This window comes from Ammospiza nelsoni, chromosome 7, assembly GCF_027579445.1.
Source record: "Ammospiza nelsoni isolate bAmmNel1 chromosome 7, bAmmNel1.pri, whole genome shotgun sequence".
NCBI lineage: Eukaryota > Metazoa > Chordata > Aves > Passeriformes > Passerellidae > Ammospiza > Ammospiza nelsoni.
Window position 1 is genome coordinate 30992386 of NC_080639.1, and position 56170 is coordinate 31048555.

At 44.9% G+C, this 56170-nt stretch overlaps 4 protein-coding genes across 5 annotated transcripts; 2 read left to right on the forward strand and 2 right to left on the reverse strand.

Moving 5' to 3' along the window:
* Positions 1 to 913: 913 nt before the first annotated feature.
* SCTR (secretin receptor) lies at positions 914 to 20677 on the forward strand. The gene is given in 15 exon segments (XM_059475916.1): positions 914 to 979; positions 981 to 1037; positions 1040 to 1138; positions 4624 to 4750; positions 8940 to 9050; positions 12925 to 13028; positions 13323 to 13420; positions 14398 to 14530; positions 15351 to 15504; positions 15593 to 15653; positions 16180 to 16249; positions 18894 to 18985; positions 19079 to 19217; positions 19395 to 19436; positions 20465 to 20677. Coding segments are annotated over 15 exon segments (1530 nt in total). The 3' UTR covers positions 20642 to 20677.
* Positions 20678 to 25068: 4391 nt separating this feature from the next.
* TMEM37 (transmembrane protein 37) lies at positions 25069 to 29225 on the reverse strand. The gene is made up of 2 exons (XM_059476305.1): positions 29205 to 29225; positions 25069 to 28381 (listed from the first exon to the last, which is right to left on the reverse strand). The coding sequence occupies exons 1-2, from the start codon at positions 29223 to 29225 to the stop codon at positions 27809 to 27811; spliced, it is 594 nt and encodes a 197-aa protein (XP_059332288.1). The 3' UTR covers positions 25069 to 27808.
* Positions 29226 to 37829: 8604 nt separating this feature from the next.
* On the reverse strand, positions 37830 to 40875 carry DBI (diazepam binding inhibitor, acyl-CoA binding protein). The gene is made up of 4 exons (XM_059475881.1): positions 40837 to 40875; positions 40627 to 40744; positions 38842 to 38904; positions 37830 to 38122 (listed from the first exon to the last, which is right to left on the reverse strand). Exons 1-4 carry the CDS (start codon positions 40843 to 40845, stop codon positions 38049 to 38051), a joined length of 264 nt encoding a protein of 87 aa, XP_059331864.1. The 5' UTR covers positions 40846 to 40875; the 3' UTR covers positions 37830 to 38048.
* Positions 40876 to 41149: 274 nt separating this feature from the next.
* C7H2orf76 (chromosome 7 C2orf76 homolog) lies at positions 41150 to 53625 on the forward strand. 2 transcript variants are annotated; one of them, XM_059476260.1, is made up of 6 exons: positions 41150 to 41169; positions 43786 to 43938; positions 46640 to 46690; positions 50182 to 50219; positions 50346 to 50427; positions 53440 to 53625. In XM_059476260.1, exons 2-6 carry the CDS (start codon positions 43806 to 43808, stop codon positions 53514 to 53516), a joined length of 381 nt encoding a protein of 126 aa, XP_059332243.1. In that variant the 5' UTR covers positions 41150 to 41169; positions 43786 to 43805; the 3' UTR covers positions 53517 to 53625. The 2 variants fall into 2 exon arrangements, with proteins under 2 accessions (XP_059332243.1, XP_059332244.1); XM_059476261.1 differs by lacking the exon at positions 41150 to 41169 and adding an exon at positions 41250 to 41453.
* Positions 53626 to 56170: the final 2545 nt, after the last annotated feature.

The following is a 56170-nucleotide window of genomic DNA, read 5'->3' on the forward strand; positions in this document are numbered from 1 at the left end:
GAACTGTTGAGCTTTCAGAAAGAGCTCTGATACACAGTGCAAACTCTGGCTCTTTTTTGAAGCTGTATTCAGTATTGTGCTAGAAGTGAATGTGACCAGCAAAGGTTTGGAGTGCCTGCCTTGGCAGCTGGGAGCTCACACCCAGCTAAGCACACAGCCCCTTTACAGTAGTTTTGCCACAGAAACAAAACCAGGAATAACTCTGCTGACAGGTGAGGGGACTTCCCAAGGAACCATCTTCAGGAAAGCCAGGATGTCTGAAACAAGGTGCCAGTGGGATCCAAATGCAATGATACCTTGCTGCCTATAGCATTTGGATGAAATGCAGACTGGCTGTTTCTTCAGATGCTGGATAAGAGGATGAAATCTAGGGAATATTTGCAGTCCTCTCTGGAAGGGAAGAGCAGATTCCCTGTTTATCCCAGACTAGAAGTTGTCTTTGGCTCTGGCAGCTGTGCTCAGCTGGGCTTGGTGGGACATGCAGGCAGCTGGCTCACCTGCAGCAGGCTCTGCCAGCTTCCTGCTTTCTGCCTCTCAGGGACGTGTGCTCCCCGTGGGTAGCATGTGCAGAGCTATCGGGAGCAGAAAGCAGCGCAGGCAGCCTGAAGCACATTCCTCCAACCCGGTTTCTCAGCAGAGCGCTTATTCCAGGGCTGTCCTTCCCCTTGTCTGTTTGCCCCTGCCACTATGGGGCTGACATCCCACAGGGGAGTGCTGCTTGGTCCCTCATTGTGGGAGCATGAGGAACGATCATTGTCCAGCGACACACATCGATAACAGTGAATAATAGCCAGGAAGGGAGGCAGACAGCAGTAGGAACATGTGCTCAAGAGAAGTGCTGCAGTTCTTGGGACGCTTCTGCAAAGGAGGAGGAGAGTTGCAGAGGAGGAGGGGGGGGGTCCTGTCACTGCTGATGCTCTCTAGAGCTCAGCAGCTGGAGAGAAACATTGGCTAAGGATGGTCAAAGCTGAGAAGGGAAAAAGGCAAGGAGGGAAAAGGATGAAGTGAAAAGAGCTAGGAGCCACGCTGGAGAGCATACAAACAGCCTGATGACCTCTGATGCATGAGGCATGAAGAAAACAGACTGTGATTGACTATGTGGACCATCTGGGTGATCTTCTGGATTTCAACTGTCCCGGTAGGTGCTCAGATCTATTTATTCCCGTTTTCATGGAATCACATGTTATCTGAGTAATGCTGAGCACCTCTATTTCATGAAGTTGTGGTGTCTCTGTTTAAAAGGATCTGTGTAGAACCTGGGATTTTTTAATTTTCTTCTTGCTTCTGCTTCTTCCTGCACTAACTGACAGGGGCCAGATGACTAGATGCTGGATGCCTCAGTTTCCTCACCTTTATAAAGACAGAAGTGTTACTAGCACACTTTGACAAACACAGCAGGTACCGTGTTGAAGGAGAAAAGATTTAACTCAATTCAGAGAAGCTTTACTGATTTACACCAGCAATCAACTGCTTAAGGGGCAATGCCCACATCTAGCAGTGCCTCCCTGGACTCAGATTGAAGGAATGTGAAGTGATGTTCATACTACAAAGTTTGTCTTCTTTTTTTTAGCTTTATCACTTTACTGAGATTTATGTGGCAGATTGTCACTGCTGAGCTCCAGGTGCTTGGACCAGTTAGAAAGGAGAGTGGAACCTGGGCTCTGATCTCCAGGTGCTGCTCAGGTTATTCAGATTTTGAATGCATATAAAACAAGGGGTGAAATATGTCTAGCTTGGGTGTGAGAAGTTAGGACAGGATCAAATCACAGTTTCATTGCAACAAATGGAAAAATCAATTTATTTGTCCCAGTAGGGAATTTGGCTCCAACTGTGAGAAAACCTGAGCTCTGCCTAGACATTTTAATTGCAGAGTCTTCAAACCTTTTGCCTTTTGATGATTTTCTGCAATAAAAATTGTGACTGTGATTGTTTTCTTGTAATTTTGGTTTCTTGTTCTTAGTACTACCTAAAGGACTTTGTAAATAGATGTCATTGCTCGGAGTGTCCCCAAGAGCACCTATTTCCATTGGTTCTTCTAGTGATTGAAAATACCTGTTTGGTTTTGCCAGGCATCTTTTGCTCCTTAAATCCTCTTATTATACTAAATCCACTTATTTTAAAATGAAATGGCTGTGAATTCTGGATAATGTTTAGATTCATTCATTTCACACTTTAAAAACTGTGTTAGCCGTTGCTGTCAATGTTGCAGAATTTTGCCTGTTCTAGAGATCTATTAATCACAGTTATCTCTGTTTGGAATGGGATTGGTATCTTGTCCTTTAACAAAATATGAAGAGGGTTTTCTCTCTGTCCTGGTTTCAGTTGGGATAGAGTTAATTTAGTAGCTGGTGAAGTGTCAAGGAGATCACAACTGTTTAAGGGAACTGTTTAGGAAGAGACATAGAAACAGCACGTAGAGGAGCCCCTTTCCCTCCTCGCTCTCCAGCACCGGGGGCAGGCTGTTTGCTCCCACTTGTGGAGGGTAAACACGAGTGAGACTGAGCACAGCTGCCGGCAGAGTGGGGTTATCCGGCCGCGCCATGGGAAGCGGCGTTCGCATCGCTCCGCAAACATCCGAGCGCGCACCCCGCCTGCTGCCTCGGATGCCTGCGTTGGCACAGAGTGGCTCAGGGACAGGCCTGGTGGAAAACAAGGGCTTTAAACCCACACCTGCAAGCTCTCTGCTTTCCCTGGGTAAAAATCCTGTTAGTCTCACTTCTATTCCCAGGAAGGGGTATCCAGCTGATTAGAAGAATGGGGTGGACGTCGCTTTGTGCAGGCACTACCTATTGTAATTGTAAGGCACTACCTATGCTGTACTCCTGCTTGAACAACACGTTTAGTGTAAGATAGTAATTATGTATTGGATCATCAGAGTGTTCTTCACAACTGTGAGTGCTAAAAGTGTGTGGCCTCACTCTAGTCATAAAGAAATAACACAGAATTTAAAGTTTTGTAAAACAAAAACTTTCTTAGGACCCATATTTCTTAAAGGAAAACAGTGCCCACACAATGTAAAGGCTTTTTTAAGATGGAGTATTCCCCTGTTTCTGAGATCATTGTTAATATGATTCCTAGCATTTAGTTTTACATATGTTCAGTATCATCTTAACAACCCAGATTGGTTGTGTTGGCCACTTCAAATGCTCAGCATTCAAATCCTGGCATCAGAAGAGAGTTAGTTTCATATAAAGTCTTTGCATGTGTGATTCCAGAAAATTTATTACATTGTGCAAAACCAGGTGATTTCTAGTTCATTTATTTCATGACACACAAAGACAAGGGAGGAGGATACTGAAGTTAAACCCAAGTTTACACACCAGACCAATTAGGTGAGGTATGACAACACTGCTGAAAAGATCAATGCTGTTCAGAAATACAATACTCAAAAAATTTCCAGCCAATATAGTGGGAATATTGTCTCTACTGTCTGGTAGCTAAAATTTAATTGTAGAAAAGTAATAGTTCTCATTACAAGGTTTTCAGGGATTGTTCTTTCTCCGAAATCTAATCTGAAAGTGATCAGCAATACTACAAGATTTATTAGGTTGAGCAGTAATGTGATGCTGCAGGGTTAACTTTCTTGAACAAAGAACATAAACAAAGTCTATCTGATAATTTTCAACAAATAGAGCCTGATGACTGGCTTCTAATCTCTTCATGGTGCATGTACATACATATGCATTTATGTATATGTACATAAAAGTTCCATGGTGAGAATTTATAGAGATTTTGGGTTTATCAATTAGAGAGAATTTATCTAATTCATTATAATGGGCATCCACTTACATTCAGGTTTCTTGTGTCAAAAAGAATAGACACTGGTAAAAATAACTTTTACCCTGAAAAGGGTAAAAATACTTTTTTTCTGAACAACATAACTGTTAAGACCTTGTCCTGCAAATAATTTTGTAATGATTTTCAATATTTGTCATTTTAATGGTCTGTAGCTATTTGTTTTTTTCACTGATTTTGGTCCAACTGCATAAAACATAAACACACATAAATTGCTACATCAGGATTAAGTGAATATTAACATTCCCACATGGTTTTATGAGAAAGGAGGCTGGGAAGATATGAAAATGACCTTAGGACAAATTGCCATCTAGATTCTCACGAAAATCTGGGTGAGATTCTGCTTTCAGGTGGGCTCCTGCAGCTACCAGATGGTAGCAGGGAAACAGGCTGGGGTGGTCTGCCACCAGTGGGCATATTTGGATCACTTGTGCCCAGGAAAATGACCTGCCAGGTGTATGGTTTAACACAGCCATGGGTGAGTGATTAATTCTCTGTTGCTCTAGGAGACTCCAGCAGTGTCCTGGATGTTTCTGCAGTCTTTTGGAAGAGCATCCTGTTCATGTACTTAATTTAGCAGAATAACACATTTTTCTCAATGTCAGTAATGTCAGCAAAAGGGAGAAGACATAAACTCAGTCTGTGTTCGCCTGCTGCTACTACCAAAATGCAGACTTAGCTGGGAAAATTGTCTGTATTTCAAGGAAATATTGCTCACAATCAAGTGGTAAATTTGCATGGGGAATATGAGCATAAAAAGGATAGATTCTGTCAAGATTTTATAAGTTTTAAGAGGAAAAGTGATTCCACTGCTTTTAAAATTTGTAGATCAAAGCTATTCCACCTGTCTGTGACCTTCTGAGTGTCCTGAAAAGGGAGGAAGAAAAGTGTGTGGAGACTCTTTCCCTGGAGGCAAGGAACAGAACGACTGAGAATGATCTGCTCCTGAGCTCAGGTAAAGGCTGAACAAATGCACATGATAAAAGCTGCTATCACATGAACTGGGTGCCTCAAACTCAGATACCCTGGCATCCCTTCCCATAGGAGGTATGCATTTAGAATACATCTCTCCTTTAAGAGCAGAAAACCAGGTAAGATCTGTTACAAGTCTTTGAGAGTGGGATTTTGACCTTACTGTGACAGGAAGAATTGTGGGAACTTTCTAACCCAGTTGCTTGACTGCAATCCTCACAACTAGGGAACACACCAGCAACAAAATCTTGCAAATTGCAATCGTGTCTTCTTGGAAAAGGATAATTTAAAAAGTCACCCTGGCAACTGCAAATTTACTTAACTGTATTTACCTTAAAAATCAATGAAGACCAACAGCCAGCATTTTGATCACGTGGCTTGAAGGTCCTCATTGCTTCCTCCCTGTTCCAAGTTACTGTCACCTAACAGAGTTCTTGAATTTCAGCAAGGATTTATCATCATACAAAGGAGATTTTTGGCCTGGGAAAGTTGTGGTACTGAGTCCTCATCATGTAGACAGCTTTGCTTTCACAGCTGAGCTACTGGGGTCATGTGCAAGGGATTATTAAACCTTGCCTGTGAACTGTGTGTTATTTCCCCCAGGCAGCTGCTGGGTCAGCATCTCAGAGAGAACACTGGGTGTAGACAACACATGTGACTATTTTTAGTGTGTGATCAGCCATCACCACTGAGGATGGGGTTGTGTCACTCACAGAATCCCACACACTGAACTGATTCTGGGTGACTTTTGTGCACTGTAACATGGGCAAGGTTCTTACCAGCATGAGAAGGGAAGGAGCTCCCATAGATGTGCTGTGTGCAGGCTGTCCTGCCCACAGACAGGCTACCACATGGAGCTAGAGTTAGTTAAGGTGTTTTCTTAGTTTCAAAGCCTTCCTCTCTAACAGAGAATGTTGGAAACACAGAACAGTCTCACTACGACCTGGCCCAAGGACAGAACTCAGAGGAAGATCCATTGCCTGGTTTCTTAGGATGCCTTGCATTTTTCTCTGTTACTGTTTTATGCCTGTCCCTTGCAGACTGATGGGTGTGAGCACAGCTTCAGGGCAGTACAGCCACATGGCAGTGACAGGAGACCTTATGGCAGGCTTCCAGGTACTCCACAAGGCAGATCTGTCCCATTGCATGTAAGAAGTTTGATGATATTAATAACTCAGTATAGTTTGTTTCCTTCAGTGAAGAGCAGGTTGGTTTGTCAGCCTATTTCTTTTTCTGCTTTGATCCTGTGATATGGCTCTAATGTTCAGCTCTGTGTTTCCTTGGCACCAAAGCTCCACAGCAGATGCAGACAAGTAAAACTCCACAGGACCTTGCCAGTGTGGACCTGCACTAGCATTAGCAGGCAGTAGCATTTTACAGATGGTCTTGTTTTATCTCAGGCAAATAGTAGCTTTTCAGCAGAGATTTAATCCAATTTTAAACTGGATTCACACCTTAAGATTCACCCAAGGCCTTTCATTATTGGAATTTTTAAATGAGGTAATTCTACCTAAAATTCTACCAAACTCTAAGAGAGGTTTGTTACCTTGGTAAATTAGGGAGTAATGCTTCTATTCTGGGAAAAAACACACCTGAAAATACTTCCAGCCTTTAAGGAATTTGCAGGCCTGAAGTCCATGTGGAGAAAACCCCATACAAGGATTTCAGTTTGAAGAAGAGAGAAACAAAGCTGAAGAAGAGAGAAACAAAGTGCATACCCTTAGTGGGTCATGCAGAGAGGAATCAAGGTGGCTTTGCAGGGTGTGGGGCACCTTCCACACCTTGTCCTTCCTGCAGCTGCCCCAGAAGCTTTGACTGGCACAGGCAGGAAAATGGACAAAGCAGGGGACAAGCTCCCACCATGCCATCTCTGCTGCAGGGCTCACATCTCTGTGAAGATGGCACAAGCAAAGGAATTCTTTGCTGGGGAATCAGGCACCAAGTACCTGAGCAGTGAGTGTTTCTTATCCTCCTGCAGTAAAAGGGAAAAGGGTCTCTGCCCTTATGATGACATTAGCTTGGGAAAGGGAGCAGTGTAATATTAACACAACCCAAGTCACAGTTATGCTCTTTTTAGTGCATGAGTGAGGACAAGGAAGTTCTCTTGGGAGCAAGGAGCAGGGCAGGGAAGCTGCTGGCACCCCTGATCATGGTGACACTGTGTATTGCTGCTGGGAGAAAGCTCTGAGTGCTGCTTGAGGCACATCCCAAAGAGCACAGGGTTCTGTGAGGGAGATGTTGCTGTGCTTTGTCTCCACCCTGAGGCTCTTTATCTAGCCGAGGGTGGGAGACTCCAGCGTTTAGCTATGAGGAGTGGCAAGAAGCCCACCTGCAGAAGAAATAGCTTGGCTGGTTTTTGTTTTCTCTTCCTGGATGGAAATCACCCAGCATCATAATTTTTCCAGGTTTTTCTGTAAATTTGGTCTGATTTTGGGGTTTTGTGCCTGTAGTGTTGGCATGAAGGTTCAATAAACCAAACAATGCAGCACGTTAAATCGTATATATCACCCAAGGTGAAGCTTTGCTTGCCTTTAAGCTTTTGCTTTGAAGTAAATCCTTTCCAAGACTTATAAACATTGGCACAGGGAGGACACCAGGGCTGAGGAGCTGCCCTGGCTGTGAACAGCTCTGTATTTTCAGGCACTAGGACTGTCGCACAGAAGGAAATCAAGACATTTCTAGAAATGTAAATATTTTTGTCAGGCTAATGGAGGCCGGCCTTATAAAGCATGAAGTGTTTGAGGAGAGTGCTTGGTCAGCAATTCCTCCCCTTGGCTTTCAGGGAGCATGCAGGGCAGACAGCACACGCCCGGATACAGCAGGCACAGGGTAGTCCTAACATGCTCCAGTGGCCTTTTCCCCCTTGTTTTGTTGCAGAAACCTCAAAGCAGGCTGTGATAAAACCATTGGCAGGGACTGGAAGCAAAAGGGAATGAATCTGAATGAGTTCAGCTTGTACCTGGAGAAGAGCAAAATAAGAAATGGTTAGGATTGCAGTTTCTCTGGTACAAAGAGATCAAATGTAGGTCTTCTCCACTAACACTCTGCACCTCAGGCCAAAATTAATCCATGCCAGCATCCAGCACCTAAGCAAGATGTCTAAGTAGAGCTCACCATCATACTCTGCTCCATTGGCCCCCAGATGAGCTCCCTGATGCATCTCTACCAGCCCTGCCAGAGGCAATGCAGTCAAGCTGAGGGTGCAGCTGGAAAAGTCTCCCTCCCTCCCTGACTGTGAGAGAGGACCATGACAAGCCTATCCTTAAAATAAGCACCTAACTGAAATGGGGTGAGTCCGGGCAGCCAAGCTCAGTGAGTGGTCTGATGGCATTGTTCACTTGACTGCAGCCTGAGCACAGTGAAAGAGAGAAGTATTTATGGTAACAAAAGGAAGACATTGATGCTGCTCCTCTCTATCATTTCCCCAGTATGATGAGATTAGCTCAGCTGGTTAGAGCATAGTCCTAAAACGTCTACATGGGTGTGATCCCCAAATGGGCCATTCACTTAAGAGTTGTGCTCTCTTTGTGGGTCCCTTGCAACTCAGAATAGTCTGTGATTTAAGTGATCTGTGGTTTAAGTATCAACCCGGAGCTTTTTAGTCACAGAATCACTGAATGGGTGAGGCTGGAAGGCACCAATGGATCATCTGCTCCAACCTCCCTGCTCAAGCAGGTCATCTAGTTGCATTTTTTCATATTTACAAAAATATTATGTAAGGAAAACATTAGAATGACTCAAAGTGAAAGCTTTAGAAAGAGTGAAAATAAGTTTAAAAATTCCCATCTGATTTCCTTCATCTTTCCGGGGCCACTCAGTAGTTACCAGCAAACAGTTAGGTAACAAAAGGCCTGATGTGAAGTTTAGAATGACTCTAATTGCTATTTGTGTGTCTAGTAGAGACCAGTGGGATCAATGACAAGACTGGGACAAGTCTGGGAACTTGCTGGGGCTGGTTTGAAGCAATCAGGACCTGCTCTGTCCTATCCAGGTCTCGGCAGGACTTGCTCTGTCTCATCCAGCTTGCCTTTCAGAGCACTGAGCATCTTTGTTCCTGTAGTGGTCCGTGGGAGATGCTTGGAGATGTGTCCCAGTGTCTCACTGCTGGAAGAAGTTTCATGGTGTTGTGTCACTGGAAGATGCTCTATGGTATTCCCTTGTTGTCCCCCCAGGCAGATGTGCTGGAATGTGGGACAACATGAGCTGCTGGCCTTCATCCTCTGTGGGACAGACTGTCAATGCACACTGCCCTGAATTCTTTCAGATGCTGACTGGGAAAAAAGGTAATGCTAAAATGATGCTTTTCTCACCCAGATATTTTTTATTAAATACTTATTTATTAAACACTTTATTTTTTATTTCTTTACAAAGATGCCACACTCAGGTCTGAACTTCAAATGAATATTTTCCCCTCCTTCTTTTGAAAAACAATAGATACTTAGCAGGTCTGTTTCCCCCTCTAAGGTGAACATGAAAAAGCCTGAATTAAAGTAACAAGATCTTTTAAGTGTTTGTGTTTTCTAGCCAGATGGAAAAAAAAAAAGTGCAGGAATTAAATGATATCCTGAAAATCAGGTTTTAAGCATGGTTTCTCAAGGAAAAGGGTTTTCTCCACTCAGACTCTGTGTTTATTTCTGTCCTTCCCTTTTAATAACTCCTAGAGCCAGTGGCTGGTCCCAGAGGAGCTTGATGGGGACAAAACTTTACACAGCATTAGGTTCACATGAGTTTTGGCAAAACATCCAGCTAGGCAGGCAGAAAAGATCCCCTTTTTTGCTTTCATTAAGAGGAAATCTGCTCTGGGGATTTCTCTCTTGTCTGTGACACGATCCATACAAGTCACATAATCTCATGGAAATTCAGGTTTCATGGCTCACCAAACAATTCACTCAAACAGAGGTGAGCTCAAACAATGTGTTTTTTTTGTCCTTTTTTCCTGGGATATCTAAGCTAGAAATGAAGTGAAATTTACTCCCTGTAGACTACAGTAATCATCAGCTATTAAGTAATCCTGCTTTCTGTTCATTTCTGCTTTTCAGTAATGCGTCAGAAATGTGTTTATGTTTCTCCTTCGGGAGTTAATGATTCAAATGAGAAGAGGGTTTTGCATTCTTCAGTTATAGGGCACAGATTAATGATGTCCAGTACTCACAGAAAAGCAGACAGATTCATTTTATGGAGGGAGGAACAGGAGACAAAGTATTAGATTGTCTAATAAAGATTACATAACTCAAAGGAGAAGCACTTAGTGCTCTTTAAATGAAATCAGACATGAGCCACTCAGATTAAAATAAAAACCTTGCTACTTTCTGTACACACGAACATTATCTGCCCTTTGAGCCCTTTAAGCTGGTTTAAAGCCAAAGGATAAACTACACAAAGGCTTAGATCGCTGAGGAAACCATCCGTCTGGCATCCACATCAGCGCAGCGATCCCGGCCCTGAAATGCAGGAACTGAAATCCCCGCTGGTCCAGCCACTAGAGGGAACTGCTCCCTGCCTCTGGCTGCTCACCGGGGAAGAGAGCAGGAATTTGTACATCCAAAGGTCATAATTACATCTCAGATGTTCGCTCCCTTATCTTGGAGATAGTCAGCTTAAACTTTAGTTGCCCTCTTTATCGAGAAGCTGATAAACAGTAATCAGAGTGACAGTGTTCAAAACAGAGACCCAAGACCTGGTCCATCATCATTAGCATCTTATTTCAGTCTCTGCATCTGGCATTTTGGGTAAAAGTCAGCAATAGTTTAACCTCATTCTCATGGCCACCTTCTTCTTTGGTTTTATACTGTGGTTGGCTTGTGACTCCAGAGTTTATTTACTGCTACAGTCATTGCCCTCTTTGGAACAATTTTGAAAAAGAAAATCAAAGATCTGCTTGCTTCAAAAGAAAAGCAAAGGTTTTCTCTCCTCACCACTCACAAAGTAGATGGGCAGCCACAAATGCCAAAGGCCCATATGTTAAGCCATGTGGATGGCTCTGAGCTCTGCCCAAACCCTGGTCTCTGTGCTCACTTCTAGACTTGGATTTGCAGCCCAGAGTGTCTGGTCCCTTTCTACATAGCAGACCAAAGAAACAAAATTGTCTGGAACCGAGTAACAGAACTGAGCACGGTGTCTTAGGCAAGGAATGAAGGAAGGTGTGACAATCGTGAGGATTCAGGGGCAAAGGCCACATCAGATAGCCCCAGTTCCACAGCCATCCCTTTAGCCAGAGTTCCTTCTTGCCTAGGCAATTCCAAAGTACCAGTAAACACCAAGCCAAATCCTTAGACAGACTGCAGACTCCTGTTTTGCTCTGAGTGGGGCATGCTGCAGTTTCCCCAGTGTGTGTATAATAACCTATAACTCAGGTGCATTGTAAAAACTTTCCTTGTGCCCATCCATGTGATGTGCCTGGCACAATCTCTTGTGCAATAGCATGTGCACACCCACACAGAACTTCACCTCCTCTTGTCTGATCTGCTTTGACAGCCTCCAGCACCAAACAGTCACAGGCATGTTTACAAGCACAGTGCTTTGCTCCAAGTTAAGTGAGTGTGTCTTAATAGCTGATGCTGAAGTAGAGAATCTGCCACCACACCACCCCCTTGCTGGGTGCCAAGACAGGCTGGGGAGAACCTTTTGGGAGAGCTGCTTATTTTCCTGTTGTTGCTGCACTGCAGCTAAACATAGAAAACCTGGCTTATAAAGCAAGCCTGGCCCTTTCAAAGATGCAAAGTTGGAACAAGATGTTCAAAACAGCATCAGAATAATAGTCTGATAAGGACACACCCAGAGCTCTTTCCACTCAGGGTTCTAAGCCTGTTTGCTGTGCCTTGCAGGTTTACAGAGGTGAGTTCAAATCAAGTGCAGACATGCTGTCAGGTCACCAGCATTAGCCCAGAGGTAGCAGGAGCCCTGACTCTGTCCTGACAATTCCAGCAGGGCTCCAAAGAGGATTAACCATTGCCAAACACTGCTGGATACGCATCTCCCTCAGTTTCCTCAGCACTGCAGAGGTGTTTTGCAAGAGTCAGACATGCACCCTAAAGTCCTCATGGCTAAATGTGTGGGAAAAAAATGGACTTTATGGTGCCCTCTGGCAAGGCTTGTACTAAGAACTACTACTAGCTTCACCTCCCCTTTAAATACCTGCTAGCATTGCCATTACTGCAACAAAGCCAGGATTTCACTCCATGTTTCTGAAGTATGATTCTTACCAGGCAGATCAATGTGATTAGGACAGTGGGAAGTTGTTTTACTTCTTTGTGAAAGTTTCTCTTCAGCACATAACATGCCCTAGGGTCGCTTTCTTCCAGTGACATTGTAAGTGGTGTTGGGCAGGACTTCCCACTTCCACTTTAGAGCCAAATATTAATGTGGATAAGTTCAAAACTATCCTGTTCAGCCATGTGCAGCTTGCTAGGCATTCATCTCACTCAGCATTAGGAGTCTAAAAGTCAGACATCCCAGCAGAAAAGGGTCAGACAAACTGTCCTTTGTGGATACCAGTATGAAAAATGAGTTGAATTCTGCAAATGTCTATTTTTCTCTGAAGACAGCCCCAAGGGACACAGCTGGACTCGAGTACTCAGCTTTCCAGAAGTTGAGCTTAAGAGGGGAATTTCTTCCTAACCTTTAATTTGCAAGTAAACAAGGAAATCAACTGTGTAAAATAATGCCCAGTGTGGGGAAAAGACTTTTAGTATTCATTTAAATCTTACTGAAAATCTGTGACCATCTACAGTTTTGTGTTCTATTTGGAGCATGACAAACCACAGTAAGGAGGTGGGAGCATTCAGCAGAGTATCAGGTTTGCATGGAGCTTGACTCTGTGGCTGAACAAGTCATGTGTTTGCTGATCTTGGAATAGTGGCCAAGAAACACCAGATGTACCGAGCAGTATTATTTATGTTGCAATTAATAAAAACACATCCATCACAGTCATCCCTGAGTGGGCAAACAATATTATGACCCACACAAGCACACTGGGCAAGTATCAAGAGAATCAGCTCAGCTGCATTTTGCCTCCAGCTATGCAGAGAGCCCTGCCTGGGGCAACACACTCTCCTGGCTCTTGGGGCAACCCTACAAGGTGACTGAACCCTGAGGACAGCAAAGATAAAACTGGAAATGGTCATAACCCATTCTGTGTTTTTTATTGTTTCCACACAGGTTTTGTGTACCGAAACTGCACAAGTGAGGGCTGGTCAGAGCCGTACCCGAGACCTGACATTGCCTGTGGCTACAATGTCAACGACACCACCAACGAGGCCAGAGTGAGTCTGAGTGCCCATCAGCACAGATCTGCTGCTCTGGGGCCCTGGGAGAAACAGTTTTAGGAGACACTGATTGATGTTGTGATTTAACCCGGGGGGGGGTTATTGCTATTGGTGGTTTTCAGCGTGAATACTTCCTGCAAATGATTGGAAGTGGTTGCTCAGGGTGAAATTTCAGTAGCTGATTTTACAAGAAAATGTATTCATTAAATAGGAGGAGGGATCCTTCATTTGGCATGGGCTGATCTCTAGCAGGCAGGCAAGGTAAAGATGTGATTACATGTTCCCCTGCAGCGTTCCTATTTCATGACCCTGAAGACCATGTACACCATCGGATACTGCACCTCCCTTGTGACATTGATGATAGCCTTGGCGGTCCTGGCCTCCTTTAGGTGAGGAGAACCATCTCTGGTTTGTGTTTGGTTGGGACTTTTGATCATCGCAGCTGACAAAATCCTTCTATTGACTTTGTGGACAAGCTAAAAATTGAAGTATGTCTGAAAAACCTTTACAGAAATCAGTGACAAAATTTATCTCTGAACCTGGTCTCCCAGAAAATGTCAGGGCTGCTTATTATATTGTGCTTTCATTTCCTTTCCAAATCATAGCTGGATGCATGTTGCAAATGGCATTTGCACCAACTCTCTGATGAGGTCTTCCCATGATTTCAGTGTCCCTTGGGCAGAGTTTCTTTCTCCCTGCTGCTCTTTTCCCCACTTGAGGCTGTGGCTAAAACTTTGTTCTAAGTGCCACTGCACGGACTTGTGGTAAAGTGTTTCAGGTTTCTATTAGCAATCTGACATGCAGCTTATCTTCACTCATCCCTGTAACCTGGAATTTGTACTGTGCTGCTTATTCAGTGAAATAATTTCCCTTACAGTAAATGTCAGGGCGGCACCTCTGGGCAAAGGAAACCAAACTACTTTGCAGATTTATATTCAGGCTGCACAGCCTCTGGACACAGACTATGTGAAGATTTAATACAGAAAACACTGCAGGCACAAGTGCACTGTGCTGGCAGAATAAATAGATTCATCCAGGTGTGAATAAACACCTTGGGTTCATGTTGCTACAGAAAGGAGGGAGGGATGCTAGAACAAGCATATTGGCACGAAATCCCAATTTTCCTGGCAACATTCAGCTTGTTTTAGTACCTGAGTGGAGCAGATATGACTGTAGCTTTTTAAGGTCTTCTCTAGGATATCCCTCTTGGGAAATGCATTAGTCTTCCTTTCACAGACAGAACAACACTGTTCTTCATTTGTCAGTTTATCACTACTAAGGGTTGAAACCTGTTGTTTACAGCCACAGGTTCCTTACATTGGTGAGGAATGTCACTTCACTGGATCTCTCTCTCTTGTTTTTGCAGAAGGCTTCGCTGCACAAGGAACTACATCCACATGCATCTCTTCACCTCGTTCATTCTGAGAGCCTCATCCAACTTCATCAAGGATGCAGTCTTGTTTTCCTCTGAGGACACAAATTACTGTGGGGCATACACGGTAACCTTCTGCTCACCAGCTTGCTCCACCCCTCAATTTCCCAGCAGGATCCTAGCAGGATTTAGTGTACAGGGAAGGAATTCTTCATCCCAGCTTTATGTTCATTATGAGGGGTTATGGGGGAAGAGAGGTGTGCTCTGCCCCTTCTCTGAGAACACATTAAATATATCTGACTTACACTCCAGTGTGAGGCCTGATAGTAAGATATGGCTTGCACTCAGACAGTCTGGGACCTCCCAAATTTTGAAATGTTTTTTTCTTTTTATTGGCAGCAAACTATTTTGAAAATTTGGGTGTGAGGAGGGGTGAGCAACACTGAAGATGATGGTCAATGGTTTAAACGAAAAGATAAGCATAAGGGAGAGGAACAAAAATAGGCTTGTTCTGTTTTGTTTTATCCCACTGGTTTTTCTGGATATTTGTTGCAGAAAAACTACATTTTGAGAACATTTTAATTTGTCTTTATCAACTGCTTTTCTTGGGGGTAAAAAAAGGATTGACAATACATTCATACCCTTCTCTGAGGTGATGTTTGTGTTGCTGGTACTAGGAAGATAGTAATAGTGAAATTCCCCTGAGGCAGTAACCTAAATCCAAGTGTCCATGAAAGGTTCAGTTCTTCTAGTGAGGCAGTTGATTTAATGCATTTAGGAGTGCCAGCTCTGCTTTCTTGTCATGTGAACCCCTGTCTCGAGGACACCCATTTAGTCCCCTAATTGCTATAAAATCTCGATTTGCCAAGATTAATTTACAGCTCCCTGTCTCTGCTAGAAGGTAGGAACAAACCCAGGCAGGAGCTAATTATGCTCTCTTTCCTCAGGCTGGCTGCAAGCTCACCATGGTCTTCTTCCAGTATTGCATCATGTCTAACTACAGCTGGCTCCTGGTGGAAGGACTGTACCTCCACACTCTCCTGGTGATCTCCTTCTTCTCGGAAAGGAAGTTCCTCTTGTGGTTCATCGCCCTTGGATGGGGTACTGGTTCTCCCTCAGTGAGGACAACTGGGTTTTTTCTGCCTTTGGCATGGACTTGTGAAGCAGTAACTGCTTTTTGCAATTGCAGGTGCCCCAGCGGTGTTTGTGGCTGCATGGGCGGCTGCTCGGCAGCTCCATGAAAACATTGGGTAAGTGGTGTGGAGTGGGGGAAGCTGGCATGCCAGGGGAGCATGCAGGCCCTGTGCAGGCTGTTCCATGGGGTCCTGCTCATTTCTGATTGCTGGGAGCAAGTAAATCAATCAACACCCTGCTGTGGTGGGAGCCTGCATCCTAGTGTGGGTGTGAGTAGAGAGGTACAGCTGAGCAACCTGAGGAAAACCTTCCAATTCCATTTGAGCATTTTCAAGGCTAGGAGGTATGAATTCAGACCACATGTTTTCAGAATCTGTATTTAACTTTCTGAACAGTTAAACTTTGTTTCTTTCCCTTCTCCCTTTCAAAATTTTGAACAGTGTTTGTGCCTTAAGGGAAGGACTTGTTTCTGTCCCGTGCAGGTGGGCAGTTTTCTGTCAGACATGTTGTACCACTCAGTGAGAACAAGAAATTCGTTTTGTAGAAAAGAGAATAGGGGCCTATCTAAGGTGCAAAACAGACTAAACCTGTTCGAAAAGATACCAATATTTTGATAACTGACTGCACCTTCTATTTTTACAGGTGTTGGGACATTAACACTGATGCCAATACCTGGTGGATCATTAGAGGCCCCATAGTTGTGTCTATATTTGTAAGTCTTTTCTGAGACAAGCAGATTCAAACTGTGTTTTCAAATACTGTGAAGTCACAGCTCATCTACTCAACATGCTTTAGAAGTGTGTTAATGAACTGATCTTAGGCATGTGTCTGAACTGGTGTGACCCATGAGTTACTGCTTAAGCAACTTCTGCTCAGCAGGACTTAGTCAGTAACTAATGCCCCAAAGCTAAATTCACAAAAAAAGCTAGAGTGTCCTCCCAAGAAGCAAGTGCCTGAAGAAGATCAGGTTTCCACATCCTGTTGATTTCACATGAACTTGGCTGTTTTGTGGAAGCTTGTTTTGGACTGTTTCAAGGAAAGCTCCGGAGGAGAAATGAGTGGCTGTACATTTCAGTTTCAATTACTTTTCTGGTCAATGCCTCTCTCAGCAAAGCCAAAACCAACTTGCTTTACATGACCATTGGCTTTTGTTTTCAGGAATGAAAACAGTTCACAGGCTGCACACATCACATATTAGTGGACAGCACTGAGGCACTGCTCAGTGAATTAAGGCACAGGCAATGGAACTCAGAGTGAGCCTGCCCAGTGCAAGGCAGCAGTGACGACAAGAGTGGTTTGGTGTGTATAATACTCAGCACCTGTGTTTTGAGCATTTGCTGGTACTCTCCTTCAGAGCCTTAGGTACCAGGGGGCTGGAGCTGCTGCTTGGGATAGTTCTGCCCGATGAAGATGCTCTGGGTCAGACCATGCTGCAATGACCTGTCTGAAACCCTAGAACAGAAATTGGGTTTTCCCAAGTAACCTACTGACACCCCAAGCGAAACCCCAAGGGCTGGTTGAGGTTTTCATGTTTCCAGTAAGAAGCATTTTGTTTGCAAAACACAAACTGCAACACTTGCACTCTTCTCAGAAACCCAGGCAGCAGAGATGGTGGGTTAAAGTTCTGCTCCTATTGACCAGTGAGCAGCCCTGCATCCCCACAAGACAAGCAGCAGACCGCACAAGTGATTTGGGGTCATGACATCATTTTTCTTTATGAAACAGCCCTCAGGCTAGGAGCCACTGAGTTATATATAAAAGCCAAGGAGACCCAGGCAAGACAAAAAGCACAATCTTAGTTTATCTTATGGCAGCCCCCACCCGCTATCGCCTCCCAAGTGTCCTCAGAATGCTGATCCTGCCTTGTTTAGCTACTGAGGGCAGAAGCCGCCTGCATGACTCTGCAGGTTTTCCTCAAAAGAGGCTTTACTCAAGCCCATAACCAAACAAACAGCCAGATCTCAAAAACCCGGATCTAATCTCTGTATTCCTCACAGCCTTCAGCAGTTGAAAGGGCAGAAAACCAGCACCGATAAACACCTTTGTGCTCCCAGGCTCTCGCTCATTCCTGCGCTGCCCGCGGGCAATTCTTCCGGGCAGGAATCCCAACGCTCCCCCTTCCCCTGTGGTTTTATCAGGGAACAGCCCTGCTCAACCTACACGGCTCTTCCCTGGCCTAATGCATTAAAAGTCCCAGCATACCCTGACCTGAACCCCCTTTACTCCCCACCACCCCTGAAGTATTTCCTTCCTTCATGCTCCCCGCCTCTAGCTCCCCCCAGCTCTGCTTTCCTCCTTCCTCCCAGCTTCCCCAAACTTCCATCCCTCTCCAGACACCCTCAGCGGCCACAGCTGCTCCCTTTCCATCCGGTAACTTTAAAGAGCTCAGGGACTTAGGGACCTGCTGTGTCTGTCCCATCTCCAGGAGACCCAGGTTTTTTAGGGCCCATACCCCAGGGCCCTGCTGCCATGCCCCCAGCACGCTGGACCCACCATGAAGAGGATGCACCTCTGCAATGGTGTTTGCCGGCCCAGGGAAGGGTTAAAGGCCAGCCACAGAGCAGGGTTCTGCAGAAGGGCTACAGCTCTGCAGGCTGTGCAAGCCAAGGGCAGATGAGCCCCAGGTCGCTCCCCATGGGACAGACAGACAGACAGACACGCTCAGGCGGCTCTACCTCCCCTGCAACTCCCACTCTTTGCCTGAGGGTCCAACGAGCAGAAACAGCTATTGCCTCATCTGCACCCAAACTGAGCAGATCAGCATTTTTATCTGATATCCACCCTTCGAGAGGGGGAAAATGCAAAGGGAAGAACTCCAGTGTCGACTCTCTCCTCTCCCCACTTTGAACTACTCTGCCTCGTGATCCCAAACCACAGGGAGTGTTTTGAGCAGGGAACAAAGAGCACTCGCAGTCCCAGTTAGCAAGTGATAGTGACAGCTCCAGGGCTGCCCTTTGCTGGCATCCAAAGTGGGGCCAGACTGTGCAGAGGCTGTCAGAATCCCACAGCCAGGTGGAACCAAACCCACGCTCCTCGTTTCGCTGCACTTTGGTGATTTGCGTGGATAACAAGCCGTGACCATCTCCATAACTAAAGCTGCAGCAAACCAGCAGGGAAAGCAGCCAGCGTCCAAGCCCAGGGTGGCCAAGCAGGCTGGAGAAGCAGGAACAGAGGCTGGGATGGGAACATGGACTGAGGCAGGCCAGACCCAACCCCTCTATTCTTTCTCCCCAAAGTGGCTCGGCTGATACCTGCCAGTTTAAGTGGATAATGGGTTTGTTGTTTGGTGAGTTGCTTTGGTATTCTTACTTTGGTTTTTGGGTTTTTTTGTTTGTTTTTTTTTTTTTTTTTTTCAGATTAATTTCATTCTCTTTGTCAACATTTTAAGAATCCTGATGAGGAAGCTCAGCTCCCCTGAAAAACGGAGCAGTGATTTCAACCAATACAAGTATGTTCCTTACATCCCTTATGAGATATTCAAGACCACCTGAGCATTTCTTGCTCCTTCTACACCAGCTTTTCCCTCTGTTTTCATTCTCAGGAGACTTGCAAAGTCAACACTCCTCCTCATCCCTCTCTTTGGAGTCCACTATATCATCTTTGCTTTTTTCCCTGAGGATGCAAGCAGCGGCACAATGGAAATTCAGCTCTTTTTTGAATTGGCTCTTGGATCATTCCAGGTAATATTTGACAAGTTATTATTTCTTTAAAATAAGAAAAAGAGGTAGAGCATATAACTCTGCAGCAGACTTGGGTTTCCAATGGCAAAGCCAAGCTGTCTGATTTCCCTTGAGATGCCTCATCCCCATTCAAAAACTGAAACTGCAATCTGTGACCACGGTTCTTTTATCTTTTAGGGCTTTGTTGTGGCTGTACTTTATTGTTTTCTTAATGGTGAGGTGAGTTTCATGTGTATAACATTCTTTTTTATTGCTGAAGCATGCCTCATTAATCAGTGGGATACATCCCCCAAAGAATTACATGTTTTGTCTGAGGGTTTTCTTCCCAGCTACCTAACATCACTCTTGAAATTCCTCCTAGACCAGGCAAGCCTAGGTAATTGTATGCCAGATGCAAACTTCACCTCTCAACTACTGCAACCCTTTCATAAATCAGATAACATTATTAGTGTCTGGGAACTGAGGGTGGGAGCCCCATCCCTCGCACAGTCACACTGACAGCCGATGGTTCTGACTGTTCTGACGTATGACACCATTATCTGCCACCCCATCCATGGCTGCTTTATTTACTCAGTCCTTAGGAGGGAATTTATCAAAAGCTAGGCCCAGTCCAAGTTTATTAGGATTCTTATAGGGTAAAGCTTTTGGTAGAGGGATTGTTTCCATTGTAGTTGCGTGACAGCTCCCAGGCTTCTGGGCCAGAACTTGCACTCTGAAATGCTGCTGCTGGTAGAGGCGGGGGGAAACATACAAACATACAAACCTGAAAGATGTAGAGCTAATTGGAAGGGGAAAAAAAAGGAAGCCAGTGCCTAAGAAAAAGTCACTTTGAAATAAAGGAGGGTTTTGAAATACTCTGACTGATCTGTCAACAGGGTTCAGAAAAAAAGTGGTTTTGAAAAGAAATCTACGTGGTTTTTTTTTTTTTTTTTACTTTAGAGTGCCAAAATGTCCTGGTTTTATATCTAAAATTAAAATTCTGGAAAAATCTAAACCAAAGCCTTCCTAAGGCCAGCTAGATTCTGTGAACAGTTTCACCTGCAATTAAATAGAAAGCTGTATGGCTGGAACAACAGTATCACTAGAAGTGTCAAGAAACAGCCCTACCTTAACCCTGGGGTTTAAATAACTAAGCCCAAACCTTGCCAAAGGTAACCCACTCTCATTTTCCTGTTATGCTGCTCTCTGCACTGCAGGGCTCCAACATAAACTAGCTGAGCTAAGTATTTTGTGGCCTTCCTACCTAGGTTCAGCTGGAAGTTCAGAGAAAGTGGAGGCAGTGGCATTTAAGCAAGCACTGGCGACAGCACCTCAGCACCTCGGCGAGTAACGGAGGCAGCGGCTTGACCCAGGAGATGCAGATGGTGAGGTCCAGCCCCGCAGAGCACAGGAGAGGAACCCTCCAAAGGTCAAGTGTGCTGTAACTCTGTGCACCTGAGGGTGCCCCCACGCTCAGATACACACGGGCTGAGCTGGGAGCCCTGTGTCCATGTCCAAAGCGGGACTTGGCTGTGGATCAGCGGTTCTTGGAGCACATCTCTTTGTGTATATCCTGTGCAGCACCATGGCTATTCTGCAAAGCAAAATGGGCCCGAATATTATGCTCTTCCTTGAGTTTCTGCCCACAGCAATTTGTGTTTCTTTCCACACCTGCTGCTAGTTCTACCTTAAATGTGACCTTCCATTTCTCCATGTGGCTCTCCAGCATGTTCCAGGCTAAGTCAGGTTGGGTTTTTTTTTATGTTCTTTATTTTTACTGCTGCAGAAGCTGGGAGGACATTGAATTTTGTATGATGAAGGTTACATGTCAGCTTCCATGGGTTTGAAATGCACAATTAATTAATCCCTAGCATTTATCAAGGTTCAAAGCCTCTCTGTTGTGGTGATGGATGAATGGATGATGGACACTGAGAACACAAGGCACAGCTGAGCTCCAGTTTGCTCTCATATCCTCTTCATATCCATTGCTCCAGTGACAGTGGCAGGCTCAGACAGGTTTGTGCCTTTGCCTCTTTTAGCAGCGGAGACCATGGGAACAACGGTGGTCCAGTTTGGATATTTGTATTTTGAAATGGTAACAAAGCTATTACAACATAGTCCAAGAGTGACCAAAAAAACTTCAGTAAAATAGCTCATCCCTATTGTGTCTGTACCTCTGAGACTTGACCAGCTTGTACTTGAAGGGAAGAAATGAAAGCTCTTGAGACATCTGAAGGTCAATTGAACTGGACAGTAGAAACTATCTGGTGAAAAACATACCATAGTGGCTACCAAAAATTTCTTTATAGTCTACAGTCCCTCTGTGTACTGAAATCTGCAAGGCTGTGCACTGTAATAAGCTGTCAAAAAGTATCTGAGCTATCACAGCTTTATGCTCTTAAGGACATAATTAAGCAGATTTCCTTGTTTTGAGTGGGAAAGGGATAAAATAATTCATCTGACAAATGAAATCAAATCTCCTACTTGATTTTGTATCCACATCTCCCTAGCTGGGGTGATTTTTTGGCTGGGTTTCTTCAAGGGCAAAGGTGCTTGAACTGAAAGCAAATGGTGTTTATCACTTCTCCCTCCTTCCGATCACCTCCAAGACATTGGCAAAACATGCGTGGCATGTCAAATGCTGCCTGAGCAGCATTCCCCAACCCCCTCTGCCAAAACTGCTCCAACGAGCTTTTAATCACACCAAATGCCTACACGGCAGGCTTCTGCCATTTTATCAGAAGACAAACATGCAGAGAAGTTCAAAGGATACATTCAAGCCTAAATTACCTGCACTGAAGGAGGTTTTTGAGCGATGTTATCTCTCTCTGAAACTCTGAGAGTCAGGAAAAAAGTGTTTTTTTTTCACTGGCGGAGCTGACAGTTATCCCACAGCCTCCGTGGTGCAGCAGAGAGGGCAGCCAGGGGAGCTTGGTGGGTGCTCCTGCCTGCTTGGCTTTCTTGGCTCATGCAGGTCACCCGGCAGCAGGAGAGCTGAGCCTCTTTACAACCAGGAAAAAAACAACGAGATATAAAGCTGTAAACTGGCAAGGAATTACTTTAAACTTATATTTTTGGAAATAGCAGGATTTCAAGTTGGCTTTGTCCTCTAAAAATCAACCAGAACAAGTAGAAGGAAGAACAGGAGCTGGATCAGTCCCATGACCAAAGGAGAAGTGAAAGCCCCTCCCTGAAGGTTGGAATTGAAGATCTCACTTTTTGCTGACTCACCAAGCCAAGCAGAGCCTCCAAATTTGTCAGGGGTTCACTCTGTCCCAGTGCATTTAGCAAGTCAGATACTTCCGAAAAAATGTAACCTTAAATTTTCTCTCTGGCCTAAGAATGAGACCAAGGAGGGTGAAACAACTTGTATGTTCCCTCTCTGAAAATTAAACATTCATCCTTCAAGCCAAAGCAGCTGTTTGCTTTAAATGCAAGTGCCTCCATCCAGCATAAATGAAGAAATACAGATTCAGAGATACAATAACATGTAATTAATTAGATCTGATGCAATTATTGGCTCTCACACGAGCCAGTGTAGGAGCTCAGCCCTGCAGTGCATAGTTAGGACCAGCATAAGATTGGGAGGAGGCCAGGCTGGGCATGACACCCCTATCTGTAAAGGGGCATGCCACATGCCCCAGAAAAAAATACTGCTGGTTTTTATATTTAAAACCCTCCAGTTCTAGCATAAATTATTGTTTTACATGGCCATTTTGGTTTTACATGGCCATTTTGCTTTTATTAATCTTGCCTGAAATTACCAAGAAAAATGAATTATTCCCAGATTCTGTAAAACGTGTTCACTTCAGGCATCAAGCACAAGCTTTGTTTGCATATAGAGCTAAACGACTCCATAAAACCTCCTGGATGTCAGCTGGAATTTGGAGTCCTCAGCTCTTAGGGAAGAGCACATCCACTCTGGAAGATACCAGGGCAGGCAGCCCCTGGAGTTAAGATGCTGTGACCTTGTCCTGGTTTCTGCTGGCAAGAAAACTTCTTCTGTCCTGGAAGAAAAGCTGCTACCAACCAGCACCCCAGGGAAATGGGTTCCTACCTCCCCCATCTCCTGGGCAAGCACCACAAAGGCTCCCTGCCCTGCTGGGGATCTTGCTTGTTTATCTGTGCTGAGGGATGCTGGAGGAAAGAGCTGCTTCCCTCTGGGGACACAGACATGTTTGTAAGCAGATGAAGAGGAGCAGGAAAGCAGATCCCAGGGAGGAATGCAAAAGCAGATGAAGGCACAGAGGGCGAACGCAAACTGCATATTCACAGAGCCCATCCACTTGCCTTTCATTGCACTTGCCCCGGGGTATTCAATGTAGTAGGGTGGCTTTACCAGTAAACAGGGCCTGAGCACCACCTTTCACACAAGCAGTTGTCATTGTTCAGGGACGCTGGTGACAGCCTCTGGCTATTCAGCCCAGATGCCCCGAGGAGCCACTTGTCCTTCTGCCAGCCAGCAGGAGCATCAGCAGCCTAAGTGCTGATGAATTTAAGAGGAAGTCATTAATGGATTTTCTTTCCAACACTGGCAACAAGGAAGTTCCTAGCAAAACTGTCAGAAGCAAAAACCAATAGCTGTTCAGTGAATAATTACATTGTGCAATGCCAGGGGAGATGAAATGGGCTGTTTCAGAAGGGTTGGTACCGATTCATTGGGGTTGGGTCCAGTGAAGGTGAGAGGCCTCAGGAATTCGGGCAACATCCCTTACAGGACACTGCCTGGGGCAGACCTTGTTTTACCCAGAAATGAGGCCCTTCTTGCATATGCCAGCTGTGCTAAAAGGTCGAGAAAAAGGGCTATTATCAGTTTACCATAGGCCCCAACAGAGGGAAAGAGAAAGCAGGTGAGGACAGTCACGTAATATATCTTTGTAATCCCCTTCCTGTGGCTTGCAAAACAAGCAAGGCTCAACCCCATTCCTGGTGTCCCTACAAGCACAGCTGATGAACGTATTGGAGACTTAAAATCAAAATAACATGCTCTAGGGGACCCTGCTGGAGCAGGGAGGCCGGACTAGGTGACCTCCAGTGCACCCTTCCAACCTCAACCATTCTGTGATTCTGGAAAAACACAGTCCAGGCAGGAAATTTCCCTAGCTGGCATGCCCTGTATCAACATTTCCTTATTCCTATCCACAGGCAATGGCTTGTGTACAAGTGTCCAATTAAAGTTAGTAGCTAAGTCTAAACGGCTCATTAACAAGAAGTGATGTTCATTACCCTGCTTTTAAGAGATGTTAAACTGAGACAGGCCAACGACCTCTCCTGTTGGAAAGAGAACACCAGGTGCTAATTAACTCGAGATTACATAAACTAATTCAGTGGTGTAGCTGGGAAGCTCTTTTCCTGACACTTAACCAAACCTGCTAATGCAGTGAGCTCTGAGAAAAACAAATACATTTGTACTCAGATACCACTCCTTGCAGGCCAAACAATCAGAGCTGAGGAAAAGAGCAAGGATGCTTCAGGCACGGGGTGCAGTGTGGGAACAGGAAGGTGAAGGACACAGGAAAGAGCTCTTTAGCTGGTAAACAGCACATGCAACAGCAGGAAGTCATTAAAGCGCCTACAAGGTTACCTCAAATTCCCACGAAGAAACACAGCTGACTGCCCTTCTTGTTTTGCAAGAGAAGAAAGCAGTGCTGGCTTCTGGGGCTGGTGCAGACACTGGAGGGAAAAGGAGAGGGGAGTGTGCAGTGGCCGCAGTTCCCTCGGTCAGAGCTTGGCAGAGCACCAAGCAGTCATTTCTGCATCAGTTTAGCTGGGTAAACACATAGAATGGTGCCTGAGAGATTATGTTAAACCTCCCTCATCCCCTTAAATCTGCACCCCAATATCGAAAGATAAAAAGAGTGAATTACAGCTCTTATTTCAAATCAATTTATTTAACAAACTTCAGGAATATTGCTTGACACTTCTAAACGTTTCAGAAAATGAACAGTGACCCACTGCTGCACACGTTGCTCTATATAAGAATCTCGAAGACAATCAACTCTGTTTTGTAATATTTAGCTGTCAAAATGCATCTTTTCCCAGCATAATTGAGCAGTACTATACAAAAAAAAACAGTTGGAAAAAAAAGTCACTCCATTTTCCCCAGAGGATTCCCTACCCCCAACAAAAGGGCCTCTTCTTCAGCTGGCAGAGGGCATCCTAAAAATCCTTCACAATTGCACCACGTCTAGGGTGAACTCAATAGCCAATTGTCCAGTGTCCCTCTAACCCGAGCAGGAGGCACCAGCCTGGAACCCAGTCTGGCTGTGGCTGCCTTCCAAGGAAAGGGATGGAGGCACAGCCTCCTGCTAGCACGAGGGAATGCACACTCAGAAGTGATTTCCAAGTCTGGATGTCACCACAGTGTCACTCTGAAGTTACACTCGTGTTTCTAGACAAGCCAAAAACACCCTTACATGCAGGGGAACTGCCCTGCCTGACATGGGCACCCCCAGGCACCACAGCTGAATCACTGGCTAGTTAAGGTACTCCTGGTACACCTGGGAACACCAAAGTGCAACAGCTTGGCACCAGAACTTGCAGGATCTCTTTGGCCTAAATGGCTCTGCTGAAGCCAACAGCACCAGCTCACACAAGCAGGTGCAAGTTCAGCCCAGCAGAATGTCTTCAACAGTGCCATTCAGCAAATCAAAGGCACCTTCACACACAGACACAGTCACAGTGAGGTTTTCCAGAGACAGGGCACAAGTCCTTGTCCTTGAGAATGGGCCAAGGAACCCTATCAAAGCCCCAAACCTCACAAGAGCTTCAGAGCTGTCTGGGTAGCACAGCTCTGCATCACGCTGACAGAAAGATGGGCAGATTGATGTGCAAAAAAAAGTACAACTGGCACTGTCCACAGCAGGCCAAGTCTGAACCTGCACTGCAAAATGGGCTCAGGAGTGTTGTCTTAAGAAGTTACAGAAGTCCAAGGAGGAATGGAGACTGTCCTGAATGCAAGCACAGGAGCACATTTATCAGTGTGATACATTCCAGCTCAGGCACAGCTTGAGAGTCTTAGCTTTCACAGACAAAGCTGTTTACTCATGGCTCACATACACAGGCTTTTTGACCTCTGTGCTATGATGCATTTGTTTCAGGTGAAAAACTGTGTCAAACTTGTTGCACAGGAAACTAAAGCCTTGCTCAACAGACAAGGTACAGGGATGAAACATGTAGAAACATTTGTTCTAAAACAAGGATATGAGCAGCTTTACCAGTGGATACAAAGCAAACAGTAAACCAGAAACCCTGAAATACTCTGAAGACATTTTTAACTGTGAGCAACTGAGTGCTGTGTGTTGGACAGGGAGAACACATGTAGGGCAATCTTCTCTACAAATCAGGTCTCCTTTTACATAAGACACCATGGAGAACTTCAAAGCTGTAGCAATTTTAGGGATCTTGACTCAGACATTGGCAGGAGGAAGGCCAGCCTTAGTATAATAATTTTGGCCAGGTCTCTCAACGTTTCTACCAGTGGTGACAGATTAGAGCTGCACCCATCAGCCCCTCCTTAGGCAATCACGGCTGCTTCTCCTCCCAGGCTCACTGTTAGAGGAAGAAAAGGATCTGATCTGCTCAGGAGGATCTAGGGCTTTCTCCTCCCACAAGAAATGCTACAAGAGAGAGCTACAGGATAAGCACTGGAAACCGTGATAACCAAAACACATCTCAGAAGCTGTGGTGGTCTCTGCCTGGTGTGCCCAACCACCACAGCCCATGAAACCTCAGCAGAGCTTGTCCCTCTTGCCCCAAAAAACCCAACAGCAATGCCCTGTTACCGTAAACTGTGCAAGGGTTGTGAGACAGCCAGTTTGGCTGACCAATTGACACATGTCCTTCAGGGGTGGCAGGAGAGTGGTGACACTGGGGTGAGGCCACAAACACAGGGACATGCACTGCTGCCTGAGGAAACCAGCACATCCCTTCCCTCTACAACTGCATCACCCAACACCTACCCCTGGTCCCAGGTCAGCAACTCTGCCTGAAGTGTCCCCAAAAAACTGACCAAGAACAGAACAGATAAAGGGAACGTGCCTGAAGGAAACAAAACCTGTGACCAGATCAAGTTCTGTGTGCCTTCTCTTTTGAAAAAAAATGAAGAAGTAAGATGCAGTGAAGAGTTTCAGTGCTCCACACCAGTGAGCACTGCCAGGCAGAAATCATCTGTCCCTGAGGCAAAACAAACCCATGAGACGCACCAAAGCTGTATCACACTCTTCACAGGCTCCAGAATATGAGGAAAAGCACAGCAACACCAAATCCACAGCAGTGCTGGTGTTGTGCAAGCCTCAGGTCAACATGTGGGATAGGGTGCAGTCTTCCAGATCTCTGCATGTTTAGCAGGACACCCTCTGCTATGATCCACTTCTCCAGAAAACCATACTGCAGGAGCAGCCAGTCCCAGTCTCTGCTTGGCTGGTGCTGCTCAGCTCTCCACGCTGACCAGTGGGTGGGTACAACTTCTACAGGCACCAAGACTGACTCATGCTTCCCCTCCTTGCACACAAATTAAGACAGGGCATCCGTTTCAAACTTCATTAGACTCTCTTTCTTCCAGTCTAATTGGCAAAGTTGATTACACAAAGGCAGAGGTACGTCCTTGGTGCCTAGATTTTGCCTACCCCACTCCTGAGGTGCGTGAGGCTGTTGATGTGAAGTCCGCTGATTCCGTTAAGGAAGAAGAGGAAGGCAGCAATGAACTCACACCAGTATGTCAGCGTGAAGCCTGTGAAGGTGAGGTGATCCTTCACCAGGATGGAGAAGCTCAAAACACCGGTGGCTGACAGCAAAAAAGAGACGAGGATGAGAACGGAACCCATCGCCCATTTCCGCCTTGCGTTGGCATCATCGCAGACTTGGGACACCATCAGCAGCTCCAACCCAAATATGGCAACCACAACAGCAAAGGACACCATGCTCCTGATGGGAATCACCCCCACGCTCAGCCCCTCCACCTGGGCCAGCCTGAGGTCCGTGACACACCTCAGGACGCTGTCATTGTCAAGGGTGCAGAAGTGCCACAGTCCGAAGAGCTGCCCCCTCGCAAAGAGCCAGCGGCCGTCGCAGATGGAGATGGACGACAAGACCACGGCTATGGCCACACACAGGATGATCAGGCTCCTGATGAGCGTCTCAAAGAAGGATTTCTGTGGTCTCCGGTGTGCCAGCAGCTGCTGCACCTGAAAGGAGAGCGTGAGGAAAAAATGTAACAGAGTTAACAGTGCTACTTCGGGGTGAAATGAAGCCAGCGGGACAAAGCTGTGGGATTCAGTATTTGAAAATATTTACTTGTGCACATCAAACTCTTCGCAGGGGAAGGCTGTACACAGGAGAAAGGAAGGGTGGGTGAAGCTGTCCCAGTTCCCTGGCTGCACAAACAATGCTCCCACGTCAAGGCTTGGGACCGGGATCACAAAAGATCTTGGCTGAAGCAGGTCCCTGCCCCAGGTCCTGCGGCACAGCCTCCTGCTGTGGCAGGGCTGGAGGAAGCCACCGGCCCCTGGGAGGATGGAGCCCGGTGGCTGGGACGGGGGAGGCGGCAGCAGCGGGCTGGGGGGGGCTCCTAGTTCCCAGCACTGCCCTCCTGAGCTGCAGCCAGCCGGTCTCTCCTCCTCCCGCCGGCAGCAGCGGCGGCCCGGACCTCGTTCCTCACCCGGGGTCTCACGGCTCAGCTGCCCCGGGGGGTGGGAGGGGAAAGCGGGGGGGAATCTTCGGCTGCAGCCCCCGCGGAGCCGCCTGGGCAGCGCACTTCCCCTTCTCACCGACACCCTCCGAGTGACCCGAGATGAGATGGAAAGCGGAGCCAAGAGCCCCCAGCCCCCTCGGAGAGCCACGTGCGGCGGGGAGGGGGAGCCGCCGCCCCGCGGAGTTGCCGCCGGCCGGCGAAGGCGGGAAAGGGAACGGGGCCGGCTGCGCCCCGCTGCCCCGGGCAGGGTGGGAGCTGCCCCGGCGCGCAGGGCCGGGCAGGGGCAGCGGCCCCGCGGCGGAGAGCGGCGGACGTACCTGCGCCCCGATGGCCGTCATGCTGCCGGCGGCGCCGAGAGGCGCGGGCGGGCTGCGGCCGCCGCTCTTTATCTCCCGGAGGGCGGAGGGAGGGCAGCCCCCCCGCCCGCCACGCCCGCGGGGCCGGGGCGCCCTCGGGGCCCCCCCGCGGCTGAGTCAGCAGCGCGGCCCCGACGGGCGGAGCCGGGCCGGGCCGAACCGAGCCGAGTGAAGCGCAGCGGAGCGAGGCTGCTCCCCACAGCCGGCGCGGCGGGGACAGCGCTGCTCTGGCCGGGCACGGAGCTGCCCCAGCCCGCTGCAGAGCGCGGCTCCGGGCGGGCGGGAGGTGCCGGTGCCGCGCTGCAGCCTCGCCCCAGCCCGTGTCCCCCCGTGTCACCGGCGGCTCGCGGTGTGTGTGCCCTGCCGCCAGGAGCAGCCTGGGCTGTGCTGCCGGTGCCGAGCGCTGGGGCACCGGGAGGCTGCCCCGGCCCGGAGCCCCGGCAGCGGCTCGGCAGCGATGGGCTGGGTGACACCCGGCCCCGGAGTCCCCCGTGGGTGCAGGAGCAGCCCGTGCTGCCCTCGCTGCCGGGGCTTGTTCCCGGGGCCGCTCGGCGATGGCCTCGCACCTTGGGCTGTGTGCGGCTCTTATCGCCACCAGCCTGCTCTGCCTTACCTATCTCTACCTGTACTGTCAGCAAAAACCTCGCTGCTCATAAAGTTTTACGCCTTAGCTTTTTCTCACTCATGTTGTGCCATCCTCTAATGAATTACTGACTACTCTACTTCTCTACTTTTTTTTTTTTTTTTTTTTTTTTTTTTTTTTTTTTTTTTTTTTTGTCTGAAACAGCTTTTAAGAAGCCCAAGAAAGCTGGGTGTTGCTGTGTCATCAGCAAGTCGTGTTTTACTGCCAAAATCTGATTCTGACTCCAGCAGAGAGTCTGAGGTCCAGTGGACAGCCCCACGGGTCGTTGTTCTCCCTCATGTTCACAGGGGTCAGAATTTGGCCGTTCCCTTTCTAGCCAAAAATCTAGAACTAATCATCTGTCTATATAGATTGTCTCGTTATTTTAGTGTCTATGCAATTTCATAAGGGCTTGCTGTGCTTCCTTTAAAACACCATTTATGTCGGCTGTGATCTGTTCTGGGGTGTTTTCTGTAACACTTTCTAGCAAGAGTGAGAGTTCTGAACAGCATTTACTTTAGTTTTCATAATTTTAATTTTAAGGATAAATGCTGACCTTTTTATTTCTCTCCTCCTGCAGAATCTTTTGTTTAAATGTTTCTCTACAAAGTTGTATACAATGTTAGATTATACTTCTATCCTACACAGAATTGAGATTTTCTCCTCTTGCAACTCATGGCAAATCTTTGCAAGGTCTGTTGTCAAAACTTATTTTGTGGGTTTGTGGTCAACAACATGTTTTGTTGTCTGAATGTGTTATCCAAGCTAGAAAATTTGATGCTTGCCACATCCCTTTCATCTTAGGTTCATGAGTTGATAGAAGATCCTTATAACATCCTAAGCTCTTTATTCCACATGTTAAACAGCATTTTTGCATTGCATGTGCAGACTGATTACATGCATTTGCTGTTATACCCTTCCACTTCAACGTTCATAATTCAACAATATATATGGGTTTTTTTGCTCAAAAAGCACAAACAGGTCTTGTTGTCTCACTTGTTGCATGAGCCGAATAAATGCTGCTTGCATGTAGTCATGCTGAGCAAATGCAGACTTGGACCTGACAAAATATACCACCTCTTATCTGGCAAAAACCTCACTAACTTATGCTTTCTGTAACATTGGCTCGATGCTGCAAAGCATTACGCAATTTGGCCCCCAATTAGCAAAATCATTAAGCATAGATCTGCATGTAAAACATCTGAGTCATCCTAATGACTTCAGCAGTTAAAAATCTTAACTTTTAACGGTGAGGGGTATTCTGGTGGGCAAGATCTTTTTTTTTTTTTTCCTGTAAAAGCCCTTGGTAAGGCTCACATGAGTAAACACGTGCATAAAAATCTTTGATGAATGAGGAAATGAAAGTGGTTACTTTTGGAACCAAAATTGCTCCCCTGTCATATTTGTATTCTTCAGTAAATATAGAGTTATGTGCCAAGCCCGTTCTTCGAGGAAAAAGGGTGGTAGGGGATGGAACCCTAGAAAACTACAAAGGAGAAATTGCTTTAATGTTTTGTATTTAATTTAATTTCTCCAAATATAAATGAGAATGAAACTGGATCTGGAATTTTAATGAGCATTGAACAGGCACTTTCGGAGTCACTTTCCTGAAGTCACCCCGAGAGGATGGTTGTAACAGTGAGTGCTTAATTTCTGCTCTTGCCTGGCTGGAGATACCTTCTGGTAAAGCTGTCTGGGTTTAGAAAGCCCGGGAGAACTCTGCACCTCTTTCAAATCTAATGAGTGTATATTCATTTCTCATTACAAAACAAGCCAAACATACTATGTCACTTCAAAAGACAAAAAAAAAAAAAAAAAAGTGGGAAAATGTCTCTGCTATTTGTGAAAATCATATGTGAAAATGGTATTTTGCAATAAAAAGAGCTCAGTGCTGTAAAAGAAAAACATTTTTTTGTCTGAAAAATACATCACCTGTGTAATAACAACAGAAAAAAATGACCTTTAAAGCACTTTAGAAGTATTTTTGGTTGTGTTAATGTAGAGTTCTTGGTATCTTGCCAGTTTCATTATTTTGTTTAGAAAGTCCCTTTTCTCTATTGTTTAAATAGGCATTTCACATCCTATCCCTGGAGAGAAAGTTTTCAGGGAAATGTGTTCATAAATAATGGAAATTACCAGAGACTGTTGTACCACACAGAAATAGGTTCATCTGGCTCATTTAAAACTATGCAAAGTTTAACACTGAAGAATCTGTTCCAGCTTTTCTCCTGCAGAAGGTTCAGGACCGAAATCTGAGTGTCACTAGGGGCTGAGGGAACAATTGCCCAATTAAGTGAAATCACTTAAAAGTGAAGCAGAACACAAGTGACCAGTCCAGCTTCATCTGACCTTGAAGCCAGTTACTTCTGTAAATGCATTTTACTATTTAATAACATCCTCTCTGATCACATCTTTAATTCTTGGCATAGCAACTCACCTGATGAGGTATTTAAACCCTCATTTTTGTCAGATCCCCAGTTCAAGGTATCTCTGCAGAGAGATGTGGACCTGATCTTTGAAACAAATAGATCTTGAGTATCTTGCAGGCTGAGACTTTAGGAGGTGTCCAAGGTTTGTATGGGGGAGAAAATTTTTTTTTTTTTTTACTTATTTTTTTGTATCTTCCCAAAGCAGTGAGCATGTAGAAAGTGTTATGATAGGAAGGAAGAGGCTAATTGTCTCCTGTCACTGTTCTCTTGCCTTCTCTTTTTCCCAGTGGTAGACTGAAAATCCAGGTTGAAGAAGCTGCATTCAGCTCAGGCTGGGTTCAGCCTAGCTGGGCCAAAACAGAGCTTCTGGAACAGGGCAAAAAGTCAGTGAGTTGCTGGCAAGCTGCTCAAGCCCAGCAGCCTCTGGGAACTCAGGCAGTTATCCTAGGTGAATCGTGCCCCAGGCAACAGCATATCTACCAAAACGGGGTTTGGCTTGTGCCAAGGCCCATGGAGCTCAGACCAGCCCCTTATCACAACTATTTTACCTCAGGATTTCCCTCCCATCCCTGCAAGTTATTGCAGCCAAGCGGACAAACTCATCCTGGCATTTAAAAGAACTAAAGAGGAAAAAGCTCCTGGGCCAGATGGTTTCACTTTGCCTCCTGCCTAGACACCTCTGCTGTGCCTCAGGAAGGCAGACTGGCCACCAGACAGGGGCTACCACATGTCCCTGCAGCCCCACTCACTGCTGGCTGTGCATGAGAGCCCTGGGCTGCTGCCCATGGTGAAATACCCAGTTATACCCAGCCCTAGGTCCTGCTGCCCATGGTGAAACACCCAGTTATACCCAGCAGCCAGCTCTGGGTCCTGCTGCCCATGGTTATAAAACCCAGTTATAGCCAGCAGCCAGCTCTGGGTCCTGCTGCCCATGGTGAAATACCCAGTTATAGCCAGCAGCCAGCCCTAGGTCCTGCTGCCCATGGTGAAACACCCAGTTATAGCCAGCAGCCAGCTCTGGGTCCTGCTGCCCATGGTTATAAAACCCAGTTATAGCCAGCAGCCAGCTCTAGGTCCTGCTGCCCATGGTGAAATACCCAGTTATAGCCAGCAGCCAGCCCTAGGTCCTGCTGCCCACCTACACCAAGCAGCGCTTGCTGAGGGACTCAGAGCTGGGTTAGAAACATGCTGATAATATGGGATTTCATTAGTGATTTTATCCCCCAGCTCAGTTCAGTCTAAGAAGAAGAGAGACTTTAAGTGGGACAGGCTTGAAGGAATAGATGTTGTGTTTTCACCTCTGATCAGTTTTTGGACCTACCTTAGATCACATTGCCAAGATCCAGCACTGGGTGCTCACTCATTCTGCTTCAGAATCAGCCTTTTTCAGGGATGTCTGTTAATGTTACACTGGCTTAGGAAATACCTCAAAATATTTGCATCTGACCATTCTGACAAATCTCCTTTGAAATACACAATAAATACAAAAAAAAAAAAAACAAACCAACCAAAAATAACCAAAACCAAATCCACCAAAACAAACAAACAAAACAAAACAAAAAAAAAAACCCAAAAAAACAAAAAAACCCACCAAAACAACCCCAAAAAATCCAAAACTGAAAAAAACCCAACCCAATTTTAAGTCTTTAGCACTACTAGAAAAACTTGGCTCCATATTTCAATACTACATAAGTTGGGGGAAATAATTCCATTTCTCAGCTGTCACATACATATTTTTTCTATCAGTAAAAAGTCATATCAGGAGATTTAAAAGTAGCAAGTACATTGAACTGGTTAGCCTGTCTCCCAAGCTCAGAACTTACTCAAAGGAACAGTGTTTATTAGGAGGAGAGGACATACCATTGCCTCAGCGTTTTGGGAAACACAAGTTGGTGCCTTGCACAGCTGGTGGGGACAAACAAGGTGTCTGCCTGGCTGCACTGGCCCAGTAATGTAATTGTTTCTCTTTCCAGGGTGTAGAAAGAAAGTAGCGATGCTTCTTTTGAAGCAGTTCATGTGTACTGGGAGTAGCTGGGAATGAAAGTTAAAAGATCACTGCAGACAAGCTCCATGTGAATTCTGTATTCTGAAGATACAACGAAGCTGTGTGTGACTTTCACAGATACCCTGATTGTACAAGAAATACAAGCTCATTCTATGAATGATGAAGACCCATCTAAAATAGATTGATGGTATTTGCACTTTAAGTGAGCAGCTGATTGGCTAATTCACAGATTGGAAGGTACTTCATAGACTTGTGAGGGGGAGAAAAAAAATAGATTCTATTTTTGTTCCATTAACTTTTATCCTTCTGAGTTTATCACTGTGAATGCACTCAAATGTCTTCTATCAATGTGGTATCAACTTGTCTTGCTTTGACAACTTGGAAGACTGTGTAACCTACTTCTGGGGTGACAGCTGTGGTATTTAGAAAACTGTCACAACCAAAATACACTTTCTGTTTCCCTAATTTATAATCAATCTCACAAAATGGCTTAGATGATGGTCAGTCACCCCAAAGTAGTATTGCCCAATACTGTTTGCTCTGAACACTTGGGGGAAGAGCAAATATTTTGAACAGCAGCAAATGCAATTGTCATTTATTTTTAGCAGTATCAGCAGGGTCATATAAGTTCAAAGGTTAAAATGCTTCCATCATGAAACAGGATCACTCCAGATGAGTACTGAAGAATTTTGAGTCAGTTGCACGCTGCAGTCAGCCTTGGAGGGCCTTTTAACCAAAGTGAAAAATTTACCTCACAGGGTTGAAAAGTCTGTTATGGGCCTTAAGCAACATGCCAATACTGATTTGTTAAATCTGTGCTATGAGCGTTACACCTCCACATGTTTGTTAAAAGCAAGCAAAACCCATCAGAAAGAGATTTCCAAGGAAAACATCATCCCCTTTCTTATCTCTACCTGCAGTGGGTGCCATTCAGCTCTGTGGTCCTCTGTGCAAGAGCTAATCATAGAAGCGTGATAGAAGGAACACTGCCTTATCACACACAGAGTTAACATTTATTATTGCCCCATCCAAAGTCCAGGCTCTGTCCTGCACTCTGCAGACTCAGCAGAGCAGGGCTGAGTGTGTGTGTGCCAGCTGGCCTCTGACCTCCTGCCTGTTGGGCTGGCTTCAGTGCAGTCTCCTTCCCTCCTCCTTCCCCAGCTCTGCAAGCATCAGGATGTAGCTGGCCTTTCTTTGATCTAACCAAGAGGAAATAGCAGCAACTCCCTGAGAGGGTGTCAGAACAATCCCCTGTTTTGCAGCACTGCCCAGCCATCAAAAGCATCTGATCCTCCACAAGTACCTTGAGCAATGGCTCTGGATTATATTTTGGTTTGAGGCTTGCTGCTTCTGTTTCTGATATCAAGGCTGTATATGATTATGGTTGTCTATTTTTACCACCTTATTAGTTTAATAAAAGCAATCACCTCTACCTACAAATTTGAAGACGCCCTCAAACCACCACTGCTCTGGTGTTATTTATGCAGCCCAGGTGTCTCACACACCTTACCTGCAAGCACTAGGCAGTCACTAGGTCAGCAACGTTTTCAGGCAGCCCAGCACCCTTACACATTTACAGACACTCATACTGCTGCTAGACAACCACAACGAGCCCCTTAGCTCACAATTACTACCTGTCCAGCCAAATTTTGTGTTGCTGCTTCTTGTCACAAACACTGTGCACAGCCACCACCAGTACCTTTGCTTCTGCCTTCATGCCTTTTGTAGTCACTTATTGCCACATCTTGAAGTTTTCAGCTTGCTCCTGAAAGACTCAGTTGATTGCAAAAGTGCAAGCTAAATAGTAAGACCACTGATGTTACTTTCTCAAGGATGGTGAAGCTGCAAGCAGAAAGGTGTTACTACAGTAAAAAATTAAGTGTCCAAATAAAGACATACAAGGTAGAATTCTCAGTCACTTGTATTTCTTGGCAAATAGCATTATTTGTAAGCCTGGCTAAGAGCAAACCCTCTCTGGGATCAGCACTGTGTACAAAGTGAGGCTTTACTAATGCTAGAGGTATCAGAAAGGAGAGCAGCACTGTAACAATTAATTGTCACAAGGGAAACGAATCCAAATGAGGACTGGGATATAGAATTTGCTACCCCCAGGCCATCCTTTAGACCCAGCTCCACTTCTTTAGCAGTCAAAAACTCTGAGTACACCTGTTTTGACAGAAAACATGCTGGCAAAGCACAGTGTGCCCACAGTGCACCAGCTAACAAGAGCAATGTGGGAGCATTTGCTGTGTGAGCTCTGTCCTGGTAAAGGCTGGCAGAATCCTTCCAAGGTAACCAGCTTCACAAAATACAGCTGCCAAGATGGAGCTGTAGAAGATGTGGAATTTTGGGCTAGAGAAAAGGTAAAAGCATTTCTCATGGTGAACATCTGCTCTTACCCCTCTCTTGCAAAGTGAATTTAATTAAGACAATCTCAAGTAACAGAGGATACAAGAGCAGGTAAAAAACCTCCAAATCCTTATTTTACTTACCCAGAAGAACAAGGAGGAACAAGAATAAGCTGCCTTTTTTTTTTTTTTTGCTCGTTATCCTAACACATTTTAAAGGACAAAAAGCAGCTCTAAGAGCATTTCCCATTAAAAGTAGTAAAGGGGAAAGTTAAAATTTTTGAAAGCATGTGAAGTAATCACTAAATCTACTACTCACCATGTATAACTAGCTACAAAACTATTTACCTAGACAGATACATGATAGTTTTCATCCCTATGTAGTTCCACAAATCAATTGCTTATCTGAAGAGTGCTTGAAGTTCTCACCTATTCAGATGCTAACCAAAATTACAATTCCTTATTCCTGCATAAGGTTGTGATTTCATTCTCAAATGCTCTATGCTGGAATACTTCAATGTCACATTTTTAAAGCAAAATCTTCCCTTTCCATCATCAGCAGCTCCAAGAGACTACAGTCGGCAGACCAAAACAATGAGCTACTAGAGAGAGTCACAACTGTGTGTTTTGTAACTGAACTTCTGCTGATGATCACTAAGCCTTTCTCTTTGAGCTGTCTTGCCAAAGTCTATAGGGACTCACCCCTCACTGCAGCCAACTGTGTGGCAACATCAATTTGATTCTCTTGCTTTTACAGCACCAAGAGGATCAACTCCACTGCCTCTGGGATCTCTCCTTGCCCAGGGAAGGCTTTGTGCTCAGCATTTGCCTTTACTCTAGAAGCCCAACATCGTTGTTGGGAAATAACACGTCCCAGAAGTGTTTTATGAAAGATGATTTGGCAGTTGTTGACGAAGTCTCCGAAGGCTCCAGGCAATAAGTACCAAGCACCTTGCTCCTAGCACACACAGCACTAGATAACCGTTTCCAGATAAGCTCTGGGATGCTCCAGCTGCCGTGGCTGTCACTCAGGGCTGAGAGGAGGGGTTTGGCCGGGAGCCGGCGGTGCCGAGCGCATGGGACCGTCCCCCTCTAGCGGCACACGGACGGGGACGCGGCTCTGCCCGGCGGCACTCGGGGCTGAGCTCACCGGGAGCGCCGAGGGACCACCAGAACAACAGCTAAAGTACCAAATGCACTTTAATGAGTTCCAGATTCTGTTCCCAGAAGGAATTTATACCGTGTCAGTACATTAGCCAGGTACATGATTTCTCCTGAACTACAGGCATGAGGAGAACCGACTATGACATACTAGGTATCTAAGGTTACTCTTAGAAACCAGTTTCCCACATTAGAAATAAGGCAGGTTTCAGGCGTGCATGCAGCTGACTTATCCAGTCCTCAGATGCCATATTTGCCCTTTAGTTCTTCCACTTTTGCTATGTAAGCTTTCATTGCATCTTCTTTGGATGTTCCTGAAGGACAGAACACAGGAAGCAGTCAGATACCTTCCACAGATTAAGAATTACCTCAAGAATTTACAAGTTACAATTCCTTGCTCTAGTTTGTGCCACTGGAGAGCAAAGGAGCCAGGAAGGCCACCTGTCTGTGAATCCACTGCTGAAGATTTAAACAAATGTGTTTTGCAAGTCATGAAAACACAGCGCTTCCAAGCAAAGTTGTTCTTGCTCAGACAGCAACTAACCAGTGTACTAGTTCTATTAATGCCATTGACAATTATTGCAGGAAAGCTATTCCTAAAAACACCAGAAAAAACCCCATTGTCACAGATCAGACCACTTGTTTGGCTCCTCAGTTAGAGCTGGGAGCTCAGTTGTGTCTTCCAAAGCTTTCCTAACTGGAAGATGCATAACAGCTGGAGGGAGAGCTCAGTCTCTGGGGTACCAGGCTGGGACCAGGACAGCAACTTTAGATTTCTGCTGCTGTTATTCTTCTTTATTTAACATCTTAGGCCAGCTGGGCATTCTGCACCCTAATTCCCTTTCACACAGGCCATATTTTTCAGGGTTACTTCTGCCTTGCAGAGGTAATTAAGTTTATTATCATGGCATTCTGAACTTCGAGAACTCTTGTACTAAAAGGCAACACTATCCTGTTTCCTGCTGAACTACACGTGTCTTTCTGACTAATTTGCCAGGCGTAATTTCATTAATTCCTTTAATCAGACACTTACCTTTCAATGCACTCCAGGCATCCCACTTTGCTTTGCCTTTGAAGTCCAGCATACCAGGGCGCTCTGAGAAAGGCAGGATGAGCAGCAGCATTAGTTTGTGTGATCTGGCTGTGGGTGATACCCACTTGAAGGCTTAGCTGGCTCTTAGCTGTGACTAAATACACTGGCTCATCTCGGCAGCTGCTGCTTGCTAACCTGTAGCCAGGAAATCACCTCAGGGGAATATGTTACAACATCGTTGGTGACGACAGAGATAGGCTCTTTCAAAGTCCCTTGAGACAGCAGCATTTGGGCAGAAGAGCACAAACTGCTGTCATTTGGTTTAGCTGTACTTTCTGAAGAGCTTGCTGTCACATAAGAGCTGTCCAATTAAAGAACACTAGCTCTAAAGTAAAGCAGAAACACCCTGAGGTCCATTATAGGCAGAGACACAGAAACAGGCAGCTGTTTGTAGTAACACACAGCTTGGAACTCATTATCATCAAGTTTGTGGTGTATTTCTAACCTACAGCTGTGCATTTGAAAACCTTGGAAATTTAACTCACTTCACTGCAGGCTGTGGTGAGGCCAAGCAGAAAGTGAATGACGTGTATATGGTTAATCTTGGTGTAAAGTCCTCTTTGTGGCTTTACTTCCTCTCTCTCTCTCTCTCTCTCTCTCCTTAAAGATAATTCTTAGAACTCACAAATGGCACTGGGCAGCGCTCACAAACAGCCTTGTGCAGCTCCCATGGCACAGTGACCTGTGGCTCCAGTTGGCAGCTCCCCTTGTCTGCAGCACAAACCCCAGCAGCCACCCTCCCAACAGGCTCCTGCTCGGGCCAGCTCACGCTGGCTGCTGCTCCTCAGGCGTGCAGACACTCGCAGGAACGGGGGCACGTCCCCAGCACTGCTTCACCCTGGCAAGCACTAATAGTGCTGGTGTCCAGCCACAACGAAAAGACCACATCTTAAACCCAAAGTAAATTATTTTCTCCCTCACGCTGCCAGCTTTGGGAAAAGGAGATTAAATTACTTACCATTTCCTGTACACTTTGCTGCCAGCTTTTAAATCAATGGACACTCAATAAACTTTGCCAGCTACTGGGTTAGGAGGCCAGCACTCCAAAGAAATGACCTTTTCCCTTTCTAATTCTAGCTACTCCAGCCTTACACAAGGTCGATAGAGACATGCTCCACTTTAAATGTAATTCCAAAAGTTGAGCTGCCACGGACAGCATGGTAGCAAGAGAAGTAGGCAGAAACATTCTGCACTGTGTACCTAAGGACAAAATTTTGGTACAATCTTTCTGAAGTATATTTAATTGCAGCTTATATAAAAGTTTTCTCCTATTCTTCTGGTTTTGCTTTCCAGTACTATTTTTAGCAGCCAATCCAGTCTGAATAAACTCAAATGTGTCATCCCCTCCAGTATTGCAATTCCGCCCTTGTATTGCAATTCCACCCTTGTATCTCTCGCCTTGCTGTTTAAGTCTGTATAACCGAGAAGTGTCTGCATTAAAGCAGCACCCTCGGCCTGAGCAGCTACGCACTGACAGAGCTCTCCAAAAAACCCAATCCCAATATTTGCACAAAGCATCCTCAGTGCCTCACTGCACGGAGCAGACGGCGGCAGCCGGGTTAATCTAAAAACCCCGAATTGCACAAAGCCTTATCGGGTCAGCCCGTGCCCTCCGCACACAATCCCTGCCAAGGCGGCTCCCAGGCACTTTTGCAGCAGAAACATTTTGCAGGGATTGAGGGAAGCGCAGAGAGGGAGAGGTTTTGCCTCCCGGCCGGTGCCTACCGGTGTTCACGTCGCCCACCGTGGCCTGCTTGTAGTGGCTGTAGATGTCCAGCATCTCCTGGTCCGTGGGCTGCGACTTCAGCTGCTTCACCTCCTCGGCAGCCTTCTGGAATGCGGCCTGGGGGGAAGGCGGCAGGGGGTGAGTGAGGGAAAGGGTCGCGGAGCCCCCCGGCCGCCCCCGGTTCCCCCCGGCCCCGGCGCCCCCCGCACCTCGCTCATCGCGCCCAACCCGCCCGGCCCCGGTCCCGCCGCGTCTGCCCCGCCACCCCCGCCGCGCGCCCGCCTCACCCCTCGCCAGACCGGCCGCCGGCCAATCGCAACGCCGCGGGCTCCGCGGGCACCAATCAGCGCGGGCCGGGGACGGGCAAGGAGCCAATGCGGAGGCGGCACGGGTGCCTCCCGTTCAGCAGCGCGTGAGAGGACAACGGCGGCGCGAGGGGTGGGGCAGAGCCCTCTCAGCCAATCGCGTGTCTCAGGGCTGCCGCCGAAAGGACGCGATTGGCGGGGCGGGTGGGCGGGACGCGGAAGTGGCGGCGGAGAGCGGTAATGGGCCCGGTGGGGCGGGCGGTGCCGGTGCGGCCGGGCCGGGCCGCGCTGGGGCGGGCGGCGATGCCGGGGTTGCTGCGGGTCCGGGAGGTCCCTTTGTCCCAGAGGAATGGGCCACCAGCGCCTCCCACCTGCCTGCTTGTCCACGTGAGGCGCGGGGTGGTGCACGGTCCCAGCCCTCCGTGCGATCGGTTTGAGTAGAAATGTGAAAATTGGCGGTTTGTGATGGAGCTCCCCGTTCTGTGTTCCCACAGGGTTCCTCCATGCTGCTTTAGGAGCAAGTGAGTTGAGTGCTGTGCCCTTTACTGCACCCCGCAAATCACCAGCCCATGTGGAATAGCACTAAGAAAACCTCCATCTTTGCTGTTTAGTATAAATCGAGTTATTTCCAGGTGCAAAGTACACTTTTTTGATTATTTGTGTGGTGTGTGACACACACTCATTTAAAATGGAATTGGAACTCGGGGTTATTAGCCAAGGTGATGCAAAAGCAAGTTGCCTTGTGTGGTGGAAGGTCTTTGTCCCAGTTGTGCAGATAGTGATTGATGAAAATATTGGTAGTTGGCTTTGCCAGGCTACGGCTGGGACAAATACAGCCAAGGGTGGGATGCACCTGCAGGATGGTGGGGCACTTAAATAACCCCACAGCAAAAAAAGGGGGGAAAAACCAAAAAGACACACAAAAAAGATCATTTGGGGATGAATGGGTGAAAGGTTCCCTGTCGGGGCTGGAGGTGGACTCTGAGATCGTGCTCAGCATGGGAGGTGCAGAGGTCGTGCTGATGTTGGAGCACAACATGTCCCTGCTCATGGCTGCAGCAGCTCTGGCACTGCTGCACTTGGCCAGGAAGCTGAGGGATGCCCAGTGCCAAAAATAGAGAAGTTTGTCAAGGTAGAAAAGAGCTTATTTTCCTGTGGAGAGAAAAAAAACCCAACGGAACGATATATGGGCTTGTTTGAAGAGGGTTTTGGGTTGCCAAGGCTGCTCTGTTTTAGGCTCTGCTCTCTAGTATAAGCCCACAGAGCTGTTCTAGAGACTGACTATTATAAATTAAATCCCTTAATTATGCTGTAGTACACCAGGAAAATTATTTGCCTGTGTATGTGGGGTAGTTTTTCACTTTTCCCTGGGGAGGTGAAAATGAGCATTGTGTCACAGCTTAGGCATTTTTCAGAGTATTACACTCTTTCCAACACAAGTATGTTAAAAATGTCTTTGGGTTTGTTTGTGTTAGGGCATTCTTCTAGAGCCCAGCAGGTGAAGTCTTCAGTCACTTAAAACCCACACAACACTCTTGCATTTATCTATTGAAACAGGATGACCCCCGTGGCAGGGAGGAATGATGAGGAGGACTCCATCTTATCAGAAAGCTAATTAATTACTTTATTATACTATATTATTCTATACTATATTGCACTGTGTTACGTTACATCTAAACTGAATGTGGCAAGCTTTCAACTGCACACAACTGCTGAGAATTTTGTGACTGTCAGCTGGCAGTCCTGACACAAACACACACACACACTTGGGCTTGATAGGCCAAGGAAACAAAACACCATCACTTTGGGCAAACAATCTCCATATTGCATTCTACTTTTGCACAAACACAAGTACAGCAAACGATAAGAATTGCTTTTCCTTTCTCTGAGGTTCAGAGAATGTGAAACCCAGAAATATTCTTGGAAAGAATTGTGCCTTGCTTTTCTCTGTGAGGAGAAATGTGGCTGCATTTATCCACAGCACTTTTGCATGTTTAATGGGGGGTCTGGTGTGGCATTGCACAGCACAGGTACTGGAGTGTGTGGTGTGCAGGATCTGTTTGTTCCCTGTGGGAATCACAGCAGTGAAATCCTGAAGGGCCCAGTGCTGTTGGATTTCTCTCATGTTTTACTCTGTACACGAGGCCTGCCTGCACCTCCTTTTCCAGCTGTGCTCATAGACAGAGGAAAGGCAGTAATCTTGGAATCTCTGCTGGTCACAGTGACCCCAAGATATGTTAGAAAGTCTCTTTTCCCAGCCTGGCAGTCAAAGAAGAAGTCAGAGCTCTTCATTTCTCAGTCTCAAGGTTGTTTATTGTATCTTATTTATAAAATTCTTTCTCCTGTCCTGCTGAGGTCTGCTCAGCAAGACAGTCAAAGGCACTCTGCCTGCCCCCGGGGCTGTGTTATCTTTTTATACTAAAAACTACGTGTACAATATTTACAATAACTTCCCAATGCCTATTGCCTATGTTAGACAGTGAGCTTCTACTCTAAACCAATCTAAAAGTGCCAACATCACAGCAGAAGATGGAGGCCAAGCAGAAGAAGGAGAAAGGCTGGACATGCCCAGATTCCTCCATCTTTCCCCCTGAACCCCCATTCTAAAACCCCCAAAAATCTATTTTTCATCCTGTGATAAATTCACTATCATTCTGCTTAAACTTTTGTGGCTTGTAATTCTTCATATAAGGTTGGTAATTGTTTTTTTCAAGGGCTAAATCAAAGGCACAGGGATCTTGGGCTCTGTGCTAAGGTCTCTGAGCCCCCTGGGCAGGGGCTCGAGCCCTCCAGGGCAGCCAGAGGAATTTCCTGGGTTCCCACATGGTAATTCCTCCCTTTGGTGTTTCCCAGGTCGCTCAGAGCTGGTTCTGATGTCAGCAGAAGGCTGCACCATCACGGTTCGCCTGGTGCGCTCCTTCCAGCACCGCAATTTCCGGCCCCTGGTGTTCCACGGCGTCCCCTTGGAGCAGACGGTGCGGGAGTTCATGGCCTTCGTGCGCCAGGGTGAGCCCTGCCTGCTCCTCTGCCTGCTCCAGCCCCAAGTGCTGCTGTCCCTCCACCTCCTTGTGGAGCAAATGCGTGGGGATGGCTCTGGTGGAGGTGCCAAATTCGTGTTTGCATCCCCCCGTGTGCTTTCCTTCCTTAGATGAAAGGTCTGGAGTTAAGGAGAGCTTCCATGGTGGGTGTGCTGTGCTTGAGTTTGGCTGGACTGCTCCCCCATGCCAAATCCCCACTGTAGGAGCCTCAGAGGGTGGGACAGACAGAGATGAGAGATCTCTGCAGCCAGGTCAGGAAATTTGGGGTTTATTGCAAAGGGCCTGGGAGCAGGGCCCTGCTGGGAGCTGCCAGCCACAGCTGGAGCAGGCCTGAGAGAAGTGTGACCGTGTTCACAGGGGCCTGAGGATGAGGGAAGAGATGAGGATCTGACTCCATGTTTCAGAAGGCTTGATTTATTATTTTATGATATATATTACGTTAAAACTATACTAAAAGAACAGAAGAAAGGATTTCATCAGAAGGCTAGCTAAGAATAGAAAAAGAAAGAATGATAACAAAGGCTTGTGGCTCAGACTCTCTGTCTGAGCCAGCTGACTGTGATTGGCTGTTAATTAGAAACAACCAACATGGGACCAATCACAGATGCACCTGTTGCATTCCACAGCAGCAATGTTATAATCAATGTTTACATTTTGTTCCTGAGGCCTCTCAGCTTCTCAGGAGGAAAAATCCTAAGGAAAGGATTTTTCATAAAAGATGTCTGTGATAGAGAAGAGAGGGGTAGAGAGGATGAGAGGGTAAAAGGGTAAGAGAGTGAGGTTCCTGTTACAATACAATAAATCTTCTTCTGTGTTGAATATTCTGATTCTCACTAACCAATCTAGTACAATATACGAATCCTATAGCATTTGCATACAGCCTATAAGAATCACTACATTACCATAATGCGTTACATTTTAAACCCTAAAAACTAATCTTTGGACCCCATCTGCCAAGCTGTAGGGTCTGCTCTGACCCTTGGACCTGTCTGCAAGCAGAGGGAATTGTTTGATCAAAAGGGGATTACCTTCAGCTGGCCACACCATTGTTTTCCAGTTGTTCAGTAACTGAGGGATCTCAAAGCTTTCTTTCATTTCAGTCTTGCTTATAGTTTCTATGTTCTCAAAACCTTTTGCCAGGCAATCATATTTATAAGGCTTTCCTGTTTCATCTTCCCCAACACCCACATTTTGTCTAAGAGAAACAAGGGCATTACTGCATTTGGCTCAGTGCCTCAGGCTCCTTGAGGGGTGTTGTCAGGCAAATATTCATCATTAATAGGAATAAATTATTAGAATTTAGAAAGTTTTTGATCCTAACTACGCAAATATGTGGCATGTGGGAATGCAAGCCTGTTTGCTATTTGTGAGAAAAAAGAATCTTGAAAATTTGTTTTTGACACTGTGTGGTCTCACAGTGTTTGTTTCTGTCTCCATCCTGAGCTTTGTGGTGCAGATTTACTCATCTGTGGGCTTTCTCTTGTATAAGCCTGGTTGAAAGTGACAGTGAATCTAAAAGTTAAGTACTGTAGACCAGCCCACACAGTGACTTGATCATTAGGGTGTTACCCTTAATCCTGCAGGTATATTTCCACACACCTCAATGGAAACATTCAAAGGGTACAAAATAACATAATTTGTTTGTTTTATTTTGTTTTGTTTTGTTTTTTTTTTTTTTTTTCTTCATGAAGTCAGCTTAAACAAGTCTTGAACTGTTATATTAGGTAACATTTGAGCAACTCCTAGGACATTGCCCTAAGACTCATGCGTGTGTTTGGCAATTTCCATACTTTTAGACAGTGATAGGCATGACAAAGTCTTGGGATGCTGTTGGAACACTGCAAGCACTTTCAGAACATATGGCACAGCTGCTGTTATGGACAAGAAAATAAAAACCAATGGTAGGAAACTTGCTTTTGATGTGTGCAATATTGCAACTCACTGTTATTTGAGACAAAGCCAATGTTTGTTTTAAACAAGACGTAGAACCCTGTTCCACAGGGGTGCAAAAGCTCTGTTCCTTCATTTACAGTAATCTGGTTTGAAGAGGCACTTTAAGGTAAATGGTTAAACTACTGAAGAAATCAAGGCTTCATCCACCTTGCTGCTGGGCACCCCACTGGTGGCTGGGCCTTCTGAGTCCTGGTTAAGTCACAGGGAGCACTGGCACCAGGGCAGGTGTCAATGTCCCTGCAGTTACCTGTGGGCTGTGTCCTGCAAGCAGCTAAAGAGTTAATTTTCTACAGCTTGGCTTCCTTTTTGTGCCCTGTTTACCTGAGGATTCAGTTCTGGCTGACAGTTGGCAGCTGTTTGTATAAGGCAAAGAGAGATGCTGGGCAAACCATTGAAAGGATGTTGCTGGCAGATTTCTGAAGGATCAGACTCCTGTGGTCACACCCTAATTGCACTGACTCACTGTCCTCGTGGGGTGTTTTGTTCAGAGAGACTTCATGCTCAAATGGACTTGTTCACATATGGAGTCACTATAGAATCTGGGCCAAAGGCTGTGTTTTAGCATTTGATGCTCAAACAACTCTCCTATGTTGCAGATTTATTTTGATTTAAAGGCTGCCCAGGGGATGCATACATTGCACAATAATGGAAAATGAAGGATTGAAAATAATTAAGAAAGAGAACTTTGTTTTAACTTTGTGCTTTTATTTTAATAGATGTGTCTTCAAGATCAGGACTTCCTCCTCCTTTTAAAAATTACAAGTATGGTAGGTGGTTTTTATTTTTCTTGTTGTAATTGCCATCAAATGACCACATGATATTTTACACCAGCATTTCTACAACATAAAAGATAATTGCTGTACAATACTAATGTTGGTGCCAGTGCCTGCCTACATTTGCAACTCTGTCAGCTCTTGTAGCTGGAGTTATGCCACTGGGATCTTGTCTGCAGAACTTGACCATTATTATGAAAATCTGTTTTAATCTTTGAATTAGGCTGCATGGTTTACATTATTTGCTATTGGGAACTGATGGGTTTTGATTTTAATTTTTTATTACTTTTTTAAAGTGCTTTTTAACTCTGTCTTTACCCTAATGAGCAGCTTGTGGTCTCAAAACACTTTGAAATTGTAGTTCTCTGTCTGCTTATGTACTTCAATATCTGTTTACTGATGGTGAAGCAGAAGCTGAAGGCAAAAAGTAGAAAATGCTTGAGTCTTATATACTTAAATAGCTTACACAATATGAGAGAAACAAGGGAACTTTGCTTCAAAGAGTTATGAAAGCTCTTAAATATAAGCTGGTGGTATGAAATAGCATGATGTGAAATTCAAGCTGACTTTATCAAAGCTATATTTATATTTCCTTTTTGTGCAGATTGTTGTTAACATGTACAATTTATCTGCTTGGGATAGAGAAAACTTTTTAGACAGACTACGTTACTTCCTTTCTTGGAGTTTGTAAATTTGGGTGTCAGTCACATATCTTCTCCTAAACTTGGCAATTCTCAAAGTTCCATGGAGTTTTCCTGCAAGTGATCCTCTGTGTCCCATGTTCTTGGAGTTGGCTAACTCCTTCCTCTATGGTCATTCAAAGAACTGAGTGAAAAATCTACTTAATACATGTGAAGGCTAATAAACTTTATTTGCCTATTAAAACAAACAAACAAAGATTTCATTTTGTGCTCTTGCTGATGGTGAAATACAGAGTGCAAATGGAAACTAGAAAAAGAGTTAGGGATTAAGACTGATGATACATCAGTGGCAGGTATTTGAATGTTCTTATTATTTTTAATGTGTTACTTAAGGTCATAACATCTGGAAGTGTGAGTTTGAATTTGGAGGTGCCCTTCACCCCATTTGTGGCTTTGGCTGTTGGAGGGGTTCCTGTCTAGAGCTGCTGCTCTCAGTTGTATCCCTGGTGCTGCCTATCCCAGCTGCTTCTTTCATCACTTGGAGATCAGTTTAGCTTTTCCCAAGACATATCTGGTGGCTGAGGGCCTGGTTGTGCCCTGTAGGACTCAGCATAACTTTAAAACCTGTTGCACCAGTTAGTGGGAGCCTGCTCTTACTGTGATGGTGCTAACTGCAGGAAAATCAAAGCCAGGTTCCTCACCTTCCCCTCAGGCTGTGAATCATCCAGGTTCGTGTTTTTGGCATTTCTGCTATCTCTATAGTGCTCTGCTGTCTTTCCTGTGTTTTTGTGAGGGAAGGGCAGTGAGACTTCTGCAGCAAAAGCCAGACTGTTTCTCCTGTTTTGTTTGGCAGTGCCAGAAATCTCAGTTGGATCTGGTTGTCTCTCACTGTGCCTGTTTCAGCTTCCTTCCCTGCAGAATTCAGCACCACTTTGTTTTAACATCATACATAATGCCATCACATTTCTGCTCTTGGATCAGTGCTCCAATTCACATCTCAAAGCTTCTGACTTCCATTTTCTCTTCATTTCTTTGTATGGATTATTCTGGTTCTTGGTCTAGAACTTTTTCTGAGTCAGTCTTATCTTAGCACCTTGTCACCTTTTCACACCACAGTACCTTTTCACTGATGCTGGCAGTCCGGGTGCCAGCTTGTTCCGTAAGCAGCTTCTCAATTTTATTTCTTTCATCCATGAATGTGGAGCAGTATGGCAGGTAGTTCATAAAATCACTTAGAAAGTGGTATCTTATCAATTGCCATGATAGACCTATCATCAGAAAAGGCAAGATAAAAACTTGGCACTTTCCAAGTCCCTGCCACTGATTGAGTGGGGATGAAATAGCGAAGGCCAGTCAGAGGATTTAGCTTGTGGGAAGGGATTATAGTTTAATCTCTGTAACAGAGTTAAAGAAGCCATTTAATAGCTCAGATGAGCCCGTGGTAAAGTGCTGGGTGCCAGTGGTGGAGCTCTGAGCCAGTAGAACTGAGACAATGCTTCAGGATATGACTGGACAAGGACTACAGAAAAGGGAAAGTATCAAAGTGGACAGAGGAGCTTAAAACTAAAGAACAGGCTGGGTTTATTTGCTGCAGTAGAAAGGTTTCATGATTGCAGTATATTTTTTCTGTGATTGCTTGGCTTTTTTGTAATGTTTTTATGCAAGATGGATCCTGGTAATTGCAATTTAATGTCTGTCTTGCTTCTAATACCACAATTATTGCAGAATGCCAGGGCTGCCTTCCCAGTGACCTCTGCAGTGAGAATACAGAGTACTTCTTACCTTATGTAATGTTTTAGATAGTGTTCAGAGTGGGCCAGAATGGAATGGAAGGAAACTTCTGAGTGGGAATGTGATCTCTGTTATTCTGAACATCTGAATACTTGCTCCTGTGATTTGAAAGTTGGTTTAGCCAATAGTTCATTTTGCTGCATCCTTCTCTTACCAGACTATTGCAACAGGTAATGTTCAGTCAATGCACAAAACTAAATTACAGAAAATGAGCAGACAAGCAGAACTGGTTTTTCTTCTTTGCTGGGAAGGTATTGATGTGTTACTCCAGATTTGTTCAAACACAGTGTCTTCAATTTTTTTTTATTAGTGTTGCATGGCTTTAAGCTGTTCCCTCTGGATCTTTGCACTCATCCAGTTGCTTTGGTGACTGTGTTATTTTCCCCTGTGTTTCCCTTCTGTTAACAAAGCCCTGCCCTTGCTGCCAGGAGAAAGTGGTACCTTTTTTTTAATTTCTAAAAGCACTACACAAACGTAAAATAGAAATTATTGAAGAGGGTGTAGCACTACAGAGAAGAGGCTGTAGATGTTCATGCAAAATGAACTTGCTTAATGAAATTTCTGCTGTGGATGGTGGGTGTTGTATACATGAGAAGGAAAATTTCAAGGGATGATCTGAAGTGATCAGGTTACTGTGTCTTAATTACTTACTGCCTATCAACTTAGCTGTAGCAGTTGACAGTGCATAAATGCTGTTGGTCCTGCCCCAATTGCATGTGTAAAACCTATTAAGTTAAAACACCCTAAGTGGCATTTAAATTGATGTGTTTTGAGTGGCAATTGAGATGGTCATTAGTTGGTTATTGTAATTCAGCCAGCAGGCAGAAGCCCAGTGGATGTGGTACCTTAATGTTGCATTGACTGCTTCAAGGCTGTGGCCACAGAACTGTGAGATTAAGATGTTTTCTCCTCTTTCAGGTTGAACACACAAAATTGTAAATAACAAAAGATTTTGAAGCTTCCCCCTTTGTTTGTTTGTCTTTGCCTGAGTACAACTTCAGCGTTGTGTGCTTCTTAAGCCTTGTTTTAGGAAAACACTGTTTTTTCTTTCAGATACAATGAAGATTATTCACCAAGCACACAAATCTAAGGTAAGATTATTAGCTGTGTTCTTCCCCTTTTGCATGCTTTGATGCAGGCAGATCTCTGCACTGTCAAACAAGACTGCAGCAGAGGAAATTATTCTTATTTTTGTATTCTGGTTCTCTGATTTATAGACTGGTGAGCTTGTAGTGAGTTTGGAAGATGATGACAAACTGATTTTGAAGGAAGACAGCACACTGAAAGCAGCTGGAGTAGGTAGGAGTGCATTTGTATTGACTGAAGGTGCTGTTCCTTGTGGTAGCATTAAACTGATAGCTGGCTGATTATGTTTGGACAGGCTGCTGAAAAGTAAATGCTATTTCTGATGCTCTTTACACGACTTGATAATTATTCAGGGAAGCATTATTCAAATCACTGGTCTGAGGGCAGCAGGTATCTGCACTCCAAATGTTCAGAATGCAAATTGTGATTTTTAGAGGGTATGCTTATAATTCTGCTGAGAGTAATTTTAAATGATTGACAGATAGGTTATTAGTACCGTGCCTGCTTGGTCTTATCAGTAACATTTAAACTGATGTTTTGGTTAGAAATGTAAGTAGTGGAACCAGCATGGAATAATGAAATAAGATTAGATTTGTTTAATGTGCAGCATACAGTGTCTGATAGCCAGATTGCTCAGGAAAGCTGGAGCAGTATCACTTAGAGAATGTGCTGAACATAGCAAAGAGTTGAAACTTGACCTGATTTCTCACATTTTGACAAGAGACTACATATAGGGCATGTCTTTTGGTAATAATGTAAAGAGTTGTCTGTCATGATAAAACTGATGGTCCCTGGATGTCCTTTGGGCTTCTCATAAAAGTGGCTGAGTGACTTTGTGGCAGCAGGGTGCTTGGGGGATGTGGTTGCATTCCACCTTGATATGGACATTTGCTCATTTGAATCTGGTCTGCCTGCCTGGGAAGCTCTAAGTGCCTGAGCTCTGAGTGCAGGGGCTTCACAGAGGAGGCTTCCTCCTGCTCCTGCTGCTCACTGATTGCTCCCCAGCTGCTCAAAGGGATTTCTTTCTCTAGGTTACTTGGCTCTCCTGTTTCCTGTGATTTATTTTCTGGTTTTAAGTGACTTGGGATGTCTCTTCAGTGTTTTTCTCTGGTTCCAATATACCTTTCCTAAAGGTCTTTGAGTGTTCCTGTAATATGAATCATAGTTTTTTACTCCACACCAGGTCTTTTTGTCTGCAGGAAGGGAAACAAAAAGAAAAAAGAGGATTACTGGCACCCAAGCCTTGCAGATTTGTAATTTAGTTAGGAAAAGATTAATTTAATCATGATCTTTATCTGTGTAAGGCATAATAGACAGTGCAGTTCAGGAGAGGGACTGATGACAGTGCCAAATGTTGAATTAGAAATAACAAAGCTGTCTTCTTTCAGAAAGGTATGGATGAGTATTTGTATATATTATCTGCCTTTGAAACTGGGTTTGTAGCTACAGCAGTGAAACAGTTGGATCTCAAAAAGGTGTCAAAACATCAGACTAAATGTTACACTGAAAGGAAATAGGAATGCAGCAGCCTGTTCTGTGTCTCTGTACAAAGGGAGGGGTGGTTCATTTAGGACAGAAAATTATTTAAAGCTTTTTTTTTGTTTCTTTTTTTCTAAATAACAGCAGTTATTAGTGATTAGTATATAGAGGATATTTGTGATAGAAGAGGAAAACCCATTCTTTGAAAAATGCAATGTGCCACTATGTCATTTTGAATTTGGATATGTTCCAGTGTATCTTGACATGAAAATTAGCTAAGTTAGGAGTGAGGTTTTTGTAGTAAAATCTTGAAGATTTTTCTCCTTCAACAAGAGGTAGAAAACTTTTCTGAGTAAGGAAGTGATATCATGTATCATGTACCACTGGTCCTCATTTTGTACAAAGCAATAAATTTTGTACATTTTCTTTAAACCAGTAAGAAGATTTGAAATCTCCTATTGAGATATGATTTATTTTCAACATCTAATCTGGACAAGACTTACTAGAATAAAACAATCAGAATCACCCTTAGAAATTCTGGGAAATTCTGATACACGCAGAACAGTTTTCCTAAGCTGCAGCTGATTGCCCTTGGCACTTTACAGGGTTGGGCTAGAGAGTAATAAATTATGAGGACATTAGATAAGTATCCTCTTACAGAGGAAAGCCTCTGTAGTAGTGATTATTATTACAGTTATTATCCAGTCAGCAAAGTTAATGCTTGCAGTTTTTTTTAAAGCAGGGTGTATGTTAATAAAGTGTTCAGTATTCATTACAAATAGTCTTGTCTGTTTTCTAGTTGAGATTCTAAAATCCCTTCTACTCTTTTTTGTTTCTTTTTTTTTTCTTTTTACAAGACAGGCAGACTTCATTAACTTGAGGTTTAATTTAAAATACGAATGTGGAATTTATTGGCTCAGCACCTTAAAGAATTTCATGTTTAATAATTGTGAAGGCATTCCATCAGATTTGTCTCTGTTCTGAATTAGTAATGTTGCTGACTTACTGTTTTAGAAGAGGAAGTCCTTGACCTACTGGGTTGAAAGAATTGTGACTGTTCTGAACCTTTGTGGGTCCTTTAGCTCTGCCATATCCCCTGTGAATAATTAGAGGTATTTGAAGGTATTGCTGGAGAAGCCAATTTGTGTCTTTCACTTTGCATATTGTCGAAGCCTCATGAATTAATCATCAGCAGGGCAAAAAATTAACTTCTTCAGACACATATTTTGATGGGTCATGAGGGAGAATGTAAAGTGATCTGTAAAATATTCTACTGATCCTCTAAGTATTAAATTATTATACCTACAGGCTAATTTAATGGGAAAAAGAAGTTTCTTTCTCCCTTTCCTAACAGAAAAATGCACAAAAAAGAATGTATCACGCTTCATTACTTTCTTAGCATGTGAAGGTGTTAGAAATGTCATCACTAAATTTGCTGAATGTTTTTACAAACAATTCTGAAGACTGTGTTAAACAAATCTTGTGGGGTCTTGTGTACATATTTACTTCTATGCATTCACGTTCTTGGTGGTTTTGTTTGTTTGGGGTGTTTTTTAATGAGATTTAACAAACTCTTTAATACTAGCAACATTTTTCAAAAATATTATGAGGAAAAAAAAAAGTGGGTGGTGATTTATAATTTTCTTTGACCATAAAGTTGCTAATTGTCTTCTAAAATTCTAAATAGCTGGCTGTTGGTGGTTCATTTACTGGTGTGTTAAATATTTAATTTTTTATTTCTTCTAGAAAATGAGACGGAATTAGCATTCTTCTGTGAGGAAGATTACAGAAACTACAGAGCTAATCCTGTTTCGGCCTGGTGAAGATCCCAAGAGATTGTTTTGTTTTCCCATACCTGTTGTAAATTTTCCTTATTCTGCTTAATGAGATTTTTCTTAAAGATCAATAAATCCTAGAGGATTACTTTGCAAACAGTGCAATTCCCTTCCTATAGAAATTAATTTCTGTCAGTATGCTAAGGCTGAGAGAGGAAAAACTGGGGGACATAAATGACTTTTTTCTTCCTCCCTTTTCTGTTTGCTGTGCTTGGCTCTTGAGCCTCAGGCAGTGCCATCCCTGAATGTGACACAGGTTCTTGGTGTGATCCCACAGCACACAGTAACTGCATATGGAGATTATAGAATGCACAGGATGATCCCATCACAGTACTAACTTCTAATGAAAATGAAGTGAAAACCTCCTTCAGATGAAATGAAATGTTTTATGACCAAATCGCTGGGTATTTTAAAGAACTCGAGAAGAGAATCTCTCTGTTTCCAGTCACAGCTTTACTTCTCTCATTTTATGTTTGGTCTCTTTTGTTTAAATAGTGCAGACTGGCCAGTGTTTCATGCTTTTCAGTGGTGAATGCTCTCCATTATCCTCTCTACCAGCCCTCTTTAGCATGCTGAAAGGGACAAATGTCTGCTGGGAGGCTTTTGTGTGCACAGACCAGCTCGCCTGTTTCTAGCTTCACTTCATGGAGCCACCTCCACACGGGGGTAGCAGCTCCAGTTCTGCCAGGACATCACTGTGCCTAAGTAGGGATTGGGCATTTTTCCAAGTGGAGTGAAAGCTCATGGGTTCAGTTTTAAGAATAAAACCTGAATGATTGCATTTTTTTCAAGGAGAGGCCCAGCCTGTGAGCCACATGTCTTCAAGACTGGAATTGATTCCTTTGTGCTTTCCATGAGCCAAATACTCTGTTGCTATGTGTTTGTTCTTGGTGATGCTGGCCTTTCCTACTACATGGACCAAATTAAGAATAATAGAAAACAATCATGCATCCCATAAGGTAGACATCACTTATGAAATGCTTTTTAGGGGGTACCTACATGGGACACTGTGCCTTTAAGCCTCCCCTCACTGAAAGAGGAGTGATGCTGGCTCTGTGCCTTAGCAGGATTTTTGGGCTCTGCTGAATTGAATGAGACCTCACATGCAATTGCTTTAGACCCACACATCTATGCTGAGCTCTGGGTGAGGGCTGACAATGCTATAGCCATGAGAACTTCCTGGAGGAGTAACCCTGCCATTTCCTAGAGCTTTGATTATTGTTTTTATTGACATGTGTGGTTTCCAAAGTATCTAAGTAGAATTTCCCTTTGTTTTAGATGTAGGACCAAAGAACCCTCTGTGTATTGTTCCCACCTCATTTTCTTCATCCTTACTGACAACTCCCTGGTTTAGGCTGTAAGAAAATTGGGAAATTTAGTGACTACAAGAAAATGGCCTGGGACTATATCAGGTGCAGTGCAAAGACCAAAACAGGCCAAAACTAAGCTCACAGATGTTGCAAAAGCAGGGGGAAAAGTCAAGGAGGAAGACACAACTTGGAGGGGAAGATATGAGGGACATGGCATGGGTACTTAAAAAAACAACTTACAAACACTCTGGAATGGAGATACCATGAAAGGAATTGCTATTGGAGGAGAGAAAAAAGAAAATCGGGAAATTTGGTGACTACAAGAAAATGGACCGGGATTATATCAGGTGCAATGCAAAGATCAAAACAGGCCAAAACTAAGCTCACAGACATGGCATGGATACTTAAAAAAAGAAAAAAAGAAAAAATCTTTCCCAAAGTGAAAGCCATCAAAAGGCATGGCATGCCATCAAGGGCAGGGACATGCACCAAAGATTCCTTTATTGGTCCCCATTGAAATTGCAAGATTCCCTTTCCCTTCCTGAAAGAAAATGAAATTTCATTTCCTTTCGGGAAGGGAAAGGGAATCTTGCGAACCCAAAAAGAAAGGCTTACAAACACTCTGGAAAGGATATAGGGTCAAATGAATTGCAATTGAAAAAAAAGCCCAAAAAACCCAGAAAATTGGGAGATTTAGTGTCCTCAAAAAATGGTCTTTGAGGAAATGAGCTGCATTGCAAAGCACCAAAAGAGGCCAAAACTATAATCTCACAGATATTGCAAAAGCAGGGGGAAAAGTCAAGGAGGAAGACACAACTTGGAGGGGAAGATATGAGGGACAAGGCATGGATACTTAAAAAAAAAAAAGAAAAAAAATCTTGCCCAAAGTCAAAGCCATCCAAAGGCCAGCCATATGCCATCAAGTGCAGGGACATGCAGCAAAGCTTACCAAAATTGATCCCTGCTGAAGGCCAAAACAGAAAAGACTTACAAGCACTCTGGAATGGAGATACCATCAAAGAAATTGCTCTTGGAGGAGAAAAAAAAGAAAATTTTGCATTATGTATGCCCTGATCAATTTATGCCTTCTCTTATGTTCTCTTTCTGTCCAGGCAGCCTCTCTGTTTGTGGTTCCTGCTCCCCAAACATGGGCCCACGTTCAGCGCTCTTACAGTCTGTCATGTTTGCAGATTTATGTGATTGATACAAGTTTGTACAATTCAGGCTGATGCATTGCACCCCAGACTATCTCATCTTTCAGCCAAATTTACAATAAGGAAGGAAACTTTGTTAGAACAGATAGTGTACCAGACACATCAGTGTGTCAGGCTG

Bases quoted from the DNA above. Each gene is read 5' to 3' on its own strand.
- C7H2orf76 (XM_059476260.1), top strand. From the start codon at position 43,806: ATGTCAGCAGAAGGCTGCACCATCACGGTTCGCCTGGTGCGCTCCTTC. The intron at 50,220-50,345 runs GTAAGATTATTA...TCTGATTTATAG, and splicing joins ACCAAGCACACAAATCTAAG to ACTGGTGAGCTTGTAGTGAG. The intron at 50,428-53,439 runs GTAGGAGTGCAT...TATTTCTTCTAG, and splicing joins ACTGAAAGCAGCTGGAGTAG to AAAATGAGACGGAATTAGCA.
- TMEM37 (XM_059476305.1), bottom strand. From the start codon at position 29,225: ATGACGGCCATCGGGGCGCAG. The intron at 28,382-29,204 runs GTACGTCCGCCG...CTCTCCTTTCAG, and splicing joins TGACGGCCATCGGGGCGCAG to GTGCAGCAGCTGCTGGCACA.
- DBI (XM_059475881.1), bottom strand. The intron at 38,905-40,626 runs GTAGGCACCGGC...TGCCTTTCTCAG, and splicing joins GGTGGGCGACGTGAACACCG to AGCGCCCTGGTATGCTGGAC. The intron at 38,123-38,841 runs GTAAGTGTCTGA...TCTGTCCTTCAG, and splicing joins TGCCTGGAGTGCATTGAAAG to GAACATCCAAAGAAGATGCA.